The sequence below is a fragment of the Ceratotherium simum genome, chromosome 7 (assembly GCF_057802395.1).
Source record: "Ceratotherium simum simum isolate JZ-2026a chromosome 7, ASM5780239v1, whole genome shotgun sequence".
In the NCBI taxonomy this organism is placed as follows: Eukaryota; Metazoa; Chordata; class Mammalia; order Perissodactyla; family Rhinocerotidae; genus Ceratotherium; species Ceratotherium simum.
This window is the reverse complement of record NC_141906.1, coordinates 69,192,235-69,244,547: the sequence shown is the minus strand read 5'-3', so window position 1 is coordinate 69,244,547 and position 52,313 is coordinate 69,192,235. Positions and strand designations below refer to the sequence as shown.

The window sequence follows — 52,313 nt, the reverse complement described above, 5'->3', positions numbered from 1 at the left end:
CCAATCCTATTCAACAAACACTTCCTAAGCTTCTACTATATTTATACAAAATACCTTAGTAGGTGTTATTGATGAAAGAAATATGAACATGACTTTCTTCCTGCCCTCAATGAGCTTAGAAATGACATGTATACAAATGGCTATGATACAGAGCTATGACAGTGATTATATAATTTATTGTCCAAATTGAGCTACTTTTGAGAATAAACAGGAGCACTATTAACAATTACCATGGAAAAACCCAGGCATAAACCCAAACGGTTCTGAACAAACCAGGTTGTATCAGCTTAGCAATGCAAGAGCTTGAAGTGGTGGGGCGCACAAAGGAGCAGTTGGGATAAATCAACAAAACCCAGTATTAGAAGTGAATTTGAGCTGGGCTTGCTGCTTGGGAGAACACAGGCAATAAACATGTAAACAAAATAATCTCAGATAGCTTGACCGGGTAGTGGGGGTGCTACTTTAAAAAGCATGGTCAAGGAGGAGGCATCTTGAAGGAGGTAATATTTAAGCTGAAACTTGAACAATAAGAAGGATCAAGAAATTCAAAGACAGAAAAAAAAGCACAAGAATAGTCTAATCTCAGCAGTGATCTGAAGGGCAGCAGGCCCAACCTCCCACTCATGGGGTTTGGGGTGAGGAGTTTCCAGGGGCCTCCTACTTATTCTGAAGAGAGACCAGAGGATTTCATTTTTATTCTGCAGGTAATGAAGAATCATTCAAGACTCGAGTAGGACGGTGATATGACTGGAAAAATGACTCTGGCACTAGCGTATAGGGTGGGTTAGAGAGGGAAAGAGGTTGAAGTAGGAAGTCCAGGAAGCTACCGAAATAGTCCAAGAAAGAGAAAAAGATCCCTGGGTTGAGACAGCGGCAGTAATAATGGAGCAGCAGAGATGGAAATGATACCCCAGAGCAACAACAGATAGGATTTTGCAACTGGATGTCACCTAGCATAGTGCCTGTCCCTAGGAGGCCCTCAGTAAATGCTAGTTCCTCCCTCCTTTCACTCAGCAGGTACTGGGAGTGAGGGAAGACTGGTTTTGTTTGTTGTTTAGAATGGAGAAAAACTTGGGCGTGAATCCAGGTTAAGGGGAAGAACCAGCAGAGAGGGAGATATTAAAAATGTAACGGAAAGGGGGTAACCGACAGAATATTTTACGTAAAAAGGGATAGATGTAAGGGCTGGGTTAGCCTTAGATAGGAGGTGTGATACTTTATCTTCCAAGACAGGAACAAACAGAAGTCTGTGCAAGGGTAGTGGGAAGTTAATGGAGCTTCTATGGGATGGCTTTGATTTGAAAGTGGGCTTATGGATAGAAGAAGAGATTTGGAATGCTGCCATGGGAAATAATTGTCCTTTAAGCACAGTGGTTCTCATCCTTGGCTGCACATTAGGGTCTTCTTGGGAGCCTTAAAAAATGATGCCAGACTCCCAGCCCTAAGGATTCTGATTTAATTCCTCTGGGATGGGGCCCAGGCACCAGCGCCTGTGTTGACGCTAATGAGCAGCCATGATTGAGAACCACCAGTAAGAGGCTTGCAGAGCCACAAAAAGGGCTCCGCTGAGGTGTGGGAGCAGGAATTCATTGTTGAGCCAATCAGCCTGGTTACACAGCTCTCTCCAACACCAACACTCCTGGAACAGAAGCTGTGAAATTAGAGAGTGGCACTTGTTCACTGAGGTTGGTAAGGCACTAGGCTAAAGAAGTAAGAAATGATAGAGCCTGGGGAAAAATAATTGAATTGGCCAACCTAACAGAATAGGCTCTAATCTGACAGAATAAGAACAGGTTCAGATGAAAGTTAATAAAGTAATAATAGCAACACCAAGTGATTTGTCTACCAACTACTAAAATAAGTGATTTATACAAATTCTCATTTACTCTTACATAGCTCTAGGTCTTATTATCCCTATTTTATAAATGCAGAAATTGAAGCTCAGAAGTTCAGAAAGGTTCCCAAGTTTATGGAGTTAATAAACAACAGAACTAGGATTTGACCCAGATCCAACTGACTCTAGAACCCGAGTGCTGGCTGGGCAGGAGCATGGGACTGGGAAGGTGAAAAGATAGTTGCATGTGGGAATCTGCTAGGATTTGAATGGGCTTTAGATAGGCCCAGAGGAAAGGAGATGAGAGGGTTTCTAAGGGAAACAATGGAAGGTTAGAGAATGTTCTCCTCTTAGCAGACCAATGTATTGGAGGATGGAGGAAGAGTGGGAAATTAGATGGGGTAGGCACATTGGCAGTCCCAATCTGTCAATGGAGTGTAGACTCCATGTGGTAAAAAGAAACTAGGAGACACTAAAGGGTTATTTAGGGGGTGGCTGACATGATAAAGAGTAATCTTTAAAATTCATCAAGGAGATGAAGAGCTAGGAAGGTCACTGAGAAGAACTCTGCATTGAAATACTTTTTTCTCCCTTTGTTCCCTGTCTTGTCTTGGTGGCCACAGATGTCACTTAATCCAACCATGGCACTCAGGATTGAAGAGATTGCCCACTCTTTAGCCATAAACTACCTTCCCAGGGTTCATACCTAAGATCACAATTCTATTTTCAAAGACCAATAAAAGGCTCTGCAAATTGATGAGTGGAAGGAAACCTGAACTGGACACTTGGTCACAATTGTTGCTATCCCTGTAGAGAAGGCTATTCAGAAATATAATCTTGTTACAAGGTCCTGGGTATAAAGGAGGCATGGTACACGCATGCCAACACCATGACAATTCCATAAGATTGTCACGGACCCCCATCAACATTACCAATCAGCAACCACCCCTGAACTCACTCAGAAAGTACCCAACGGGACCAAAGCATCACACACTGGGACGGTGTTAGATCTTTCTTGATCTGAGTAGACCAAATTAAATTTATACCTAAAGAACTAGTTTCCAGATTCCAGTGTCTTCCCAGCCACACATTATGTTCATAATAATGAATAAGTTAAAATTGCTGGTGCACAGTACTTTTAGGAAAACTGAAGAGGCAAAATGAATAGCTGGAATTCTCTGGGTGATGACCAGAACATAAACAATGCTGAAAACTGATGGGGCCAAAAGACATCTGGCGAGCTGAGTTGGCTGGTTGTGGTGCCCTGGGAATAGGGAGATGTTATCTGTCAAAGGGAATATAAATTCTGCAAACTAAACTTGGCAGTATGGGGAAAACGTGTTTAACCTCATTTTCCTCCCTGTTTGTAATTTTCCTTTTCTACTCTTCAACTTGAGTTTACTCTGGAAGTGTAACATTTATTCCAACAAAATGTGCCTGGTGAGGTCTCTCAGTGATTAAAGACATCTGCTTAGTATGCATTAACTTCAGTGCAGTACTGGCACCTCTCTGAGGATATCTTTGCTAAGCCTTCAGTAGGCTGATATTGCTTCATTTTCTTTAGGTGTATAAACTGAAGAGGCAATTTTGGCCTGCTATGAAGTCCAAAGAAAATGATACTCAGCTCCTTGGGCTTGTTAGCCTTTACTCTTGGCTAGTGACTATCAGATATTGCTGAAGCACATTTGGAAAGGAACTTTACCTGCTGAAACTTCTTTTGGAAAATCAGAATATTATACTGTAAATCATGAAAGAGGGAAAATGCTGTACTATAAAGCTTAGCCAGGTGTGATATAATCATTTTATTGAGATTATGGTACGGGCAAATCTTTTTTCTTCTGGGTAATGGCTAGTAGTTTGAGTTTTAAAAAAAGCTATTATGTTTCCTTAATTATATAAAGTTAAAAGTGTGAAATCCATTTTAGCATGTTGAAAACATTTGGGTTTTTAAGATAGTATCACAGATGTACATATTCCAGATTCAAATTACTTGGAATTTTAGATTCTAAATATTGTAAGTTAAAGTTAAAATGAAATCAAGTGTAAGTTAACCTGTGGTTTTTTTTTTTTTTTTTTTTTGCTTCTAGTTATTTTTGGGTAAATAAATGAGGATAGGATGTGAGACTGGCAAACAATATTTGCTGGGAGGACCCATTATTGTGATTGAATTCCAAGTAACATTTTTTTAGTCGCATCCCATTCTCACCAAAAAAAAAGGAGTCCTGTTGTGTTTTAAACAGATACTGAAAACCTCAATTCTATTTGTGAACCTTTTTCTTTTTTAAAATATCTTACCTACAGACAGATTCTCTAGGAGCCAGCCAACAATCTAGGCCTAACACTTTAGCTTCATAGTTCAAAATACAAAAAGTAGGGTAAGGGGGAAATGAGTGACTAAAAACAAAATGAAAATGGCCAATACATCTTGGAAAGCACTTTACCACAATTAATAGGTGACCTCACCAGGGATAGCACACCCTCTAGAAACCATATTCACCACAGATCACCGAAACCATTATACTGAATATTAACTAAAGGCCAAAGGATTGGATTTATGTAATATTTTTTAAATATACATTTTATAAATATAAGGATGTTGTGTGGATTATTAAATAATTCATCTGTATTCCTGAAGTGTCATATTTTCTATGATTCTTGTTAATTTGCATGAACTAGAGAGAAAAAAGGTATTGAGATAGTTGGATTGGACCTATCAAATACTAAAATTGATCCCAGAAGAAAATATCCAAGGGTTCATAGCTTAATTCTAGACCATCTATGCTTCTCATCAGAAATCTGAAAAGGGCTGACATAAATGAGTTGTAAGGATATCTGACTATGTTATAAGAACTTCACGCAGAATCTGTAAAGGTTTTAGCCCTGGAAGGATTCCTAGGTGAGAATGGGCAGCCATTTCATATTTTACTTTAGGTTGCCTCCTCACTTTTGTTTTTGTCATGACCTCAATCAGGCCCCTTTGAAAGGTAAGAGTATATTGGTGAATACAAACCCCTTTTCTTTGCCTGCTCTCATTTCTTAAGTGGTCTAGGAAAAGACACCCTACCAGGCAGTGGCCTGTTTTAAATCCTTAGGCTCCCCTCCCTCCCACTGACTTCTTGCCCTCCTCCCCTTCACATTCCTGCTACTTAGAAAGACAGTGAGGCAAACAAGGCCTCACGCTTTAACATTTTAATAAGGAACCATCCAGCTATCCTCTCCCTAGTACGGGCACAAGGTGCAGGGTTATTCCCTTACAGGAGTGGGTGTTTTAAAATCTGGGTGGGAGATGACATGCTACAAATCTAGAACTTAAAAATTGTAAGACCAGCCTTTTCACACTTTTCTACCAACTTTCCATTGGCTGTGCGGAAATAAACAAAGATCACCAAATGAGAACAGGCTACTTATTCAGAGCTTGCTATATAACACGAGAGCCGGCCACCTTCACTTGGTTTGGCAAAGACTCACAGGCAGGCAATGAAAAAAAAGGGGCAGGCTCCAGGTGCGCTCTGATTGGAGACTGTTGGCATGGGGAAGCTGGAGGCGGGCTAACTAGAAGCGGGGCTTCTCATATGATTGGTTTGGGGAACATATTTGGCTCTCTCTGATTGGTCCCGAGTTGGAAGCAGGGGCAAAATTAGGGAAGCTAGCCGTCAACGACCCAGTCCTGCCGATTCGGCGCAGATCATTGCAGAGGCTGTGGTTTGGCTTCCCGAGCTGGTTGCTGCAGAGGTTGTGGGTCGGAGTTCTGTTGTAACATATGGTGTGGCATTGTCCTTTATAAACAGTTTTTATTTTACCTTGACCTAGCTAGCTTTCTAGCTTTAAATTTTTGTTTTACCTGGAGCAAGACAGCATCGCTGTTATTTCTGTTAGGGATAAACGGAGACATTACGATATGAAAAGCATTTATGGGAACAAACACATATCTTTATAGTGAGGGTCAGGGAGGAGAAAGAATCACCCTCAGCCTTCTGCTTCCCCATTTCTTTAAAGAACTCCATTTCCATTACAACTGACTCCTCAGCAGCTTTCCCCTCCTTTAGGGGAGGCCCGGCTTCTCCCGCCTCCCCCCCCCCCCCGCCCCTTTCTTTGAGGATGGCCTAGCGGGGCCGGGAAAGGAAGGTCGCTGCCCCAGCCCCCGCCTCCTCCCCAAGGCGCGCTCTCCCGGCCGGCCGCCCTCCGCCACCCAGCGAGCCCTCGCGGCCGGGCCCTCCCCTAACAGCCCCCTCCCCCTTCGGCTCGCCCTCGCGGCCCGGGCCTCCCCTTCGGCCGCCCATCGGCACGCCCTCTCGCCCCCCTCACCCCCCAGCGCAGCGCACCCCGTTCCCCTGCCCGCCCCCGCGTGCTCTCCAGGGTCCTCCCGGTTGTACGCCCCCTCCCAACCCCGGCGTGCCCTCCGGTCCAGGCCGGCCCCCCATACCCCCTCCACACCCGGGCGCCCGCCGGTGCCTCCGGGCCACTAGTTCCGCGCGTTCCTGGACGGAGGCGCGCCCCGGAGTGGCTCGGACGCGGCCCCCTTGTTCCTGCAGCAGCCTCCTGGGCCCACGGGAGATGGCAGGTCAGCTCTCCCGTCCCCAAGCCGGTCCCCGAAAGGCCGTTCTCGGAACGCCCCCTTGGTCAGGAATAAGCAGATCCTCCTCTGGTCTCGACCCCCGATTCCCACTGTGAGGGGGCGAAGGCCGGGCGGACTCTTCCCCATCCCCCAGTCGTTTCTCCTCAGCTGTGGAAAAGGCGGCCTTCCTTCTCTCAGGAAGAACTCGGTATTTCCCCTTCAACTGTCCCTAACTCGGGCGCCCGCGGGGCCGCGGGGGCAGTGAGAGCACGGCCCTCCATTTTCTTCTCCGGGAGCTGCCCCGGCCCGGCTTGCTCCTGCCGCGAAGCCCGAGACGCTGTGACGCCGCGGCGGGCGCAGCGGCGGCGGCTGGGCTCTCGCCATCTTGCGAGGAGGAGGAGCCGCGGCCGCCGCCATGCGGAGAGGCAGAGAGAGACGGCGGCGGGGGGGGGACGGGCGGCGGGCCGGCGAGGGAGGGGGAAGGGGAGCCGAGTTAGCTCAGCCCGGGCGGCGACTTCGGCGGCGCCATGAGAGCGGGCAGCGGCGGAGGTAGGGCTGGCCGGCCGGCCGGGGAAGCGGCAGGCTCGGGCTCCGCAGCTGAGCGGCCCCCCGAGCAGGGCGGGGGCGGGGTGGGCGGAGGCAGAGGCGAGGGGCCGGGTGGGGGCGGGCGGAGGTTTCTGAAGAGGAAGGAGCCGCCGCCATTTTGGGAGCTTCGAGTCAACAATAAAGGACCGAGGGTGCCGAGCGGGAGTGGCCTCTGGGGTAGGACTCGGACCCGAGCCTCGGGGAGTGGGGTGCGATGGGGGGGTCGAGGTCAGCGGTGCCGCTGGGGCTGCGGAGAGCCCCCCGGCCGGCGTGGGAGGCGCTCTGAGGCGGAGGCCTGAGGCCTGGCCGGGCCCTGGGGAGGAAGGCCAGCGGCGGGCGGCAGCTGTGTGGGGTGGGGGCGCTGAGGGGAGTAGCTATGGGGATGTCGTGGCGGCGGGGTCCGGATAAGGAGCGGGCGAAGTACTTGGAGCAGCTTCGTAGAAGACGAGGGAATGTGGGGCCATAGGGGGCGGCAAGGACTTCGGGAGGCGGTGGAGGTTATAGGGTACGAGGCGGCCCTATAGGGGGCGGCAGGGATATGCAGTATTGCAGGGCTCGGTTTAGAAGCGGACCGGCAGCTGCTTGATCGGAATAAGGCCTTGTATGTAGGTCGATAACAAGAGGGTGATTATGGAGCCCCAAGTCGTAGAGGAAAGGAGGGGCTTTCTGAGTTAAGATTTCTCTTTGGGGCCTTATAGGGGAAGTCCCTATTTCCGACCCGCGGGGCTGGTTCGCTGCTCTGTGGCGCAGATTCGATTGCAGGGCCCCAACCCTTTTGTGTTTATGGTCGCAGGGAGCTGACTTGAAGTGTGTGTTTTGGGGGGCGGGGGGAGTAAGAAATTACTGCCCTGCAGTTACGGGGTTCAAATCATTGGCTTGTTTCTTTCCCTTAACGCTCACTCCCTTTTCTCTTAACAGTCCCTTTAGCCCTCAGAATAGAACAGTCACTCCAACTTGCAGACCAAGCTTAGAGAAACTGCGCTGCATTTGCAAACAAAAGCTTTTGTTGGAGATGACGATACGGTTTTGGGTCTGAAACTGTCAGTTGCTAACTACAATCTGGGAAGTGCTGCAATTAACTCCGCAAGGGGCTCCTCCCAAGTAGTCTACGTTTTCGTTAGTATTTTTGAAAATCTAAATTGCAAATCTAAATTGAGAAGAGGTAGGAGGAATGTTTCCTTCTCTGAGACATAAAGCTGCAGTGCAGGTTTCATTTTAATTAAGAGAGGAGCAGTTATCACAGTCACATTTTGGATCTAGGGAGATATGAGGTCTTGCATGATGGACTGTAATGATACCATTTAATCTTTAGAGGTTGCCCTCTTCATCCTCTTAGTGCTTTGCAAACAGCTACGTGATATTGTTGATCATAATATAAACCTGTCAATACAGGAAGCCGTTTACTGCCTTGAACTGAAATTAGGTGGTTGTTAACCACGGTCTGCTTCAGTCAGCCACATTCTGGGAGACTTCCAAATATACAGCTTTGTGTATGTGATAATCAGGATTTGCTTGTGAGCGACTTTATCTTCAATTTTAAAAAAAGGAAGACACACCGAAGGAGTATTTGAGAAAAATTTTAGTGTTTGAGAAGCCTTGGTGTATGGCAAAAATAACACTAATTAATAAGCTAGTGTATTTTTTGGCAAGAAATGTAAAGGAGTTAAAAAAGAACAAACCCAACAGAGTAGGCCTTTGTAAACTAAGTTTTCATTTACTACATTTTAAAATAAGAATTCGATTTTAGGAATAATTAAAAATGGAGGAGGTTGACCAGTTCGTTTTGGAAACAACTATTGGTACTCTGGCTTTCTTGGAAAGTTTGATTAGAGTTACTAGTGTGTTTAGCTGTTCACAGATTTTTTTAACACAAGTAATTTCCTTTTTGTGTGTTTATAATTTTTTTTAATGATAATGCTGTTTTAAGTTAGGATATACTTTTTGAAAAGTGTTATATTGAAATGTAGCTAATAGTTTTTTAGTATTCAGATTTTATTAAGGTAGGTAAAGATTTTTTTGGCTGGTTTTCAAGTCAGAAAATTTTAACGTATGCACGTCTGTATCCCTGCTTCAGTTATTGTTTTAAAGGGCAAAAACTTTGGGGGAAAAAAATGCATTTTTCTTCATCAAGTTTAACTTCTGTAATTGAAATTCATAGGGGCACAATTTGTTTTTTCTGAAAGCATAAAGTCAAAAACTCACGTAACCCTTCAAGGATTCTCAGTTGCTGTCAGAAATAGGGGGAAAAAATTTAATTGTCTTGCCTTATTCATATGTACATTTACATTAATTAATTGTGTGATGCTTCATTGAGTTGTAATACAATTAAGTGTAATGAATCATTGACTTTTAGAGGTGGCAGAGAATTTGCCAGGGTGGAAACTGAAGGAGATTGTCATTTGACAACTAATGCTAATTTAATCACCTATCTTTCTAGCTAATCTCTGGGTTGCTTTGAATGACAATTTAAAATATTTGAGATTGGTCAAACCCAATATGGGTTTGGTTTTTGAGGCAGTTCATCTTTTTGTGTCTCTGTTAGGCTTGCTAGTGATTTGGTGTAAGTACAGCTGTATTCTTAATACTTTAAAAGAGGAGGGTTCTTCTAAAGGAGTTCTTTATAAGGGAAACAAAACTGTGTGTTTGTTTTTTTAACTTTCCTGTATTTGCTAATTTAACTTTTTCTTTCTTTCAGATTGAAGTGAGTGAATTCAGATATATAACTCAACCTTGTTAGAGGGCTTTTTCAAAAATAAAAAGTTGATTCGGTGCATGAGAGCAAGTTACTGCTGCTTACCGTTCAGAGACTTACAGGTGCTTGCCTGCATTGCAATAAAGGACTCATATACTGAGCAAGACTTATATTTATCTCTTCGTTTTGGAGAGCCTAATAAACTGTTATTACAGTTTCTCTACTGACTTTCAAAAGTTTTAAAGTTTGAAAGAGACATCTTTACAATTAATACAGCATGAGCACGGCCAGAACAGAGAACCCTGTTATAATGGGTCTATCCAGTCAAAATGGTCAGCTGAGGGGCCCTGTGAAGCCCAGCGGTGGCCCTGGAGGAGGGGGCACACAGACACAGCAACAGATGAACCAGCTGAAAACCACCAACACAATCAATAATGGCACTCAGCAGCAAGCACAGAGTATGACCACCACTATTAAGTAAGTGATAGAATAAATAATAAATACGCTTGGACTAAAGAAATTTCTTTTTGTTACTTAGTTGTTGACTACTTTGTCTACCTTAATTTAACCATTTTTGATCGCACATAGAGGACAGATGACTTTGTTTTATGGCTGGTAGATATTTGCAATAGAATAATGTATTTCTGTCATTCAGGTGTATTAAGTAGTAAACATAGGCACAGATGGTATGTGTTAATTTTGTGTAGATTATTTTTTGAAACATTTCTGGCTTTCATAATTAGCTCAGATTCATCTTGTTTTTGCCCTTATGGCTTTTTCCCTAGTGTTATAACTGCACCATACCCTAGTTTAAACGGCAGTTAACGCCAATTTCAAGTTTTAAATTTAAGGACTTGCCCAGGCTTCTGAACTTCAGACATACTCACTCATGGAAAATTATCCATAACATTTTTTTTTTAGTTTAGGAACTTTGCTTTTCTACTTGTTTTGTTTTTAATAAGCTTTCTCCTCCTTTTACACACACGCACAGAAAATAACAAGCAGTTATATATGTTAGGGAACTCAGGATTTTCAACTCTTGGAAACACACATGTATGAATAGACCCCAACCCCTTTGTTGCCTCTAAAAATTCATCTTACAGCAGAATATATTTTCTTTTAAATCTGAAAGTTTGTAAGCTACTTGTCATCTTTAAGTGTACACTTTAAATTATTTGAATGGTAACTACCACTGTAAAGATTCCATTCATAGAAAATTTACCTTTAAGACCCTTCACTCCATTTGAGATTTGGCTTTGTTGTTAAGAATCTAACCGTATAAGTTGATTTAACCTCTAGAAGTCTTCATAAGATGATGCAACTGGTTCACTGAACTAAAGGCTGTGTTTTATTACAACCTAGATCTTTTCAATGCTTAAGAAGTACTTCCTAAAGAAGAGTAGCCCTTATACCTACCAGAATATTATATAGATGATTACTGCTACATGGTTCACTAGTTACCTATAAGAATTAATTTCCAACAGAATTGGTTTCGTCACTGGGAGAATTGGCGTTAATGCATATTCTATTATTTTTAAGGTGAATTCTTTAATTAGTATAAATATCAAGAATATTTTCTAAATTGTAGTTCATCTTGACAAACTATGAATAGGCTAGCAAAATTTAGGCTATTTTTAATTCTTAAGGCTAGAAACATAAAGCTGTGTTATTTCATTATGAGAGTATTTTGTACTTAAATTCTGATTTGAGACAGCAGTGGATTTTGCTTTTCCTAGGATTAATGGTTTCTTTTCAGTTCTGTGGGTTCTTTAAATCTGTTTAAGTGTCATCTCTTTCATGAAGGCTTGTAGATCCCATCAACTGTCTCATAACTCTTCTAATACTTATCTCTGTCACTTATTTTCTCATTTTAAATAGTTTTTTTTTACCTCCTAAGAATGTGAACTCCTTGTTGGCAGATTTTGCATTGTATCTTCTGCATTTTTATTCAGTGTTTATTGAATTTGACAATGTGGGACCCTGGCCTACTACTAGCATGTTCATTTGACATTTTTGCTCAGAAACTGTGTGTGGTATAGGCTGAGGAGAAAGGCTTTAGTACTCTTGGAATTGGTAGCAGGTAGTTACCTGTGTTAAAGTATCTTGGATTTTGTGGGACCTAGCTTTAAGTAAAATAAGTGCTCATCTTTCTAAATCAAGACTCTCGAGATATTTGGGGGCCTCTGATTATATGAGAGTCACTATAATGAAATTAGTGAAAAGGTTAATTTCTTTTGAAGACAACACAGTTGAAAGTATTGTCTGCTTTATTGACAGTCCTCTTTCTGTTAGGTACTTTGGGTATTATATTATTTGAGGTTTTTACCTGATCAAAAAGAAATTTTTCTATTACATTCTCTTTCATGGTTTCGAGCATCCTAGTAAAAAAAGATGAAGAGAGATGTTCATTAACAGCTAATACTGAGTTCTGTTTTGCCAGGCCCTGTGCCGAGTGCCTTATATAAATTATTCAATGTAATTCTTAACCCATTTTATATATGAGAGAATGGAGGCTTAGAAAAGTAGCTGCTGCAAGGTCAGAGAACTATATCAGGTCTGAAACTTGATAGAGTCCTTGGTTTTAACTATTCACCAGAAGTTACAATCAGATGTCTACAGGAGACTGTGCCAAATGAGAGGGTACTTGCCCTGTTTAAAGGGGTCAGCTGCTTGACTTTAAACTCCAGTTATTAAGTTGTGTCAAACTGTTGCCGTGCAGAAACTTGGAACCAGTGTTGCTAAAGCTTCCAGTTTTTTTAAGAAAAGCCAGAATCTGGAGTTTTACATGAAATCTAATTTTTAAATACTGGCAACTAATTTAAATTAAAATACTCCGTAAGTCAAACAAAACACAGGGGTTACCACTTGTGATAACAGTTGCACTGTATACTACACTACTTCTCCTAAGAGAATGGGTGCCTTATTCCCTTCTATTCTTGATTTTTTTTTTTTTTAATCCTCCCTAGGTTATTCCTGGTAAGAAGAGCAGTTTTTCTAAAGTTGTTGTTTCTGTTAATTATATTTTTAAGTAAATGGCAATATATTAAACTTACTGTGCTTTTTAGAACTTATTATAATGGAGATGAATCGTCTTTGTATTATTAGAAAAGTGATGATGTGAATTCTGATACTTCAGTTTTACTGTATTCTCTCTAGACCTGGTGATGACTGGAAAAAGACTTTAAAACTCCCTCCAAAGGATCTAAGAATCAAAACTTCGGTAAGTTCATTGTAAAATTCCAGTGGAAAAATGATGTGGAAACTCTAAAAGTGGAGTAGTTACTTAATAGCAATAGGCATTATGTGTTTACTCTTAAGTAAGTTGAAATGGTGAATTTGATGATTTGCCAAATTCATATGGATTGCCAAAAATTTCCACTATTTGGAGGAATTCTATTAATAGTAATCTAATGTGTGTATATATTACATATTGTCTTTATAGATGTGTATATCTGATTTAGTTTATGGAATACTTTTACGGTTTTCAAGGCATATTCTCAAAATTCTCATTTGCACCCAGCAGCACAGTAAGATTCAGGCTGGGTATTATCCCCATTTTGTGGATGAGAAAACAGAAATTGAGAAGTTAGTTCTTTTAGCCCAGTTTCTCAACCAAGGGTGATTTTTGTCCCCTAGGGGGCATTTAGCAATAGCTAGAGACATTTTTGGTTATCACACCTAAAGGGATGCTACAGGACAGCCCCTTACAACAAAGAATTTTCTGGCTCAAATGTCAGTAGTGCTGAGCTTGAGAAACCCTGGTTTAGACTAGGGCAGTTGTAGGCAATGAGTGGTGGACCTAGGATTTAACTTCACATCTTGTGATTTGCAGTTCACAGCGTGATACTTATAGAAATAAGAGTATTCCACCAGTCCTTAAAAGAATATGACCACAAGGTCGTCTTCCCCCAAAATGTAGTTTTTAAATGGCTTGCATGTGTTAAAAAGACAGTGGTTATTCTTCAGGAATAGTTGAAATATAGGTCAAGACAGAGAACTAATGTGCATATATTTATATTTTAAATGGGGTAGATAAAGAATTAGTCTCTCAAACAAACTCTTAAGCATGCTAACAACCAAAGGAACACAGTTGTACAAAAGTTATTCTTTTGTTGTTGTTTTTTGTTTATTTGAGTAGGATGTGACCTCCACAAAAGGAAATGAGTTTGAAGATTACTGTTTGAAACGGGAGTTACTGATGGGAATTTTTGAAATGGGCTGGGAAAAGCCATCTCCTATTCAGGTATGTTTCATCTTTTTATCACATGTTTAATGTTATGAGTTGAGCATTACATACTTTTCTTTTTGTTCTGTAGTCATGATGTAATGAACCAAGATTTCTCTCATGTTTACGTGCACATATATACATGCAAACACACACACTTTTTCTGAACCTTTTAAGGATGAGTTACAATATCATGACCCGTTACCTCTCAATATTTCAGTGTGCAGTTTGTAAGACTAGGGATATTCTCTTGTATAACCATAGTACAGTTATCTTCAATTTAACGTTAATACAATATTTCTATCTCATCTGTCATTTGTATTCTAATTTTTAATTGACCCCAAAATGTCCTGGATAGCATTTTTTTTCCTCTTCTGTACAGGATCCATCCTAGGATCAGGTATTGCATGTTGTTAGGTCTCTTTAGCCTCTTTTAATCCTGAGCATTTCCCTAGTGTTTTTGTCTTTTATGACATTGACATATTAAAAATAGCCTTCCCCCCCCTTTTTTTTTTTCTGGTGAGGAAGATCATCCCTGAGCTAACATCCGTTGCCAATCCTCCTCTTTTTGCTGAGGAAGATTGGCCCTGGGCTAACATCTGTGCCCATCTTCCTCTACATTACATGTGGGATGCCGGCCACAGCATGGCTTGATAAGCAGCATGTGGGTCCGCACCCAGGATCCAAATCTGCAAACCCAGGGCTGCCAAAGCAGAGCACGCAAACTTAACCACTGCACCGCTGGGCTGATCCCCAAGCCCCCTTTTTTTTAATATAGAACATTCCTCATTTGGGGTTTGTCTCATTTCCATGTGATTAGATTCAAGTTATACATTCTTAGCCAGAATACTGCAGAAGTCATGTTGTGGCCTTCTCAGGGTATCACATTTGAAAGTATACAGTGTCCATCTATTCCTCATTAGTGATTTTAATTTTGATTACCCTGTCAAAGTGGTGTCTGCTTTTTCTACAGTATAATTACTGCTTTTCTCCCCCCTTTCCTTGAACTAATAAGCAGTCTGTGGGGAGCACTTTAAGACCATGACAATACCCTACTTTTCATCAAAATTTCCTCTGTCTTAGTTAGCATCCATTGATGATTCTTGCATGATCTCATCTTTACTCTAATGAATTATAAGTTTCCAACTAGCACTCTTTCCACATTTGCCCTGTAAAGAAGATCCTTTCCTTATCCCCTTCTTTTGTATCTATATATTATCATTATGGAGTCACGAATTCCTTTTTTTCCCCAATGGTGTTTTTGTGCTCACATTGTCCCAGATTTAGCGGGTATGAGCTCCTTCAAGCTGGTTCCTGTGTTTTTGTAATGTGCCTTTCATTTTTTTTTTTCTGATAGACTATTTTGTAGCAAGCAGTTTTAAGTTCACAGCAATAGAGTAGAAGTTACAGAAATTCCCCATGACCTCTGCTCCCACTCATGCATAACCTCCCCCATTATCAACGTTCCCCAGGAGAGGAATAACATTTGTTACAACTGATGAACCTACGTTGACACGTTATCACCCAAAGTCCATAGTTTACATTAGAGTTTGCTCTTGGTATTATGCATTCTGTGCGTTTGAGCAAATGTATAATGACGTGTATCCACCATTATAGTATCATACAGTATAGTTTCACTGCCCTAAAAATCCTCTGTGTTCCACCTATTCACCCTCCCAACTCTCTTCATTTTTGTTTTTTCTTTCTTTCTTTTTTTTTTTTTTTTTGATGAGGAAGATCAGCCCTGAGCTAACATCCGGTGCCAGTCCTCCTCTTTTTGCCGAGGTAGATTGGCCCTGGGCTAACATCCATGCCCATCTTCTTCCACTTTATATGGGACACCACCACAGCATGGCTTGATAAGTGGTGCGTAGGTGCGCACCCGGGATCCAAACCTGCGAACCCCAGGCCTCCAAAGCGGAGCATGCACACTTAACCACTGTGCCCCCGGGCCGGCCCCTCCCTTCAGTTTTCTTGAGCACCTCCTTTTTGGCATATCATGATACCAAGCTTATCTGTACCTACCCTGCCCCAGCCTTGGAATCAGCCATTTCTCCAAGGAGCCCTGATTCCAATTTGTGGGGAGCAGTAGTAGAGATCAAGATCTGAGCACTAGGTGCACTCGTTGCTCCTTGGCCATTTCAGTGGAAAGAGCAAGGAAATACATGTATGTATACACATATACACACGTGTAGACATAAACATGCATTATCCATAGACAAATTTGATAAACCTGTTGTCTTCATGTAAGTTGGAACTGTTGAGTTCAATCTGTACTAAGGATAAACCCTGTGACATCATTGAGCACTTTTTCATTGAGCAAACATGTTTTGGGTGACCTAGAAAGTGTTACACGCTGGGGCTGTGGTGATGAACAGACAGGGTTCCTGCCCTCACAGTCTGGTGGCAGACAGCTGATTGTACAGATAATTTCACTGTAATCTAATGGGCCCCTGTCTGGCTGAAATTACACATATATGTAGCCATTAGGAGAAGATGGAACCAACCTGGAAGAAGTGATCCGTGTTCCAAGCAGAGAACACTGGGGTGGTGATTGCCTAGGGGTGAGACTGTGCCTTTGTGAACAAACTGAAAGAAGTTTATTATGGCTGGAGAAAGTATCAGGATGAGGTTATTCATCATCATGTAAGCAATTTGAGTACAGATATTAAAAATACTTAGGAACCTACTTTTCTATAATGTAGTCATCCATTTTATATACAGGAATGAAAAATCTTAGAAGAACTCTTCTACTGTAGGGACTGTATCTTTCAACTTTATATCTCCAGTACTTAGCAAGGTGTATGGCAGGAAATAGTCCTTCAGGTGTTCAGTTGTATTTAGAATGCTTTGATGAAATTATGGTTAACATATGTCTGTAGGTAAACTTGGTCTAGGGAAGTGTTTAAGAGCCCTAGCTTTGCAGTCAGACTGCCCAGGTTGAATTCCAACTCCACTCTTTTTCTAAGTTGATTATTTGAGCTATCTCTCTAAGCCTCAGTTTCTTGACCTATAAAATTGATAAGATGTTATATACCATAGGGTTGTTGGGAAGATTAAGTGAGATAATTCATGTTAATATGCTTAGTACATGATAAATGCTCAGTAAATCTTATATGTTATTATTCCATATAGTAGTTTTATCAAAACAGGAGATTGGTTCATTTAGCAGGCTTAATTCTTAATGGAGCCTTGCTGGCTCCTGTTTCCCACTTTTGTATTAAAATATAAAATTGACTTTGTTATTTGCACTCTCAGTGTTGGTATAGCATATAGGCAATTAACTCTCCAGCTACTTAGCCAGTTTGATATCTAGCTTTTTCTGTAAAGCAGAAATAATACCTAATCTCCCTCACAGGGTTTTTATTGTGAGGATCAAATGTATAAACAAAATAATTTTGAAATGGCAAAACACTGTGTAAATACATATTAATTTAGATACGTAAAACCACCATTCACGTTACCTTTTTCTTCACTATTATTTTGCCTCAGAATCCGTGGAAAACATGAGATAATGTGTTTCTTAGAATCATTCAGTGTAACAAACCATAAATATTAGGATTTTAGAACCAAAAAAGAAATTAGAAATCCTCTAGTAAAATCCAACCTCGTGACTGGCTGCCTTCTATTCATTTTGTTCCTATGGACCTTCTCTCCTTACTTGTTTTCTTTTCTTTCTCCCTAAAATGTATCTTTTGTCTTCTGAAGTACTTAGTTTTACAGTTTTTATCCAGGCATTTTTTTTCAAAATATAAAAGCCTTGATCAGATAGGTATCATCTATGTTTGAATCTTTTTTAAGAGATGGAACTTAGTTGCAGTTTGGCTGTAAGATTATTGGAAAATGAGGCACTTAAAATCATATCTTCTCAAAAGAAGATTTTACACTGACATGCTGGAACCAGATATGCTGTAGATTGCTCCCACACATCTTTCTTTGGTGCAGCCATCTGTGACTCTAGTTCTAGGTCTGAATGCTGTGCCCAGTAGCATAACTATGCCGTTCTAAAGGCATAGATAGCTTTATAGGAACACAGACTTCTTTGGAGGGCCTAAGAAGCTACTGTTTTTTCTGCTTAACATTGTGAAACCTTATATAAGTTTTGAGGTGGTTGAGAGGTGACAGCTCTTGTTTCCAGACCCCAGGCACAACTTTTGAAGATTTTTTTAGGTAAGAAGGTGATAAAATGCCAGTAGTTCATTATTGAGGGAAACATGGAAGTTCCTTACTGTTAGCAATAAAAGTTCATATCAGCTCAAGAGTCTCAAGTTATTTTGAGAAATTATTTTGTCAACGAGGACTAATAAGGATTAATAGTTTATTATTTATAGTAGGAATTATAGCTTTCTTAATCCTTTAGTAAATCATTTCTCCTGCTAATATGGATTTATTATGGCTAAAAGAATTGTTTTCTAAATTCTCGAAGTCTTTAAATGCAGTTCCTCTTTGGTTCCTATAGTAAAATTGGAGTATATTCCATAAGTTAGAGATATTATTTTTGAAATTACTGTCTTCCATCTCCTTTTTTCAGGTAGCAGCAGAGATCTGTGACAACTGTTGCTACCTCCTCCACAGTACCATTTTTTTCCCCCCTGAAATTAAGGTTCTTAAGCTCAGCTGGCTCTAGGAAGTAAGAAGCAGCTACTCTAAAAGCAGCTAGTTGGGCAGTTTTGAGCTTTTTTAGGTAACCACACTTTTATAAAATGCCTCTCAGTAGTAGGAAATTGGAAAGTATACCATTCTTTGGTTGTAGGCAACAGAAACCAACTTGGGCTAACTTAAGCAAAAAGAAATTTATTGAAAGAATATTAGTAGTTCACAATTAAGAAGTCTGGAGAAACATGCTTGGAATTGCTCGAGAACTGAGGCAGCTCTGAAGGGCTTAGGAAGCTATAAGTTGTTATATCACTATAAGAATTTAAATTTTTGGAAGGGAGCATTCAGCTGCCCTGGCTTCACTCAGTGTCTACTATTTGTCTAAGGAGGTTGGCTAGACTATCTCTTGGAGTGGGGGAGATGTAATTCCTCAGAAGAAAGTTAGGGTGCTACTAAGAAGGGGAAGTGGGTACTAGGGTAACCAAAACACAATAAATAACACATTGGATCAGTCCCTAGATCTTAAGAGTGGAACGTGGACTTGGAGACCTAAGGTGGCAGAATCAGACCTAAGGTTGTAGGATTGTTGGGGTTTTTTTTTTTTCCTTTTGGTAGCTTTATTTAGATATAAATCACATCACAAAATTTATACACTTAAGTATACAATTCATTGGTTTTTAGTATATTCAGTTGTGCAACCATTACTACAGTCAATTTTAGAACATTTTCGTCACCCTAAAAAGAAACTCCTTTAGCAGTCCCCCATCATTTTCTTCTAGCTCTAAGCAACCGCTAACCTCTTTTCTGTCTCTATGGATTTGCCTATTCTGGACATTTGTGACTGGGTTCTTTGACTTAGCATGTTTTTAGAGTTCATCCATGGTATAGCATGTATCAGTACTTCATTCCTTTTTATTGCCGAATAATATTCCATTGTATGGCTATACCACATTTGGTTTATCCATTCGTCAGTTGTTACGGTTGTTTCCACCATTAGCTATTATGAATAAATCTGCTATGAACATTCATGTACAAGTTTTTGTGTGGAGATGTTTTCATTTCTCTTGGGTATATATCTAGGAGTAGAATTGCTGGTTCATTTGGTAACTCTTTAACCTTTTGAGGAACTGCCAGACCGTTTTCTGCAGTGGCTGTACATTCCCACTAGCAGTGTATGAGGGTTCTGATTTCTCCACATCCTTGCCTACATATTATTTGCAGACCTAAATTTGAATCCTGGTTCTAGCGTTTCTTGCTTTGTGACCCTGGGCAAAACAGTTAATCTCTATGAGGATCCATTTTGTCCGTTGTAAAACAAAAAGTACTAACTTGGAAAGATGTAAATAACAAAGTATCTAAGTACCTAGGATAATGCCCAGAACACAGTAAGTTTTTAAAGAATTTTTAGCTTCCTTCCTCCTTTCTCTTCTCCCTGGCAGCTCCCCATGATTTCCTCTTGGGTTTCAAATCTCTCTGAGTCTGACTTGAATTCCCTTGCTTCATATTACCTAATCTTCCTAGGAAACAGTAGTAAGAGACAGTGGATGTACTGAATTCTCTGACTGTTAATCATAACGGCCACCTTATGGGGCAAAATGTCGGTGCATCTTAACTTGCAAACAGAATACTTACTTTCGTTAAAGCCTTATCCTTAAACAGTTTCTATAGAGCATTAGCCCTGTCAAAGAGAGCAGAAAAATAGAAGTCAGTGGCCTTACTCTAAGTCGAACTCAAAATGGAAATTAGAATACCCCCACTCTAATTCTACCCTGCCTCACTTCATTCGAAAGTTGTATACTTGTAAAGGACCTGACTCAGGAAGTCATTGGGAAACCCTTGGAGACCACCTAGCCTTTTTTTCTGCTTTAGAACTGAGTAGTGTGCAGGTAGCCTTTTTAAAAACCATAGAAGAGAGTGAACCCATGGGGGTAATGGGCCTTCAGAACAACTGAAGATTGACAGTTGACTCAAAGTAGGAGGGAAAAGATTAAGACCAAAGGGTCAAAGCCAAGATTTTCTTCTTTGACATACTTTACCATAATCATACTGTTTAATGCTGGCTGTAGGAACAAGATAACATTATTGTCGCTGGACCATTTTCACAGTTGTTCTGGCAGCTGTGTTGGTTATTCCGACCATGTGGAACCCGTCTGATCCCTGTGATTGGCGTTCTAGGTAGAGTGAGTGCCGTGGTGGGAAACGGAAGTCATGGTGCTTATGACTTAGATATTTCTACAATAGCGGTTCTAAAGTGCTAGAGATAATTTCTTTTGATCATTAGGTGTAGAAAGAACTAATTACAGTGATTATGAATTTCCTAATTTTTTAGTTTTAGAAATTAAAATTTGTAGTTTTAGAAATAGAAATGTCCTCTTTCCTCCCTGTTTGTACCTGTTCCGCCGTTTTAATTTCTCTTGATATATGTGTAATTTTCAGTAATCGTTGGGAATCCTTTGCTCATGTCTAGGAAATTCGTCCTAAGTTAGTAGGAAATGTTATCTTCTGCAAAACACGCATGACAAAGTAAGCTAAATATGAAAACAAGTCACCTTCGGTTGATGTGACCACGGATTGAGATAACTGGAATAGAATTGAGCCTCTAATTGAGCTCATTTCAGAACACAGATATTGGAGTTATATTCAAGTCCTATTTATGTGTCAGCCCAAGTTCCTCCTCTTTGTTGTTGATACTTGGCTTCCTTAGACATACACACTCACCTGTACCGTTTTTATTACATTGGGATACAATTTAATATGTAGTCTATAAGCAGTTCTGTTAAATATTGGTTGATATGTCCTGCTAATCTACTTGATCTCTACTTATTCTTGTAAAATGCAAATGTAAGACACTTTAAAGCAATACCGAAGAGGTATACCTTCAGTGTATTTTAGATAAGAGTTTTCTTACATCTGTTTTTATTCACAAGTAATTTGCATTGTCTTGTCTCTTTTAGGAGGAGAGCATTCCCATTGCTTTATCTGGTAGGGATATTTTAGCTAGAGCAAAAAATGGAACAGGCAAGAGCGGTGCCTACCTCATTCCCTTACTTGAACGGCTAGACCTAAAGAAGGACAATATACAAGGTTAGTTGTTTGTTTAAAATAAAAATGGCATTTTAAACCTTGGAGCTGTGTAGAAGACATTACCATCTTTTTTAGTCAGAATTTACATAATCTGGAATTAGTATTTACTGTTTCTTTTCACAGCTTTTGGCCTGGTTGTCTTGTAAAAATGATTCCTAACTTTTTAAAGAGATTGCTGGTTTTCAGAGTACTTTTAAATATTACACAGTTTTGAGAATATTCCAGTGAAATAGGCAAAATAAGTATTATTGCCCTAGAGATAGGAAAGCTAAGATCATGAGAAGTTAAATTATCTGACATTGCTGCTTATAAACTATGGAACTGCATGGTTTCTTGTAGCAGTTATGTGTCTGCAAAGTTCCTTGTAGAAACATGAGCTTTTTCTTTCTAAAGCCTTGTGGTTTTGGAATTGAAGGGGAGGAAGACTATTCTCTACCCACTGTGGGTCCTTTCTGGCTGGGCTACAAATTAAATTGACATCAGACCAAATAGCAGGAGAAAATCAAACAAAGCTTTGTAACATATATACATGGGAGAGACCCAGGGAAACTGAATATCTCAACAAATGGCGGAGGTTTTCACCTTAAATAGCATATTCAAGTAGACAAAGGGGGGGTGGGGGCGTCAGCTATGGGAGAGTACCAGAAAGCACAGTAATCAGGAGTATGCAGATTTAAGTTCTCGCCTTCAGCACTGATAAGAGTTTTAGAGATAAGCTCATCCTCCCTTCTTCCTGATACAGAGAGGGAGATACCTTTACAAATGGAGATTTCGCTTAAACAGAACATTGATATGGGCTTAGCAAGGACCCTCCCAGTCTACCTACTGCTTTTAGGCAGTTGCGGGGAAGGTCAAATGTCCTTCAGAGAAAATAATCAAGGTAAAGAGACATATTTTGAGGCGGCCAATTCTGGTCCCCCACAGAATTTTAAGAGCTTAGGCAGTAGGGAAGAAACAGATTTCCATAGTCGTACCCAGAGTAAGCTAATAGAGTTAAGTTTTCACCTCTAAAGCTTTTTCTTCAATTTTCAGCTTTCTTGGTCTGTAATTATTATTTCTCCCACCTTCTCTTTACCTACTCTCATATGATGTAAATGGAACTTGGGCAGCAGGAGTTTCCAATTTGGGTGTTTAGCGAATCTCTCACTGAAAAAATAAATTAATAAACTTTGAGCTAATGGTTGCCAGCTCAACCCTTTAAAGATGTGTAACTAAGAAGAGTATAAGATTTATATAGCAGTATTGGTGGGGAAAGTCTAAATCTGGAACACTATAATAGGTTCTCTCTTTTTTTTTTTAAGGAGATTTACTCATTTGACTTTCCAGAATCAGGCCTATTATGATTCAACTTTTAATATGGCTGAGTATCTAAATTGCAAGGAGCAGTATTTCTGTAGCTTCTTAAACTCTTAAAATATATGTTCTTTTTTTCTATTTTCTCTGTTGCTTGATATTTTCCAGCAATGGTGATTGTTCCTACTAGAGAACTTGCTCTACAGGTCAGTCAAATTTGCATCCAGGTCAGCAAACACATGGGAGGGGCCAAAGTGATGGCAACCACAGGAGGAACCAATTTACGGGATGACATAATGAGGCTTGATGACACAGGTAGGAAATGATTGATATAAGGTGGCCTACCTCTCTGAGTGCAATTCCACACACTGGTGTTTCCTTTCAGTAAGTTATTAAAAATTGTTTTTGAGAATTAGTAAGAAACATAAACATTGCAGTAGAAAAATGAATAAAGGAATTGACCGTTTCTGGTGAGGAAAAAAGACAAATTGATAGTAATTAAAAGGACATTCTGCCTTACTAGTAATTGTTTTAAATGTAAATAAAAATAGCAAATTGATATGCTTGTCTGATTGGCAAGGCAAAAAAATATTAGTAACCAGTAATGTGAGTTTGTGGAGAAACCGGCTGTCTTGCGACATGGGAGTGTAAATTGATATAATTCTATGGTGGATAATTTGGCATTATATTTCAAAATTATAAGTATGTTTTCGAGAATTTTTCCTGAAGAAATAATTGGGCAGATGCAAGGTTGTTTACCACAGTGTGGTTTGTAGTACTGAAAAATTGAAACAGGAGCCAGCCCTGATGGCCTAGTGGTTAAAGTTTGGCGTGCTCCACTTCAGCAGCCTGGGTTCAGTTCTCAGGCACAGAACCACAGCACTTGTCTGTCAATAGCCATGCTGTGGCAGTGGCTCACATAGAAGAACTAGAAGGAGTTACAACTAGAATATACAACTATGTACTGGGGCTTTGGGGAGGGGAAAAAGAGAGAGAGGAAGATTGGCAACAGATGTTAGCTCAGGGTGAATCTTTCCCAGCAAAAAAAAAAAATTGAAACAGCCTAAATGTCAGAGGCGATTGGCTAAATACATTGAGGTATAGTCTGAATGGAACTCCACTCAGCCATTAAAGAGTGAAGCTGATCTGGATCCATTTTCATGAGGAAATACGTTATTGAGTGAAAAAAGACAACAGCAAGAATAAGATCCACTTATATAAAATTATACACAGAATTTTAGTCAGAATTTTATATATAATTGTCGTTTGTTTTAATTACTTACTATATTCGTACCGCACAGTTACTTAAAATGATTATCTCATTTGATCCTTACAATAATCTTCTGAAGACCATTGCTCTAGATTAAAAGCAAACTACTGTGTCAGAAGCCCGGTATGCCTTTTATTATTCATTGGACATTGTCCTAAGATAAAAGTATGGCCCTTATTTGGAGCAAGTGATTTGGGAAGCTGTAGCCCACCCTATGTAGAGGTGAAACAAGTATTCTCTAGCCAACCTAAGATGAAATGGAAATCCATATCCTAAAACACATTTTTGCCTCTTTGTATATCATTACTACCTCTACAACAACGTTTTTAATAATGTATTTAATAGTGTATGATAATATGATAAACTTTTACTATATCCTTTTTGTCCAAGCTAAAATTAATGAGAATATGTTTTCTAATCTTGTGTAGTGCACGTGGTGATCGCTACCCCTGGGAGAATCCTGGATCTTATCAAGAAAGGAGTAGCAAAAGTTGATCATGTCCAGATGATAGTATTGGATGAGGTAATGTCTCTTCATTTAGAAAGACACTATTCTTTACTATTCTGTGCTTTGTAACTGCCAGTGAATGAAGCAAAAGCTCTTTTGTGTTTATGACCTTCTGATAAATGCATGACTCTTGTCAGTTCAAACTAATTTGTTAATAAAACATGTTTTGCTCTTTAAAAGCAATATATGATAGGCAATTATAGGAATAGTTCAGTCTATTGTCTTTTTCCTAGGGGGCGGATAGTTTAGGTTTTCTTTCTTTTTCAAGAAGAGTTGTTGTTGAAGAACCTCAAAGCCAATTTCATTCTAAGTCTTTCCATTCAGTGAGATATCTTTAAAAGGCATATGGTGTCTCTAACTTCTCATTAGCACATACTACTTTGTATTGTTTGGTTTTTCGTCTCTGTTACATATGTTACCTCATCAGGTTATAAGTGCCTTTTAAGAACTTATTCATCTCTGTATTCTTGAGATCTGGCAGTGTTTTATACACTTTATACTTTTTAAACATTTGACACACTTTCCTATTTGGTCTGTGTTTTAAAGATTTTATTTATTCATTTTTTTCCCCCCAAAGCCCCAGCAGATAGTTGTATGTCATAGGTTCACATCCTTCTAGTTGCTGTACGTGGGACTCGGCCTCGCGCTGGACGGAGAAGTGGTGCCTTGGGGCGCGCCCGGGGTCCAAACCCAGGCCGCCAGCATCAGAGCGCGCGCACTTAACCGCTAAGCCACGGAGCCGGCCCTGGTCTGTGTTTTAGATAACTAGATCAGGTTGATCATGGTCTAATTCAGATCAAGTTTCTATCTTTGATTAATGAGAGACAACATTTTAGTCACCATGTGCTCACACTAAGTGCTTTACATCTTTTTTCATTTAGTTTTTACAATAACCCTATAAGGTAGTTATCTATAAAGTAGTTACTACAGTAAGTAGACATCCTGATGTTAAAATTTTGGAAACTAAAGTATTTGGTCGTTACGTAACTTCCCAACATAGCTAATAAGTGAAGGAGACAAAATTTCAACCCAGGTAATTGACTCTGCAGCCTGTACTTTTAAGCACTATACCATACTGCCTCTTTAATGGAAATCACATTAAAATTCTGTTATGGGAACAGGGATTATATATGTCTAGGGTTCTCCCCCCCAGATGATGGTTATAGACATTTCCCCTTCTGAGTCACTGGGAATGTGTCTTGGTGCCGTTGGACTATGGAGTGTTGTAGAGAACTTACTGTTTACAACCAGGAGCATTCCCATGAATGCTCTTATTGGATGATGCCTTATTAACGAAAGACCTTAGACATTATTTCATTGGTTTTAAAATTGTCTTCTCTTCATACTACAGGCAGATAAGTTGCTGTCACAGGATTTTGTGCAGATAATGGAGGATATTATTCTCACGCTGCCTAAAAACAGACAGATTTTATTATATTCTGCTACTTTCCCTCTTAGTGTACAGAAGTTCATGGTGAGTATAAAGTGGTACTTACAAGCAGTGCCATCCTGTTGCTCAGGAGTATAACTTTATCCATAACTACATCTTATTTTCAGTCTATAGTTTATGCTGATTATTTCACGTTTTTGGTTTTTTTTTTTTTAAGCTATAGTAGTAATTTGATTTAATTCCTCATTGTTCACTTCGCTTTTGGTGTTAGGCTGACGTAGCCATTGATGCTAGATAAATCAATTATAAAATAATCCTATATACAAAGTACAAAATAGTAATTTAGCTACATATCTGATATCTCCCATTTTGTAGTAATTTATTTCTTCTATGACAGATTATGTAGACTTGTTTTTCTTGTTTTTAATTTTTATTTATTTATTTTTTTCCCCCAAAGCCCCAGTAGATAGTTGTATGTCATAGTTGCACATCCTTCTAGTTGCTGTATGTGGGGCGCCACCCCAGCATGGCCGGAGAAGCGGTGCGTCGGTGCACACCCGGGATCCGAACCCGGGCCGCCAGTAACTTAACCGCTAAGCCACGGGGCGGGCCCTATGTAGACTTGTTTTTGAAGAGAGCTGTATACCTTAAAGCAAGAGTTTATGAAACATAAATATATATGATATATTTTGAGTTTGAGATACACTGTGCTTTCATGTAAGTGTAAGACTCTTCTGTTCTTCAGAATTCCCATTTGCAGAAACCTTATGAGATTAACCTGATGGAGGAACTAACTTTGAAGGGAGTAACCCAGTACTACGCATATGTAACTGAGCGCCAAAAAGTACACTGCCTCAACACACTTTTCTCCAGGGTAAGTAATAGGCTTCAGCTGCTGAATCTTATCCATTACTTAACCCGAATGAAACAGACAGTTGTATCAGTTTTCCCAGCATTTTCGATGTTAAAAAACTTCTTAGCTTTTCCTAAAAGGCAACTTCAGTTGTTGATCTGAAGCTGATACTGTGTGATTGACAAGGCACAGGCACTTTTAATTTTATTCTAAAATAATTTGACCTTAACTATAGTCGATCTTCTTCATTGGCAGTAATTACAGTCAATCATCATTATTTGCAGATGCTGTATTTGCAAATTCACGTACTCGCCAAAATTTCTTTGTAACCCCAAAATCAATACTCGCCTGCTTTTGAAGTCATTTGCAGACGTGTAATATGACGAAAAAATTAGTTGTCGTGTATATTCCCACCTGAGGTTGAACAAGGTGACACTGCCTTTTTGTTTCACTTCTCATACTATAGACGAATGTCCTTTTCAGTCTATTTAATGCCACATTTGTTGCATTTTCGTGCTTTTTTTGTTGATTTCATTGTTTAAAATGCCCCTACATAGTAGTGCTGAAGTGCTGTCCAGTGCTCCAAAGCACAAGAAGACTGATGTGCCTTGCAAACAAAATGTATATTGGGCAAACTTTGTACAGGCATGTGTTATAGTGCTGTTGGTCATGAGTAGATAAGGTGTCTTTATCCAGTAACACATAAAACAGGGTTATCTATTGATCCGTTGATGGAAAAGTTGTGACCAGAGGATCACAGGAACCTAACCCTGTGTTTCCCCTAGGAGCAATGATTCTGTATTCACTAATTCAGTGTTTGCAGCAAGTTTATAGAATATAACTACCACAAATAATGAGAATTTGCCTGTGTTTTACTCCTGTTGGCAATTATGTGGCCCTTTTGAAATATACTCTTCTATAATAAAACTTATTATCTGCAATTATTAAGTAAATGGATAGTATTTACAATTTTTACGGTTTTGCACCTTTCTTGTGTCATGAGATTCTAAGTCTTAGACCATCTTTTTAACATTTGTTTGCTAGTCAGTATTTTTAAGATTTGGCAAAGTAAATGAAGGTTTTGTTTTTCTCATGCTTTTTCCCCCCCTGTGCTTAGCTTCAGATAAACCAGTCAATCATTTTCTGTAACTCCTCTCAGCGAGTTGAATTGCTAGCCAAGAAGATTTCTCAACTGGGTTATTCTTGCTTCTATATCCATGCTAAAATGAGGCAGGTGAGTATAAAACTAGAACTTAAACAGATTTTTTTTTTAAGTCTTTTTCTAAGTATTTCTTGGATTTTATTTTGTTTTAATGCTCCTCTAAATGCTCTGAGTTTAAGAATAAATTATTCCTTAGTGGGCAAAGGACCTTTCATTTTAACCTCTCAGGGGTTCAGTTTTCTAGCTGTAAAATGGGGTAATAATACATATTCTTACCTCACAAGGTTGTTAGGAAGCTTGAGATAATGTATAATGAGCCTGCTAACTTTGTAAACTGTCAAGCATGATACACATGTGCAATTTTATTCCCTTCCCCAGGTGATCTCTAGATTTGCACTATTTAATACAATAACCGCTAGCCACATGTGGCAATTTAAGTGAGTTAAAATTAAATAAAATTTACTTCTTGAGTCACACTAACCACATTTCAAGTGCTACATTACATGTGACTAACAGCTACAGTTTTGGAAAGTACACGTACAGAACATTTCTGTCATTGCAGAAGGTTCTATTGGACAACACTGCTCTAGATTTTTAATTTATTTATGTACTTCCTCAGCCCATATATTTTTTTCTTTACTATTTGTCTTAAGAAAAAGATGCCATCTTTAAATTTCAGAACTTGATTTAACAGAAAATTCAAAACTATAACGACATTTTTTTGTGAGTTAACTATAACGTGAAATTTCTTGAAAAGAAAGCTGTTTCTGTAGACGAACAAGTTAAGAACTTAATCAACCCACATTTGGTTTTCAAAGAAGCTTAATGTCATGGATGGGATACAGGTGTACCTCGTTTTATTGTTCGTCATATTATTGCACTTCGCAGATTGTGCATTTTTTACTAATGGAGGATTTGTGGCAATCTTGTGTAGAGCAAGTCTTTTGGTGCCCTTTTTCCAAAAGCATTTGCTCACTTCGTGTGTCTGTGTCACATTTTGGTAATTCTAACATTTCAAACTTTTTCATTATTGTATTTGCTATGGTGATCTGTGATCAGTGATCTTTGATGTTACTATTGTAATTGTTTTGGGGTGCCATGAACTGTGCCCATATAGGACAGCAAACTTAATCAATAAATGTTGTGTGTTCTGGCTGTTCCCCTGTCTGTCCCTCTCTGCGGGCGTCCCTATTCCTTGAGACACAACAATGTTGAAATTAGGCCAATTAATAACCCTGCAATGGCCTCTTTAAGTGCTAAAGTGAAAGGAAGAGTTGCACATCTCTCACTTTAAATCAAAAGCAAGAAATGATTAAGCTTAGTGAGGAAGGCATGTCAAAAACTGAGATAGGCCAAAAGCTAGGCTTCTTGGCAGCAAACAGTTAGCCAAGTTGTGAATGCAAAGGAAAAGTTCTTAAAGGAAATTAAAAGTGCTACTCCGGTGAACACATGAATGATAAAGCGAAACAGCCTTGTTGCTGATATGGAGAAAGTTGTAGTGGTCTGGGTAGAAGATCAAACCAGCCACAACATTCCCTTAAGACAAAGCCTAACCCAGAGCAAGGCCCTAACTCTTTTCAATTCTGTGAAGGCTGAGACAGGTGAGGAAGCCACAGAAGAAAAGTTTGAAGCTAGAAGAGGTTGGTTCATGAGTTTAAGGAAAGAAGCCATCTCCATAGCATAAAAGTGCAAGGGGAACCAGCAAGTTATCCAGAAGATCTAGCTAAGGTAGTTAATGAAGGTGGCTACACTAAACAACAGATTTTCAGTGTAGACGAAACGGCCTTATATTAGAAGATGCCATCTAGGACTTGCAAAGCTAGAGAGGAGAAGTCAGTGCCTGGCTTCAAAGCTTCAAAGGGTAGTCTGACTCTTGTTAGGGGCTAATGCAGCTGGTCACTTTAAGTTGAAACCAGTGCTCATTTACCATTCTGAAAATCCTAGGGCCTGGTGGCGTAGTGGTTAAGGTCATGTGCTTCTCTTCGGTGGCCTGGGGTTCACAGGTTCAGATCCAGGGCACGGACCTAAGCACTGCTTACCAAGCCATGCTGTGGCAGGCATCCCACATATAAAATAGAGGAAGGTGGGCACAGATGTTAGCTCAGGGCCAATCTTCCTCAGCTAAGAGGAGGATTGGCAACAGATGTTAGCTCAGGGCTAATCTTCTGCACCAAAAAATTAAAAAAAAAAAGGATTATGCTAAATCTACTCTGCGTGTGCTCTATAAATGGAACAACAAAACCTGGATGACAGTAGATCTGTTTACAATGTAGTTTATGGAATGTTTTAAGCCCAACTGGTTGACACTTACTGCTCAGAAAAAAAGATTCCTTTCAAAATACTACTGCTCATTGACAAATGCACGTGGTCACCCAAGAGCTCTGATGGAGATGTACAAGATTAATGTTGTTTTCATGCCTGCTAACACAGCATCCATTCTGCAGCCCATGGATCAAGGAGTGTTAAGGCTTTCAAGTCTTATTTAAAAAATACATTTCGGGGGGCTGGCCCCCTGCCTTAGAGGTTAAGTGTGCGTGCTCCGCTACTGGCGGCCCGGGTTCAGATCTGGGTGCGCACTGATGCACCGCTTGTCCGGCCATGCTGAGGCAGCGTCCCACATACAGCAATTAGAAGGACGTACAACTATGACATAACAACTATCTACTGGAGCTTTGGGGAGAAAAAGGGGGGGAAAAAAAAAAGGAGGAGGATTGGCAATAGGTGTTAGCTCAGGGCCGGTCTTCCTCAGCAAAAAAAAAAAAAAAAAAAAAAGGATTGGCATGGATGTTAGCTCAGGGCTGATCTTCCTCACACACACAAAAAAATACGTCTCGTAAAGCTGTAGATAGTGCCATAGATAGTGATTCCTCTGATGGATCTGTGCAAAATAAGTTGAAAACCTCTGGAAAGGATTTGCCATTCTAGATGCTATTAATAACATTCGTGATTCATGGAAAGAGGTCAAAATGCCAACATTAACAGGAGTTTGTAAATAGTTGATTTCAGTGCTCTGGATGACTTTGAGGGGTTCAAGACTTCAGTGGAGGAAGTAACTGCAGATGTGGTGGAAACAGCAAGAGAACTACAATTAGAAGTGGAGCCTAAAGATGTGACTGAATTGTTAGAATCTTGTGATAAAACTTGAATGGATGAGGAATTGCTTCTTATGGATGAGCGAAGAAAGTGGTTTCTTGAGATGGAATCTGCTGATGAAGATGCTGTGAAGATTGTTGAAATGACAAAGGATTTAGAATATTACATAAACTTAATTGATAAAGCAGAGGCAGGTTTGGAGAGGATTGACTCCAGTTTTGAAAAAAGTTCTACTGTGTGAGTCACTGAAGGTTCAGGTGATAGTTACCGTTTTTTAGCAATCTTCTGTTTGAAACATTTTAAAAGTGGTTACACAAAAACATGGTAAAATTGTCACTTAAAATCCACTCCAGCAAAAAAGATAAAAGATAAATACTTTTAAGAGTTAAGTACTATATAGAGATATGCATAATTGTGTATTAGTTGCTTATTAATTCCCATGGGAAACTAATTTACGGTTAATTTTTTTTTTACTTTTTTTTAATTTATGTGTATTGAATTGGCTCATCTCTCATTTGTTTAAACAAATTTTGGGTATAAAGAACTGTTTGAATAGGAGAAATGATGGAAAATTTGGGGCTGTGTGTATGAGTTTTAATGAAATCAAATGCATCACTTTGTTCCTAGGAACATCGAAATCGTGTGTTTCATGATTTCCGAAATGGCTTATGCCGCAATCTTGTTTGCACTGGTAAGTGTTTTTTATTTCCTTTACCCATTGTTTTTCTCCCTAGTTCTGCTCTTCTTTCTCTGTCCATATCACACGGCAGAACCTGTGACATAGTCCAGCTGACCTTACTGCCATTTCTAGAATTTCCAAAGTTAAGAATGAGCTTAGTTAACTCCTAAAATTAGGTTCTGTATCTGAAACTGCAGAAGACTTGTTCTGGTTCATACTTCATGTCTATCTTTTAAACCAGTTTTGGTATTTGTGTGTTTTCTGAATAGTTTTAGCATACAAGAATGACTTAAATATAGTATACGAAAAATGAATTATATTAAGAAACTATGTTTTGGGGGCCGGCCCCATGGCTTAGCGGTTAAGTGCACGCGCTCTGCTACTGGCGACCCGGGTCCAGATCCCGGGCGTGCACTGATGCACCACTTGTCCGGCCATGCTGAGGCGGCGTCCCACATACAGGAACTAGAAGGATGTGCATCTGTAACATACAACTGTCTACTGGGGCTTTGGGGAGGAAAAGGGAAAAAAAGGAGGAGGATTGGCAATAGATGTTAGCTCAGGGCCGGTCTTCCTCAGCAAAAAGGAGGATTGGCATGGATGTTAGCTCAGGGCTGATCTTCCTCATAAAAAAAAAAAAAAGAAACTATGTTTTGGAAATTGTTTATTGTAGCCTTTTTATTTTTCTGCCAGAATAGCCTATATTTTGGTGCATTTCAGTACATGAAAAAAAGCAAACTGGGGGGAGGCAGGTGGACAGTCAGATCAGACAAAAGCAAATGGATTCAGTATCCTTCCATCTCTACACTGAGAATGTTATTCTTAGTATTGGTATGAGATTAATAATCTAAAATAGGCTTTTGGGTAGAGAGAAGAACCTGGAAATGTCTTTTTTTTAATTATTGAGGTACACACACAGATAAATATGATGATCATAAGTATATTTTGGATGAAGTTTTGCATGTGTATATACCATGTAACCACCACCCAGATCAAGATTTAGAATTTTTTAAAATGCTGCTCTAGAAGTTTTGCTAATTCACAAGAATCAAGAAAAAGGGACTTTCAGATATTTTACATGCTTTCAGTTTATCTTGTTTCTCTGCCTTACATCTGAAAGGATGGTTAATACAGCTGTGAATTAATACATTTATGTTTACTTTATCAGCAGTTCTGACCTTTAAATATATATATATATTTTTTTAAAGATTTTATTTATTTATTTTTTTCCCCCCAAAGCCCCAGTAGATAGTTGTATGTCACAGCTGCACATCCTTCTAGTTGTAACCTTTAAATATATTGAAGTACTCAAAATATAAAATATCTGATTTAGTGGAAAGGATATAGACTCCTAGAATTTTAAGCTTAGAGTCCAAGTCCTACCCTTTTTTAAATCTAATCATATGACCCTGGACAAGTCATATTTTTCTTTTATGCCATTTTTTTTAATCTGTAAAATGGGGATGGCTTAACCTAAGTTCTGAACAAATATCTTGTAGTTTGTTCATTCAAAAAATACTGATATTCAACAAATATTTATTTACTCTTTGCCAGGTACTTAGCTAGGTGCTGTGAAACTAAATTTACTCCCCAATTTTATGCCATCTATATTTTACCACAATTAAAAATTTTTTAAATATATACACACACAGTCCTTGCACTTGGGGTGCCTATAATCAGGAAGAGGAAATAGTTCATCAGTGAAATGTTTAGAGTTGTTAAGCAAATTCAGAATGTATAGGCAAACAGAAGATGTCATTTGCCATTAAGCATTTCCCTATTTGAGAATGAAAAATATTTTTTTTTTCAGGAAAAAGTTCTTCCTACTTATAGTACTTACACATAGGTATGAATTATTATTGTGGTTAATTGATTTTATTTTTAATCACTACTTGCAAGATTGCCCTCAGATACGTTTTTGAAGTGCTTTCTCCTTTCTTATTTTTTCAGAACAAATATAATATGTCATTAAATAAGTGTTGAATGACATATATGTATAAAGTGTGTAAATAAATACATGCAAAGTACCATCCCTTTCTTCAAGGAGCAGTGGTTTAATCAGAGATAAAAAGATAAACAACATTGAGTCTAAGGCAGGACCTGTAAACTTTTTCTGTCAAGTGCCAGATAGTAAATATTTTAGGTTTTGCACACCACATGGTCTCTGTTACAAGCTACTTAATTTAACGCTTCCATTCTAGCTCAAAAGCATCCTTAGACAGGGGCCAGCCCTGTGGCGCAAGCGGTTAAGTGTGCGCGCTCCGCTGCGGTGGTCCGGGGTTCCCCGGTTCGCATCCCCGGCGCATACCGACACACCGCTTGGCAAGCCATGCTGTGGCGGCGTCCCATATAAAGTGGAGGAAGATGGGCACGGATGTTAGCCCAGGGCCAGTCTTCCTCAGCAAAAAGAGAGGAGGATTGGCAGGTGTTAGCACAGGGCTGATCTCTTCACAATAAATAAATAAATAGCATCCTTAGACAGTACATAAAACAAATGGGCATGGCCATGTGGCAGTAAAACTTTATTTACAAAAATAGGCATTGGGCTAGATCTACAGGGGAGTAAAGGTAATTTGCAAATGTGAGGTACGTATGGTTAGTAATTTTAAGTGTTCATAGGAGAAGGAAGTAACTAGTTGAGGTGATCTGAGAAGAGATGGAATTTTAACTGGCTTTATGAATTAGATAGGTTTTAGACTTGCAGAAGAAGGAATTTTAAGTTTGGGGATGGGTATAAAAAGTGATCCATAGAGGGCTAAGAAGATATGTTTAAGGAAGGATAAGTGGGTGAGTTTGGTGGAGGGGAAGGTTTGAGGAGATGTGTTAGAGAAGTATGTTAGGACCAAAGTGTAGAGCAGAGGACCTGGAATGTCAGTTTTAAATTTTATTTGCAGGTAATTTAAAATAATGAGTTACAAATTCATACAGTACGTTAGAAATACTAGTCTGACTCGCATGGATTCTTTTGGAGTATGGAGCTGATAGAAGCAGGGAAACCTAGCTATTAGCTTATTGTAGTTGTCGCTACTTGTAGTTTTCAGAGCCTACGTTAGCATATTAATTGTGGGAGTAAAAAAGTAGAAGGAATGGCCTTGCATATTAGCTTACCTCAGACCTGTTACAAATCAGTTAGCAGAATGGGATGAATGAATTCTAAACAAAGCATGAATAATTACTGCTAGTGAATTACCTTTTTTTTGAAGTAGTCTAGGTTACACAACAAACTTTTTAAAAATAATTTACTATTTTAATCTTGGATTAAATACTAAAAAATAGACTAAAGAAAATTACTGGTTACTCCTCAGATTCATTTACGAGTTTATACCTTACCAGTCATCCTGGTCTCTTACTACGTTTGTACAATCACACTAGACCCTTTTTGAAAACTTTCTTGGGGCTGGCCCGGTAGCATAGTGGTTAAGTTCACATGCTCCACTTCAGTGGACTGAGGTTCAGGGATTCAGATCCTGGGTGTGGACCTACACACTGCTCATCAAGCCAAGCTGTGGCGACGTCCCACATAGAAAATAGAGGAAGATTGACACGGGTGTTAGCTCAGGGACAATCTTCCTCAAGCAAAAAGAGGAAGATTGGCAACAGTCGTTAGCTCGGACAATCTTCCTCACCAGAAAACAAAACAAAAAACTTTCTTACAGTACCTTGGAAAGAGGTAACTTGTAAGCAGAAAGTATTTATAATAATATGTATGAAAGGTAATGCCAATAATTTGCAAATGCATTTGAATTACTGAATGAAGTGAATAAACTTAGGTTACACTAGAAATATATGTTAAAGAGTATTATGGTACCAAGAAGCATGTTTAAATTGAAAGATATAGTGAGGATTCTTTTTTTTTTTTTTTTTTGAAGATTTGTTTACCCGAGGTATTGATATACAAGCTGTGAATGTGGTAATAAACTTTGACTTCCCAAAGCTGGCAGAGACCTATCTCCATCGTATTGGAAGATCAGGTAAGGAAAAAGAAAGAAGATGTTCTTCATGTAAGTTTTTTGAGAAGTTTAATCACTAAATTTTGTTCCTTTGTGAAATAGGGTGTGGTAGCAATGAGAACAGTGAATTAAAACTAATTTAGTTGTTTGATATTTAAGACTAATTTCTAAATCTTTGGGAACATTTATTAAGAAAAGTTAACTTTTCTTAATATATATAAATAATAACTTGACTGAATGCTTGATTTGAGATAAAATTCACAAATGAGAACTTCACTTTTCTCATTAGCTGGTACAATCTGTAACTACTGTTTAGTGTGTTTATTTTGGCAACTTTTGACACAAATGAGTATTCATTTTGTCATTTGAAAAAACTAAAATAGAGTACTACTTTGGGCTGTGAAACGTGAAGTGGTAAAGTAATGTGTGTGTGAAGAGACCATACGGCACTGAACAAAAACATTAATCCTGTATGGTTTTGCCACTTACACACTTACACATTCATGTTGATTCTTACATTTAACTTATTTTTTTAATTAATTAAATGTTTTTTGTTAGGTCGCTTTGGTCATCTTGGCTTAGCCATCAACTTGATCACATATGATGATCGCTTCAACCTGAAAAGTATTGAGGAGCAGCTGGGAACAGAAATTAAACCTATCCCAAGTAACATTGACAAGAGCCTGTATGTGGCAGAATACCACAGCGAGCCTGTAGAAGATGAGAAAGCCTAACAAGCATGTGCGTACCCAACAGTAGCTAAGTGAGCATAATGTTTAAAGAAAGGAAAGAAATCAAGATCCTCTTTCCTGGGGGAAATTTCATGTCCCAACCGTATACAGTCATGCATCGCTTAACAGCGGGGATGCATTTTAATGCATCATCGGATGATTTCGTCATTGTGCGAATATCATAGAATGTACTTACACAGACCTAGGTGGTGTGTACAGCCTACTACATGTCTGGGCTATATGGTACTAAGCTTATGGGACCACCGTCATACGCGTGCTCTGTCATTGACAGAAACATCATATGCAACACATGACTGTGTTATAGCAATATAGGGTAAAACACCTGTTAGCATAAATGATGAGAAATGGGAAGAGTCTCTTGGGTGAAGTTGTGGTCTCAATCATTGGAAAATCTGTAAAAGGCTGTTCTTGAATGCAGTCTTCCTAAGTAATGTGATAGGTAAGCAGTACTTAAGACAAATTCAGACTTCCAAAATAATGAAAGCAGAAAAAGAATCTTCTTCAGCAATTCTGAATATGAAAATATTTTCTGCTCCTCTCTTTTCATTTATCACTCAGTCATCTCTCTGTTGTTAGCATTCACTCTTAATTTCTAATGGGTACCTTAATAAATTGGGTTAAATTACCTGTAATACCTTATTGGCAAATCTTTAATCAGGTTATGAGGATAACTGTCTTTTTAAATGCCCGCTGGTTTCCTGTACCACCCACTCATTTCATGTTTTGGTGACTATTACGCTCTGGTAGAAGTGCTCAAAACAAGGCTCATCATAAAGGAATGTAGGTTATTTTGGAGTTTTTTCTAAGGAAAATCTGATTTAATTTGAGAGATGATAGTTTCCAAATTAGCAATGAACATTTTACCTGTTTTTTTAAATTTTTCAAATTACTCTTTTAACTTTTTTTTTTTCCTAATTTAAATGTCAAACACAAAACCCTTAGGCAAACATAAGCTAGCCAGTGTTTGCTAGTATGTTAGCAGGCTGAGTTCACGTTAGGTAAAATAAGAAGAAAAAATTCTTGATTCAGTTGTTATGGGTGAGTGCTACCTGTTAGCAGAACTTTCAGGTTTTTTTTCTGTCTCTGGGATGCCTAGCAGAAATTCCTTAATCCTTAGTGGATTCTACAGTAGGCAAAGGCTCAGCAGAAGCTATTACAGAGAGCATGTGGGGTGGGGATTGTGAAAACCTATGTGCCCTAGTTCATATTGCTTTCACAAATGTTAATTTTAGGTTTCTTCCTTCTTTCTTTAGGCTTTGACAAATTGCAGAAGGCTCGTTTGGATCTGTGACACATCGTTTTGGGGGGGTGCTCTTCTCTTTGTGGGTTTTTCATCTTCTTTTATTTTGGAACTATGAAGACTTAAAAGAGCTCAGACATTTTTTCTTTTTTTAACTGGTGAAGAGAAAAAATCTGAAAAGAAGGAATTTACCTTTTTTGTTCCACTTGTTTGCACTGTGTGCTGACTGAACATTAGTTGCACTAACTGCTGGTTTTTAAAACATGTTTTCTGAGGAAGGGGGACAAGGAAGGAAGAGAAAGAAGAGAAGGGGAGAAACCCTGAAAAGAGAAGAATCTCGATGAACACACAAGCTTGTCTACGATTTCAGAATTCTCCAACAGCTGACTCTTGAGTGCATTTCAACTTCTCCCTGATTACTCATCCGTTTTTTAAGCCTGAAGAGCGTATTACTTATTTGTGCGAAGTGCCTTATGCTATGAGACCATTCAGAATATCATCTTTTAGACACAGCCCAAGGAATCAACAATAGTAATTCTTTCTTTGCTTTTTTTCTTTTTTCTTTCTAAAATTTTTGTCTTCTTATTTAGGTTTCAAGTTGAACTCTCTCTCTTCCCTTTCTATCCGATACTCAAGCCCAGGGCTGAAAGATGAAACGTATTAGTAATGTTAAACATCATTTCTTTTTGTTTATATGGAGGAGTTGATATGCAACTGCAGTTCATCCGCACTGTAAATACATGTATTTAAAAAAACAATCCCAAGTAAAAATTTCTTCTGGGCTGAGTAGATAAAACATCATCACTCCCAAAGGAAAGAGCCGTCTATCATTGCAGGAGCCATATGACAAGCCTTTGTGCTCTATAGCAGAACACTAAAGACTGGTTTACATACGCCTCCATTAGCAGTTATGGCACTTGATGTGTAGACATGTCAGAGCCTTGACCCTCTTTCCTCTGTGGCAAAGCGTGTCCCATAGAAAACTGGGTGTGTATACTTGTATAAACTTTGTAAATAAGTTTTTTTCTGGGTTCATATATATATATATACATATATATATATTTTTTTTTTTGGATGAAGGTTGCTGGGATTAAGGGGATTAGAGTGATTATGGGAGCAGCTAAAGATGAGAGGGGCTCAGTTTTCCGCAACACTAAATTCTAAAAAGTACTTTGGCCTCTTACTGTAGAGAGCAGACCTCTATGCGGACCCTAAGTTGGAAAAGGGACCCAGAAGTCTGGGATTCACTGTTTGCTGCCACAGTGTCTCATCTAGTACTTTTGGAGGAGGCCTGCCAGACAGAGCGAGGAAGCTTCAAAAACTGTAATTCAAGATGTTATTTTTGAGAAGCTCTCTCTGATGTTGCTTCTTCCCCCTTTTAAAAGTTTGAGGAACTTTTCAAGCTCAACAAAAGGGGACAAAGATTAATCTGCCTTGCAGTGTGGGAATTCGATTGAGTGGCAGTGTCTGAGCAGTATATGTATAAAGCATGAATTTGCATTTCAGAACATTAGCCAGTACCAGCTTTGGTAACATTAGCAGTTCTGGGACTTAGTTTCTGTGGATCACCTCCCGTACTGTGTAAGTGTGTTGCCCTCTGCCCACCTTGATACATAAACTTGCAGGAATGGGCAACCCCTGAGAGCTGTTAACTTTAATGCTACAGAAAGCTGCTTGCCATCTTGCTTTGTGACGAGAATTATCTGTCATTTTGCATTGTAAATTGCTGGCAAATGCTTTACAGTCAATAGTGTTGCTTTAAATTGTGCCCCTCCCAACATGCTTGATGTTTGGCCTGATCTCCAGGCAAAAGGAGTGAGATGAATCAAAAACCAGTGAACTTTTTTTTTTTAATATTTTTAATTCCCTTTAACCCAGTGTACTAGGTCAATCAGGAGGCATCTAGGGTAAAAAAAAAAAAAAAGCAAAAAATAAAATTTAAAAAAATTTGGTTTCCATATTCCATTGTTTTTCAAAACCCTAAAATATTACAAGATAAGTCCTGCATACGCTTTCTTGCTTAACTCATCTGGATAAAGAAATCAGTCATTCAAAGTCGCTTTTTTGACTCTGCCTAGTTATAAGCAAAACTATTTGGGACTCACCTAAAATTCTTTGAGGATCAAAATCCTGCAGATGCCTCCTGATCAGACGTAGCCCTAACTCCTTAAAAACTGTAGCAAGAGCTGCACAGTACAAACCCAAAAAAGAAAAAGCTCATTTATTTGGTATCCAGGCCATATGTGTTCTATTCAGCCAACATTGGTTACTAAATACAAGCCCTAATTAAGGGAGTAACTTTTTTCCAGGGAAGGGTGGGGGGAGGGAATTTAAAAGGCATCAACTTTTGACCAAAAAATATTGCCCTTGTACTGATGCAGCTCTCTCTTTCTCCCCCACCTCTGGCGAGATGAGGAATTGTTCATTATAGAAAAAAGGCTTGTAAATGCAATTTTATATCTCGCTAGAGGGTGTGTGGGCAACTAAACGAACAGCACAGTCTTCTTTGCCATCCTCAGACTGTGCTCTGCCTTGTGCCACGTGCGTGTGGGTCCCTGTTAAAGCACAGACTTTAAATTCAAAGTATTACTGAAGTACAGCCTCTGATGAGGAGTGGCACTTAAAACTATCTGGGACACCACTATTGGACACTGTCTTGTAGAGGCAGGTGTCCAGTTTTGGTGCTTGACTCTTGAATAGGAATTGTTAAATGGAAAGATGCTCTAAGGACTAGGTCAAAGCCTAGTCTCTTTTTTTTTTTTTTTTTTAAACCCCCTCACAATAAGGAGCCTTGTTACTATAGGGGATTGTTTTCGTGTTCATTCTAGTGTTGGGTGTTTAAGTAATGGTAATATTTTTCCAGTGGTTCATTTGGGTGAAAACTATCCCCTATTTTTAATATTTAAATTACATCCGACTCATGGTTTAGCCTTTGGTCGTATAGTTGTGTAATGGGTTATGGACTGTTAGACACCTTGCTGCCTTTGGGCCTATGTTTTGTCTTTCTCTTCCCATACATTCCAATGGAGAAACATCCTTGCTTTTCCCTTAGGAATGAAATTTATTCTCAAAAGATCTTCCATGGTGAAGAAGTAAGGGAGAAGGAAACCTAAATATGTCTCTAAATTATTTTCGGGTTGGTCTCATAACATGGGTTGGCCCCAAAGGCTGGGGGGGTGGGGGGGCAATTGGTTATCAATATTTGTTTTCAGAATGAGATGGGAGCATCTTTCCTTTGCCATGTGCTTTGTGTTTGATACCATCATGCTTGGGTTAGAACCAGACAACTCAGCACAAAGCCTTGACTGTAAATTGTTGGAATCAAAACATCTCATTCTGATCACTTGGTTTAATTTTTTTTTTCTTTTTCTTTTTTTTTTTTTAAGTAGGGGTGGGAGGGGAGGTTACTATGCCCCAAAAGGGAGGGTGTCTGCACTAAGGATTTAGAAACACTTTGGAAGCTCATAACCTCATCAGAAACTGCCTTTGGCCACACTCCTGACCTTATAGATGAGTAACAAAAAGATGAAATAAGTTCTTGGGAATTAAGCCATGTTGTTTTAATTTGCCACTTTTTTCAGCATTCTGTGTATCTTAAAAATTGGAATCATTTTCTGGCAAAAATACCTTTGTCAAGCAAAATTATTGGCCTCATGGGAGCTGAAGTCAGTCAATTTTTTGGTGAATTTAAGTGGACTTTGGTGAGCTTGTAGTTCTACTTCATATCCCTAAAGATGGTTTTTTAAAGCTCCCAAAGAAAATCCACTCTCCTTTCTGATCTAAAAACTCATCTTTGGGGTAAAGAGTTAAGTGTCCAAAGGTTATAACAGTTCATGAGGTCAGAGGGAGCTAGCCTGGTACTTGGACTCTGCCCCTCCACAGCTGACAGATTCCAACAGAAGTGTATTTAAATTCTCCAGTAGACAATACTGGGCAGGGCAGGGGAGGGGGTAGGGTTGGGTTACTAAGATACAGGCTACTATATTTCAACCAGTGGTTTTGGGGGAGGGATGCCTGGAGAAAACAAAGTCACTGTTCCCTTTTTTGAAACCAAAACTTGAAAAACTTTATTTTTTGTTCAGTAAAAATGGGGTAGAATTCCAATGTCCCTAGCCACAAAGGGTCAGTTCCACTGAGAAGTGAACAGTGAGGACTCAAAATTTTGAAAACATTTGGGGAAAGGGAAAATTGGCTTTCTGTTAATTGGCAAATGTTCCAGTGGGGCTCTGTTTTTGTTGGGATGTATAATGTTGTATGTACACACATATGGACCAGAGTCTCTGCTGAGTTTATAAGGTTCAGAAAAGATGGTTGATAAAATCTTGATTTTTGTTAATTTCTCTCAATAAAAGCCCACTGGAACTCCAAATGTGTGTGTGGTGTGTCCTTAGCCACAAGATATGTTGTTTAGGAATCATTGCATTTGAGAGCACTTTATTTATTTATTTATTTATTTATTGTGAGGAAGATTGGCCCTGAGCTAACACCTGCCAATCCTCCTCTTTTTGCTGAGAAAGACTGGCCCTAGGCTAACATCCATACCCATCTTCCTCCACTTTATATGGGACGCTGCCACAGCATGGCTGGCCAAGCGGTGCATTGGTGCGTGCCCAGGATCCCAACTGGCGAACCCCGGGCCGCCGCAGCGGATTGCGCGCACTTAACCACTTGCACCATCGGGCTGGCCCTGAGAGCACTTTATTAAAGTAATTCACATTATGGTGAAGCGGTAATACTTGCTCAACACTAGTCCTGTGCGCCTAGTTGAGTAAAATCTGAGAGCACCACCTTCATCCAGCCTAGATAATGTCCCACCATCCACATTTCAGTGTGTTAGTTTTCATACCTTAAACAAGAGACCCGAGATAATCATTTGGGAAGGCGATAGATGGTCCACAGTATGTCCAGGGGTGTTATCAATAGTCATCACCTCCCAGAACTGTTCAAGTGTTTCAGAAAGCTGAACATGCCCACAAAAAGTGCTTAAGAGTAAATCAAACAATGTGAATGGAATTTGTATGCTGAGAACTACAAAATACTGATGAAAGAAATCAAAAGACCCAAATGGAGAAATTCAGACACTTAGAAAGCTGAACACACCACCCTCACCCCCACCCCAAAAGAAATGCTTAGGTGTAACTAAAAATACACGCAAGATGTGTGCTGAAAGCTACAAAATATGCTGATGAAAGAAATCAGGCCTAACGAGAAGATGTTCAACATCACTAATTATTAGGGAAATGCAAATCAAGACTACAATAAGATATCAACTCACACTTGTCAGAATGGCTATAGTTAAGACGAACTGAGTGTTGGAGAGGATGTGGAGAAAAGGGAACCCTCTTACACTGCTGGTGGGAGTGCAAACTGGTGCAGCCACTATGGAAAACAGTACAGAGATTCCTCAAAATATTAAGAATAGAATTACCATACAATCCAGCTGTTAGTGCTACTGCTGGATATTTGTCCAAAGAACATGAAAATACGAATGCATAAAGATACTTGCACCCCTATGTTCATTGGAACAGCATTCACAATAGCCAAGACTTGGAAGCAACTGAGGTGCCCATCAAGGGACGAATCAATAAAGAAGTTGTGGTATGTATACACAATGAAATACTACTCAGCCGTAAAGAAAAGAAGAAATCCTTGCTATTTGTAATGACATGGATGGACTTTGAGGGTATTATGCTAAGCAAAATAAGAGAAAGTCAAATACTGTATGATGTCACTCAAATAGAAGATAAAAACAACAAATAGAGACGGAGATTGGATTGGTGGTTACCAGAGGGGAAAGGGGGAGGGAGGAGGGCAAAAGGGGTGATTAGGTGCATGTATGTATGGTGATGGATGGTAACTAGTCTTTGGGTGGTGAACATGATGTAATCCAGACAGAAATTGATATATAGTGATGTACACCTGAAATTTATATAATGTTATAAGCCAATGTTACCTCAATAAAGAAAAAAAAAAACCGGCCTAAAGAAGTTGAGAAAGGTACCATATTCATGGATTGGAAGACTGAATAGTCATGCATTACTTGACAACAGGGATATGTTTTGAGAAATGTGTTGTTAAGCAGTTTCATCGTCATGTGAACATGATAACATATTCTTACACAAACCTAAATGTTATAGTCTGCTATATACCTACACTATATGGTACTAATCTTATGGGACCACTGTTATATATATATGAGGTCTGTCAACCAAAATGTCATTATGTGGTGAATGTATGAAGGTGTCAGTTCCCCAGTTTGATCAGCAGGCTTTTTGGGTAGATATCCACAAGCTGATTCTAAAATTTACGTAAAAAGGCAAACTGTGCCATAACAATTTTGGAAAAGGACAAAATTAGAGGACGCTACCTGATTTCAAGACTCATAAAGATACAGTAGTCAAGAAAGTTGCGGTAAATTCAGGTTTTTCACTACAATACGCTATGAAGAAATGTAGGGGGACATGCATCAACCTTTCCATCCAAAGAACAAAGAGAATGGGCATGCACAGTCTGGTCTAAGGTCAATTTTCTTTATAGATGCTATGTGGGGGGGGTGTTAGTTCCTAGCTCATCAGTTGCATTTCCATTATCCTATTAATCTATTTACAGAATACAGTGTACTGGGTATCTCTTTGCTTCTGGATCTGTTCCCTCCTCAGCTCACTGTCTCCGGAGATTGACCTGTGTGAACCACGTAAACATTTCCTCTGCTCTCTGGCTTCCATTTTGGCTTGCTCACCAGGGATTCCCCCTCAGGAAATCAGGAGGGAAGAGAGTGAGATCAGAGTTTGTATTCATCTAATTCCCTCCCTGCAAAATTGCCTCTAGCTGTTTTGTTTCTCTACTGAAGATTTCTGCAGCTGAGTCTATGTGACTCTCTCCTTGCATTTTCTGTTAACTATTCCCCCCGCCCCCACCCCTTGGTAGGTTTTCCTATACCTACACCTTTGTAAATAGGCCTCCTGTAGATACAGTCTCCTCAAATTTCTCTATTAACAACTGTGTGTTCTGTTTCTTCTTGGGACCCAGAGTAATTGGTACCAGAAGTGGTTCCAGGAAACAGATTCCTAAAATGAGATTCTGGGATGGGTTAGTTACATTTGATGAGCTCGATGATAACCTCCCAAGGCAGAGGAGGGGACATGAATAATCACGGCCTACAGTGGCGTCACAATTCACATTTTCACAGGTGGTATGGTGGGATGAAGTGCAGGTAAAGAACAAGGCATGGGTGGAGCCGGCCCCGGGGCTTAGCGGTTAAATGCCCGCGCTCCGCTACTGGCGGCCCAGGTTCAGATGCCAGGCGCGCACCAACGCACCGCTTCTCCGGCCATGCTGAAGCGGCGTCCCACATACAGCAACTAGCAGGATGTGCAACTATAACATACAACTATCTACTGGGGCTTTGGGGAGAAAAAGGGGAAAAAAAATAAAAAAGGAGGAGGATTGGCAATAGATGTTAGCTCTGGGCTGATCTTCCTCATAAAAAAAAAAGAACAAGGCGTGGGGAAATCAAAGGGCTGTGACAATTATTAGAGCAACAGTAGGCCCTCAAGTGCATACATAAGAAAGAAAAATTAAAATTATGAACATGCGATTAACATACAAAGAGAACGAGAAGGCCTCCTTGGGAGTTTTGAAGAGGGGCCCTCATCTGTAGATACATTTGTCCTTAGCTATTTGATTACAGTGTCCCTAGAACTGAAATGGATGGCAGCCTTCTGAAATTTTACTTGATTTAGATACACAAAAAAGCTCTACATCTGATGAACAGAATTCTGACTTGAGCCAGTCTGTTGAACTTCTCTGAAGTTTCTAGGCTTGAGCTAGTTCACTGATAACAAAGCCTTTTGAATAAAAGGGAAGGGGGATCCCTCTTCTAGTCTTCCTCAAAAGGACTTGTGACCATTTACTAAGGTGACTGTACATTGGGGAAGAGGAAATAACTAGATTTTTGGAGACCTGGAGACCCAAAATGCTACAGGTCAGAGTAAAGGCTTATGGAGGTCAAGTGATTCATGGAGTTTGGGCTTGGGTCCATCTCATAGTTGACCTAGTGGGTCCCTGAGTCTGTGTCCAGACTATAGTGGGAATTGACATCCTCAGAAACTGGCAGAATCCCCAAACTAGTTCCCTGACCCATGGAATAAGGAATATTATAAAAGAAATGACTAAGTGGAAGCCACTAGAACTGCGTCTATCAAAATAGTAAACCAAAAACAATACCACATTCCCGAAGAGACTGCAGAGATTAGTGCCACCAACAAACTTGAAAGATGCAAAATTGGTGGTTCCTACCATATCTCCATTCAACACACACATTTGGTTTGTGCAGGAGACAGATTACGGAAATGACAGTGGATTATTATAAACTTAATCAGGTGATGACTCCAATTGCAACTGCTGTTCCAGATGTGTATGTGTTTGTTTTTGCTGGAGAAAATCAACACATTACCTGACCCCTGGTATGTAGCTATTGATGTAGTGAATAGTTTTTTTCTAGACCTGATAGTAAAGACTGTCCGAAACAGCTTGCTTTCAGCTGGCAGGACCAGCAATACAGCTTCATTGTCCTATGTCAGGGCTCTAGTACCCCTCAAACTGGTCTGCAGAGACTTTGGACACCTCTGAATTCTACAGGGTACATGCTGGCCCACTACATTTGGACATGGTGAGCAGAATATAGTGTCTACCCTGGATATTTTGGTAAAACTCAAGCATGCCAGAGGATAGGAAATAGATTCCCCAAATACCATGGACCTGTCTCCTCGATTAAATTCAAGAGATGAAATGGACTGAGGCATGTTGCAACATCCCTTTCTAGGTGAAGGACAAATTGCTACATCTGGCCCCTCCCACCACTAAGAGACACAATGCCTATGGGCCTTTTTGGATTTTCAAGGCAATGTATACTTTATTTGGGTGTGTTACTTCAACCCATTTGCTAAGAAATATGAATTTTTGCCATTTTTAAGGATGGCTCAGAACAAGAGAAGGCTCTGCAACAGGTCCAAGCTGTAGTACAGGTTGCCCTGCCGCTTAGGCCTTATGATCCAGCAGATCCAATGATCGTGAAGTGTCTGTGGCAGACTGCGATGCTTGTATAGAGCCTTTGGCAGGCTCCTTTAGGTGGATGACAGCACAGACCTTTAGGATTTTGAAGAAAAGCTATGCCATCCTCTGCAGAAAGTTATTCCCCTTTGAGAAACAGCTTCTGGCTTGCCATTGGGCCTTAGTAGAGACTGAATGCTTGACCACCAAGCATTGCCAAGTTACCATGTGACCTGAGTTACCCATCATGTATTGGATGTTGCCTGACTCATCAAGTCCTAAGGCAAGTTTGGGCTCTGGTGGTGGAGAAGTCTTAGTTCCCAAGAGAAGAGTGCATCCTCCAGAGAACTCAGCAGAAGTTCCATTAAACTGGAAATTGAGACTGCCACATTGGGCTTCTGTCTATTTTGGGCTTCTCATGCTAATGAACCAACAGGCAGCTTTGTGGTGATTGATCCCGATTTGAAAGGGGAAATTGAGTTGTGATTACAGAAAGAGGATGAGGAAGAATATGTCTGGAATGCAGTGGATCTCCTGGGGCTATTCTTAATACTATCATATAGTGTGATAAAAGTTAACGGAAAACTACAATAACTTAGTGCAGGCTGGACTAGTAATAGCCCAGACCCTTCAGAAATGAAGATTTGGGTCATTCCACCAGGCAAGGAATCAGGACTATCCAAGGTACTTGCAGAGGACACAGGAAATATGGAATGGGTAGTGGAAGATGGAAGTTACAGATACCGTTTGTGACCACATGACCATTTGTAGAAATAAGGGCTATGATAGTGATGAGTATTTCTTCTTTATTTTATTATTAATCTATTAGGTGTGTATCAATTAATTCTTCTCTTTTTCTCTCTTCTCATTCTCCTACCATCTAAAATGAGATGTATTAATGGAGTTCAAAGGAGGTTTTGACCCAGTAGAAATGGCTTGACCATCACCTGAAGATAAAGTGACGTATGGAAATTTCTGTCCTCTTTTGGAGAGAGTGTCAGCATGTTTTTGATTTTTTGATGGACAATGGAGTATATTAATCAGAAGCATGACTTTTCTATTTTCTTTATTTGGAAATTAAATACAGTTAAAAGAGATATGACTGAATGTCAGATTAACATAGGATGGAATGTTGTGGTTTTGTTTCGTCCATTTAGCTAATCTGGAACTACATTTTCTAGAATCTCCTGTCTTCTACAGTTCTATTTTGGCAGATTTGTAGTGTATTAACTTGGCTAAGCTAAAGCTAAATTTCCCAGAATCCCTTTCCCTGTTTGGCTAGTGATCAGAGTTGGCCAAAAGAAAATTTGCACAAGGTTTGGGAGGTGGAACTGAAGCAGCACGCATTACCATCTGAAGGTCATCATGGTCAGAGGTGATGAGAGACAGAAAGGTGCCAGAAAGTTCCAGTTTCCCCTTGCTCTTTTTCCTTGCTGCACATCCTCATTCTTCTCCATGTCCATGCTTATGGCTAGCTCTGCTGGCCAACAGCAACCCCAGACCTATTGCCAGACCACTTGGCTGTGAATTCACAGAGTGTAGCTATGAAGAGACAAGAGCCTTCCATGGTCTTCTACCCCAGTCCCCAGCAACCGATGTGCCTCACTTCCAGATTTCCCCCACTAACTTGCTCAACCAAGCTAGTGTTTAAGAGGGCCAATTAGTGATTTTTTCCCCTGGTTTTCCAACACCTCCATTTGGACCATTACTTCACCAGCCTCTCCTCCAATTATATAAAGTAGTGATTCTGGGACTTTACCATGTATCTGAATTGCCTGGAGGGCTTATTAAAACCAGTTTGCTGAGTCTCACCCCCAAAGCTTCTGATTTAGTAGGTCTGTGGTGGAGCCTGGATATTCGCATTGCTAGCATACACCCAGGTAATGCTCATGCTTGATGCTGCTGGTCCAAGGATCATACTTTGAGAACCACTGGAGTAAAGTTTAATTCCCATAATAAATTTCTTATTCTATAATATTCATTGTAGTTCTGCTTCCTTGATTTAACTCTGGTCAATATAGGACCCTAGAGCACATAGGAGAAGAAAAGAAAACAAAAACTATAAATATGCAATTAGGAACATACCAGTGAAGGGTGGGGGAGGAGGATTTCTGCCTTCCACTTTCTGCCACGATGGAGTAATGGTGACCAGATCTACTCCTTTTCCTGAAACAGGCAACAATGAGCAATATATGAAGCAACAGTTTTTAAGACACTGGACACCAGGCAATGAAAGGCAGTGAAACTTGGAGATGAGATGAGCCCTATGATTATGATCACCCAGCTTACTGCCTTGAGAGAATTTCCCAGCCATGATGCAGGAAGAGGAACCCAAGTGGAGCCCAGCAAACTACCTGAGTTGAGGAAACAGAGCTGAGATTCTGAGAAGACCAGGCAGATAGTGTTTGTAGGACAGAGTGCCAAAAAGGAGAGAGTTACACAGAAAAAGAACTCCAGTGACATGCAGAGTGTCTTCCTTGAGTATTTGTCTGAGTATTGATCAGCCCAAGCATGGGCAGAAACTATCTGAGGTCAGAGAAAGAACCACCCAAAAGGATTAGGGGGACAATGCTCAGAGCTCACATGGGGTTGAGAATGGTGCCTGTTCCCACCAGGCAGACTGGAAAACCTCATGATTCATGGGTCATTGGGTACACTACTCGGATACATCTTGCCTCAGTAGTGGGGAATAATTAGAGTTAGAATGAGCACTGATACGGTCACACCTAACAAATCTTAAAAAGCAAGACCCGAGAGGATCGAACTCTTTCCAACTAACTGAACTGCATCCCAGAACAAAGTTCAAGAATATTTATGGGAATATAAAAAATATAACACCCAACAAAATAAAATTCATAATATCTGGCAGCTGTTTTAATACAAGAAGTCATGCAAAGAAGCGGGAAAATATGACCCACAATAAGGAGAATAATCAGTCAGCCAGAACTGACCCAGATATTAGGATTAGCAGATAAGGACATTAAAACAATTATAACTGTGTTCCAGATAGTCCAAAAGTTAGGTAAACAGATAGAAGATGTTAAAAAAAAACATCAAATTAAACTACTAGAGATGAAAACTACAATGTCTGAGATGAAAAATATACTGGATGGGATGACAACAGATTAGACATTGCAGAAGAAAAGATCAATGAACTTGAAGACAGCAATAGAAACTATCCAAAATGAAAAAAAATTTTTTATTTTCAATGAACAGAGCATCAGTGAGCTATAAGACAATTTCAAGTGGCCTAATATCTGTGTAATAGGAGAAAGGGATTGAAAAAATTTTTGAAGAAATAATGGCCCCCAAATTTTTAATTTGATTAAAATTATAAACCCACAGTTTCTTGGGAAACTCAATAAACCCAAGCACAAGAAATATGAGGAAAACTACGAGGTACATCATAATCAAATTGCTCAAAACAAATGATAGAGAGAAAATCTTAAAAGCAGCCAGAAAAAAAAGACCCATCATGGGCAGAGGAACAAATGTAAAATGCAGTAGATTTCTTGACAAAAAGAATTCACGAGAGAAGACAGTGGAGCAACATCTTTGAAGTGCTAAAAGAAAAAACTGTCAACCTAGACGTCTATACCCATTAAAATACATTTCAAAAATAAAGGCTGAAGAAACTTTCAGACATACAAAGCTGAGAGAATTCATCACCATCAGACCCACACTGTGAGAAATATTAAAGGGAAAGCCCAAAGGAAATTACATCATGTGGAAATATGGATCTACACAAAGGAAATAAAAAGCACTGAAAAGGGTGATTACGTGGTAGATATAAATTATTATTATTTTAATACTTTTAAAAGATAAATTGTTTAAACAAAAATAATAACAATATAGTGTGGGATTTATAACATGTAAAAGGAAAATATATGCCAGACAGCAGAAAGTCAGGAGGGAAGAAATGCAAGTATACTATGGTAAGGTTCTTATTCTATACTTCCAGGGGTATAATATCACTTGAAAGTAGACTGTGATGAGTTAATGATGCATTCTTTTTTTTTTTCATAATTTTGTGTGTGTGTGTGTGTGTGAGGAAGATCAGCCCTGAGCTAACATCCATGCTAATCCTCCTCTTTTTGCTGAGGAAGACCGGCTCTGAGCTAACATCTATTGCCAATCCTCCTCTTTTTTCCCCCCAAAGCCCCAGTAGATAGTTGTATGTCATAGTTGCACATCCTTCTAGTTGCTGTATGTGGGACGCAGCCTCAGCATGGCCAGACAAGTGGTGCGTCGGTGCGCACCCGGGATCCGAACCCAGGCCGCCAGTAGCAGAGTGCGCGCCCTTAACCGCTAAGCCACGGGGCCGGCCCTAATGATGCATTCTGTAAACACCAAAGCAACCACACAAGAACAAAACAAACAGTTATAGTTAATAAGCCAAAGAAAGGAAATAAAATGGAATCATAAAAAATACTCAGTTCATCCAAAAGAAGGCTGAAAATAAGAAAAAGTTGTACCAATGAACAGATGGGACAATAGAAAATACATAGCAAGATGACAGACATAAACCTAACCTTGTCAATAATCACTTTAAATGTGATACTACTACATCTATTCAAATAACTAATATTAAAAAGACGGGCCAGCCTGGTGGTGTAGTGGTTAAGTTCACGTGTTCTACTTTGGCAGCCCGTAGTTCACAGGTTCAGATCCCAGGCGTGGACCTACGCACTACTCATCAAGCCATGCTGTGGCTGCATCCCACATGTAAAGTAGAGAAAGATGGGCACAGATGTTAGCTCAGGGCCAATCTCCCTCACACACACAAAAAAAGACAGACAATGTTGGCAAGGGTATGGAGGAACTGGAACTCTCCTACACTGCTTTTGGGAATGTAAAGTTGTACAACCAGTTTGGAAAACAGGCTGGCCGTTTCTTAAAAAGTTAAAGATACATCTACCATATGAACCAGCCATTCCACTCTTACATATTTATCCAAGGAAAACAAAAATGTGTGGTCTTATAAAGTCTTGTACATGAATGTTCACAGCAGCTTTATTTTTAACTGCCAAAAAGTGGAAACAACCCAAATATCCATCAACAGGTAAACAGATAAACAAATTGTGGTATACCCAAACAATGGAATACTATGTAGCAATAAAAAAGAACTATTGATATACAAAACAACGTGAATGAATCTTAAAATAGCTGTGAGAGGTGGGAGAGAGGTGGGAGGGAGGGGAAGATTATAAAGATGCAGGAGGAAACTTCTGGGAGTGATAGATATGTTCATTATCTTGATTGTGATGATGGTTTTACAGGTATGTACATATGTTAAAACATTCAATTGCATACTTTAAACATGTACAGTTTATTGTAGGTCAATTATACCTCGGTAAAGCTGTTTTAAAAAAAGAGATGGGGGGCCGGCCCAGTGGCGCAAGCGGTTAAGTGCGCGCGCTCTGCTGTGGTGGCCCGGGGTTCGCCGGGTCGGGTCCCAGGCACACACCGACGCACTGCTTGGCAAGCCATGCTGTAGCAGC

General features: G+C 39.6%; 1 protein-coding gene across 4 annotated transcripts; it reads left to right on the top strand.

Moving 5' to 3' along the window:
- Positions 1–6,180: 6,180 nt before the first annotated feature.
- On the top strand, positions 6,181–42,130 carry DDX6 (DEAD-box helicase 6). Of its 4 annotated transcripts, none has more exons than XM_014785080.2 (14): positions 6,181–6,395; positions 9,670–10,143; positions 12,823–12,886; positions 13,805–13,909; positions 21,442–21,571; positions 23,033–23,179; positions 24,563–24,657; positions 25,994–26,116; positions 26,778–26,906; positions 28,003–28,119; positions 31,768–31,831; positions 35,689–35,790; positions 36,328–36,510; positions 37,775–42,130. In XM_014785080.2, the coding sequence occupies exons 2-13, from the start codon at positions 9,944–9,946 to the stop codon at positions 36,501–36,503; spliced, it is 1,452 nt and encodes a 483-aa protein (XP_014640566.1). In that variant the 5' UTR covers positions 6,181–6,395; positions 9,670–9,943; the 3' UTR covers positions 36,504–36,510; positions 37,775–42,130. The 4 variants fall into 4 exon arrangements, with proteins under 4 accessions (XP_014640566.1, XP_087289923.1, XP_004427303.1 ...); XM_087433797.1 differs by lacking the exon at positions 6,181–6,395 and adding an exon at positions 6,454–6,597; XM_004427246.3 differs by lacking the exon at positions 6,181–6,395 and adding an exon at positions 6,887–6,938.
- Positions 42,131–52,313: the final 10,183 nt, after the last annotated feature.

What these genes read in the sequence shown, in the direction of transcription:
- DDX6 (XM_014785080.2), top strand. Translation starts at nt 9,944, where the DNA reads ATGAGCACGGCCAGAACAGAGAACCCTGTTATAATGGGTCTATCCAGT. An exon ending in AGTATGACCACCACTATTAA is followed by an intron (nt 10,144 to 12,822) that starts GTAAGTGATAGA and finishes TATTCTCTCTAG; the next exon opens with ACCTGGTGATGACTGGAAAA. An exon ending in CCGCAATCTTGTTTGCACTG is followed by an intron (nt 31,832 to 35,688) that starts GTAAGTGTTTTT and finishes TTTTTTTTGAAG; the next exon opens with ATTTGTTTACCCGAGGTATT.